Below are 71,916 nucleotides of genomic sequence, written 5' to 3'. Positions count from 1 at the left end.
TGCGTAACCACCCGGTCCATGGCAGCCCGTGCCGTTCCCCGACCAGAAGAACCGGAATGGCCAGCACCTCCGCCCCCGGTCGCCCCAGTAGAAGACAACGATGAGGCCAACCCCCCGGAGCCAACGACCGAAGGGGACGCGCAACCCCAGGACGTCCCCGGCCTGGCTCAGTGGCGTCAAGAAGGGGGGCCCACCCAAGAACAGTTCCGCCAGGAGCAAAAGACCTGCCCCTCCCTCGAGGGACTCCGCCAACAAGCCAGCGCCCAGAGCGCAGGGGACTCTACTGGAACTCACTGGGTCTACTGGGAGAACGACCTGCTATACAGCGAACAGAGGATCGCAGAGCTAGGGGCCGGTCGAGTACTGGTGGTACCTCTCCGCTTCAGAGACTTCCTGCTCAATCTGGCCCACGATGTCCCCCTGGCTGGACACCTGGGCCAAGACAAAACTTACAGTCGCCTAGTGACCCACTTTTTCTGGCCGAAGATGCGGAACGACGTCCTGAACCACTGCCGGTCCTGCCCCACGTGCCAGGCCAGCGGGAAGAGTGGCCGTAAGCTGAAGGCCCCTCTACAACCCTTCCCGGTGGTCACCACCCCGTTCGAGAGGGTAGGAATAGACATTGTGGGGCCCCTGGACCCCCGCACGGCACAAGGACATAGGTTCATCCTGGTACTGGTGGATCACGCCACCCGCTACCCCGAGGCGGTGCCTCTACGAACGGTAACAGCTCCGGTGGTTGGCCGGGCCCTAATGGGGATCTTCTCCCGGGTGGGCTTCCCCTGAGAAGTCGTCAGCGACCGAGGCACGAACTTCATCTCCAGATACATGAAGTCCCTCTGGCAACAGTGCGGGGTCACCTACCGATTCACGACCCCCTATCACCCCCAAGGGAACGGACTAGTGGAGCGATTCAACCGCACTCTCAAGGGGATGATTGGGGGATTGGAAGAGCCCCTCCGTCGCCAGTGGGATGTACTACTCCCGTGCCTCCTCTTCGCCTACCGAGAAGTTCCCCAGAAGTCCCTCGGTTTTAGCCCTTTCGAACTCCTGTACGGGCACCCTGTGCGAGGGCCCCTCAGCCTAGTCAAAGAAGGTTGGGAGATGGCCCCCCTAAAGACCCCTCCAGACGTCTTCAAGTACCTCCTGGCCCTACGTAATCAGACCCGGCGCTTCAGGGAGATGGCCAAGGCGAACCTCGAGGCCAGCCAGGAAGACATGAAGAGATGGTATGATCACAATGCCTCCTCCGTCGAGTTCGAACCTGGACAACAAGTGTGGGTGATGTCCCCCACCGAACCATGTGCCTTGCAAGATAAGTGGACGGGGCCCTTCAAGGTGGTCGAGCGCAAAAGCCCCGTCACTTACCTCATCGACATGGGGACCACCCGGAACCCCCTTCGGGTCCTCCACACCAACAGACTCAAACCACACTTTGTGCGCTCAGAACTCAGCCTCCTGATGGCTACAGACAGTGGAGCAGAGGAGGACTCCGAACCCCTCCCGGATCTCCTGAAGACTCAGGAGAACGACGGTTCCGTGGACGGGGTCCGGCTCTCCGACGCCCTCACCCCAGAGCAACGCCAGGGCTGCCGGGACCTCCTGCTGCGGTTCGCTTCACTGTTCTCCCTCACTCCCGGGGTCACCCCTTGGTGCTTGCACGACGTGGACACCGGGGACAGTCCCCCTGTCCGGCACCGGGCCTACCGCGTACCAGATCGGGTACGGGCCTGCATACAAGAGGAAGTGGCCAAAATGCTCACGATCGGGGTCATCGAGCCCTCGGACAGTCCCTGGGCCAGTCCAGTTGTATTGGTCCCCAAAGCCGCTGCCCCCGGCACCACACCTGAACTGAGATTCTGCGTCGACTACCGGGGCTTGAACGCTGTCACCCGAACCGACGCTCATCCTATCCCCAGAGCGGATGAATTGATCGACCGGCTGGGGGCCGCCCGCTACCTCAGTATCTTCGACCTAACAGCGGGCTACTGGCAGATCGGTCTCACACCCCGGGCTCAAGAACGATCCGCCTTCTCTACCCCCGATGGCCACTACCACTTCAAGGTCATGCCCTTTGGCATGAAGAACGCCCCCGCTACATTTCAACGTCTTGTGAACCAGGTCTTGGCGGGGCTCGAAGAGTTCAGCGCTGCCTACCTGGACGATATCGCTGTATACAGCCGCCACTGGTCCGACCACCTCCTCCACCTCCAGGAGGTCCTACAGGCCCTCCAGCGGGCCGGCCTCACGATTAAGGCCGGCAAATGCCAAATTGGTCAAGGGTCCGTGACCTACCTGGGGCACCAGGTGGGGAGCGGGCTGGTGGCCCCACTGCAACTTAAGATTGCTGCCATCCAGTCCTGGCAGCCCCCCGTCACTCCGACCGAAGTCCGAGCCTTCCTGGGGCTCACCGGCTACTACCGGCGGTTTGTGAAGGACTACGGCAGCATTGTGGGGCCCCTCACGGGTCTCACGTCCAAGAACCAACCAAAGCGGATTAACTGGACCCCCGATTGTCAAGCGGCCTTCGGAAAGCTGAAGGCCGCCCTGTGCACCGCCCCTGTGCTCCAGGCCCCCGATTACAGTCGGGAATTCGTAGTACAGACAGACGCCTCCGACCACGGCATCGGAGCGGTTCTTTCCCAAGTGAACCCCGAGGGTCATGACCAGCCGGTGGCCTTCATCAGCCGACGTCTCCTGGCCCGAGAACAGCGCTGGAGCACCATCGAGAGGGAGGCCTTCGCAGTGGTGTGGGCCCTCAAAAAGCTCCGGCCCTATCTCTTCGGTACCCACTTCCGGGTACAAACCGACCATAGACCCCTGCAGTGGCTGATGCAGATGCGGGGGGAAAACCCAAAACTATTGCGCTGGTCCATCTCCCTGCAGGGAATGGACTTCACCGTGGAGCACCGACCGGGCCAAGACCACGCCAACGCAGATGGCCTGTCCCGCTTCTTCCGCCTCGACGAGGAGAGTCCCCAAGGAGATGGGTGACTCTCCCCGCCTTCAGCTGGGGGGGACGCATGTTGGACAGGCCACACGAAGGGCTTGCTCCCTCCCCGCATGACAGGGCCCAAGCCCCGGCCCCCGAGGCGCGACCCACGAGAATCACCCGCACCCCGTCTCCCGACGGAACTCCTGCCCTCGGACCTCCATGTATCACGGGCCCAAGCCACCACCGGCTCCCTCGGCCGGGTCAAGCCGCCATCTTGGGCCCTGCGCCACGAGGCCGCGTGGCCTCCCCCCGACCCTAACCCTGGGCCTGGCCGGCCCCGACATCCCGGCACCACCATCCACCCAGGAGGTGAGCGGACCACTTGGCAGGTCAATGGGAGGACGAAGCGCCAAGGACTCTCCCCCGCCAGGTGACGATCGCCTCCAGCTCCCCCAGGCACCGGCTCCACCCCCCCGCTGGGTGTCTGGACACCTTCATCCCGGACCCTCCGACCTCCAAGTGCGAGGGTCCGGACATCAAAGGGCACCTGCCCTATAACTGGAGCAGCTGCGGAGCAGGAAGGCAGTTGTATCCTGGAGTCGAGAGACACCGAGAGAACTCAGCCTTGACGGACTACTGGCGCTGCCGTAGCCCTATCTTGTGATCTATCGTCCTGCCTGCTGGCGCTGCCGCGGCCTTCTGCAACATCCATCCTCGTCGGGACCTGCTGGCGCTGCCGCGGCCCGTTGTAGCGACCATCTTCACCGGGACCTGCTGGCGCTGCCGCGGACCGTACATCAACCATCTTCACTGGGACCTGCTGGCACTGCCGCGGACCGTGTATCGACCATCTTCACTGGGACCTGCTGGCGCTGCCGTGGCCCGTACCAGCTAGACCACCTAAGCTCGAGGATTGTGAGCTACCCACCATACCATCTCAACTACCAGACTGGTAACCAGACTGTCCCGCTACCCCCTTTTCCCATCTTGAGAGACTTGAATCGAGGGGACCCCTGAGTCCAGACCTCCTTGTACCTTTTCATCGTACCTTAAGAAGTGCTTATAAAGAGCGCTAACTCATCTCCTTGGGTGGTATCTGTCTGTGGGGGGGAAGTTATTTGTCTGTACGATCGCTGGAGACGGCTCTCCCCGGAGACCTCTCCCCTTGTCCTCGGCCGACCCTCCCGGTCCGTCTAACACCTTACCACCCAAATACCCATAACTACCAAAATCAGAAAAATTCCCATGCTACCCAAAAACCTATACCCAACCTAAACCCGAAAAAATACCTTACCACCGAAAAACACACACCCACCCTAAACCAAAAACCCATATCCACAGAAACCAAAACGCCACACCCACCCTACACAGTCCCTCACAGATGCACTCATGAACCCATACACCCAGGAATTAACCCACACAGATATCCATGTAGGGAGTCACACACCCCCTCACCCACCCACACAGACACTCAGCCACCCATAGGGTACTCAGACATCCATTCAGGTACTCTGACAACTAATTAATAACCCATATAGACACTCATGTACCTACTAACTTACACACCAACTGACAGACTTATACACACATTCACACAGAGTAGTCACTCACCCATACATTCACTAAGACATGTTTAATCACTCACTTATAAGTCAGTCACGCACCCACTAAATCATCCATACAGACACTCATACACCCACTCATTCTTCAAATACACCTTGGTATAAATATATTTGTATATAAAACATTCTTACACTTTTTAGAAACACTCAGTCACTGGATGATGTCATCAGTGATGTAATTTGAGATGTCATCAGTGATGTCACTGACCATGTCATGAGTGATGTAATTTATGACGTCATCATTAGTGCATTGCGGGGGCGCAAGTTATAGTTCGCTCAGCCAATTGTAACAGCTAAATTTCTCTGGTATTGTACAAGTGAAATGTCAGCCTAACTATAACGTTCCTGTAACCTGTGTTTTTTCAGTGAATTTCTAAGGTTTTTAAATGCTAATGTATATTTCTATATATCTATATAGCTTTACCCTAAGATGCCACTGCTTGAATCTTCGACTTAATTGACAAAAATTATTTTCTTAAAGTTTTTCCGGAGCTGGGACTCCTCCAGCTGAGAGAAACACATCAAAGACATGGATTCCTCACGACTCTTCTCCTTTCTTCTAACCGTGATCACAGGTTAGTGACCTCATATGACAGAAGTCACACAAATGTGCATAAGTACACTATGAATATTCACCAGGGGGATTAAATACCAGAAAATTAATCATGTTATATGGAGAAGTGAGATAGACATTCCAACCTTATGCATCATGGACCCTTGCAAAGCTCCACTTAATCAATCTTGCTACATAGCTCTACTCTTGTGTAGCCACTTAATTGCATACCACATTTATTTACGGTAAAATGATTTATTTAATGAATTAAACACATTTGATTGAATATAGGGAGTTGAAAAATGGTCAGTAAATACACTGCTTGAATTTACCAAAAACTATGGGGCTTATTTTCGAGAGGGTTGTGCCACGTTTGCGCCATGCAGTGTGGTAGATGAGTGATGCAAACCTTTAAGGCAGAGTAACGCAATGCAGCTCAAATTGCTGCTTTGGGTTACCTTCCCCTGGGCGGGCATTCCATGAGTGTTGCGTGGGTGTTCCCATGCAACGCCCATATATTTTGATGCATCCTGGGATTTACAATAACTTGTAAACCTGGGAATGCACTGAAATCGCATACCTTCCCAGCGGAGGCATAAGAAGAAGAAATATCTCTATGTCTTCTCATTTCTATCTCTTTCTATGTGTGCTGCATTCTGCACCTTTACAGCCTTCTACACCAAGTGCATTCTGCCGCATGCATAGAAAGAGGAATCTGCTGGCCAGGATTGTTTCTATGCAGGAAGGCTTCCCTTCATGCACAAAAACAATCCTGCATGTAACAAAGACACCCTTGTGCCATGGTGCCTGCAGTGGCGCTAGTATGCCAACAGGGCGTAAGGGAATGGATCGGAATGCACCGTATTCCTGCCATTTCCCTGTCACGCAGCGCAGCGAGGTGACTTGCTGCGCCACACTGCATCAAAAGCTGATAAATGAGCACCTACATTCAGAGATGTATTCATCCGCTGGAAAGTTGTACCAAACAAACATTTCCTGGCATAGTACTGTCCAATCCATAGGACATATTCCCTGGGCTGGCATTTCTCAGGAGTATAATTGTGCACAATGTGGATTTATGCGTTGGAGAAATCCAGCCTGAGGCACAAGTGCGTATTTTCCCTTTTGTTTTTGTTTTCTCCCAACTACCCTTCCCCCTCCTGTTTTTAGTTTCGGGGTGATCTGGTCTCCTTCCCACTTTGAATGTGGATGAAATAGTTCTTATAGGAGATCCACTCTGCATGAATGGGAGTATGAGGCTGATATGACCCCCCCTTTTACATACACTGGATACTGGGTCCACTGTCAGTGTCACTGCAGCTGTTATAATACAGGTGACATCAGCCTCCTTAGACCCTAAAATACAAATGCCTCCATTGGCAGGGAGACCTCACGTGGTCCCTCGTATCTGCAAACTGATACCGGGTGCAGCCACCGTCTGGGATATTCTAATCCCCACCAGAGGTACCCCTCCCTGGTACCTTCACTCATTGTCGGTCACCTCGGTGAGAACGACCGCCCTTAGAGGCCTGCCTAGCCCTCTAACAGGCAGGGGCAGGAAGCTGCAGGATGAATCCCGTGAGGCTCTGGAGCTATCCTGTAGCCCCAAAGAAGCCTGCAAAGCTCTGGTTTAGCTGTTCCAGCCTGCTCTGCCCACAACCGGTTGTAGCCTTTCTGGTCTCCTGGGGGGCTCGTGAGGCTTTCCACTTGCCCCCGGCAGCTTGGACCGACACACGGGGCTCTCTTCCTTGTCCCGGGAGCCCCACCCACAAACAGGCTGCAACTCCGCCTGACTACCGCGAGGCTCTCCTCGTTCTCACGAGAGCCCCGCCCACAACCAGGCAATCTTTGCCTGTCTTCTGGTTTTGGCGCAGCTGGAGACATCGATCCCAGCTCCGGACTTGGGTCACAGGCGGGGAGCAGGCAGACGCATTCCTCCCCGACAGTCAGTGCTGAGAGCAGGACACCCCTCCAGACCATGCAGACAGGCAGCCCTGCCAATCCGCATGAACTCTCTTCACGCCCTTGCTTCCAGCAGCTCCGAGGGAGAAGAGGTAGCGCTCCACAAGCACTTTCCATCAGCCGTAAACGCGCTCACCTTGCGCTATAGTTTTTCAAGACGGGGGGCGCCAGCAAAGTGTCCCCCGGTCGGCTAGCACACTGGGGCTCTTTAGTAAGGCAGCAGCTTCACTCCCACGAGGTAGGGAGCCCCAGGTGGCGAATCCTGGCAGTCCGGCAGCCTGCCGGCCACATGTTCCAAGTCAGCACCAACATCACCCCCTACATGGGGTCCCAGCCCCAATACTTATACCAGCTATGTTCTTTGTTCTCTCCCTGACACAGGCTCTGTGCCCGGTCAAAACCAGTTCTGGGGGCACTCACACTTTTCTCTAAAGGTGCACAACCACCTCCTTTGTCAGTGTAGGCTCTGGCCCCAGACACACCACAGAGGGGCAGAGCCAGCATTGTACAAGTCAGGCACAGACCTATTTAGGGTCAGGGGCTACTCCTCCCACTACTCCAAATGCAGATCAGGTCCATTCAGCCTAGCACTGACTCACACAGCCCCTCTGGAGCCACTGCACCTCCCCAGTCTCTGTCACTCAGAGCCAGACATGCAATACACAACTGGCAGGCACAAAGACACATAGCACACAGAAATGCCCACTTCCAAAATAATGATAATAAATCTGGGCACACCATTACGCAGCATTTATTACCACTATTCCAAACATACCAAACTTGATCACACTACTCCTCTCATGTCAGGAATTAACACTGAAACACATATCAGGGAATCCCCAATGCATTCATATGAGAGGGCAGCCTCACAGTAGTGAGAAACCAAAATGGTTGTTTGTCACTACCAGGACATGTGACACACTTAAGGTACATGTCCTACCTTTTACCCACAGTGCAACCTGCCCATAGGGCTACCTAGGGCCTATCTTAGGGGTGACTGATATGGAGTAAAAGGGGAGTCACAGACGTGACAACCACGTTATATGCCATGTCACAGCAGCAGTAAACTGAGCGCACAGGCTCTGCAATGGTAGAGGCCTGAGACAGGTTTGAAAGGCTACTTTGGTGGGTGGCGCAATCAGCGCCTCAAGCCCACCAGCAGCATTTAATTTACTGGCCCGGGTATATGAGATACCCCTTTACTGGGGACTGATAGGCAAATGAAATACGCCAAACAGGTGTAGACCAATCTTACCCTGTTTTATCATAGAGAGCACATGCACTTTACACTGGACAGCAGTGCCCAGAGTCCTAAAACCACCAACACCAGGACAGAAAAATACCAGGAGGAAGGCAGAAAGTTCAGTGATGACCCTGTAGAAAGGGTCAAGCCCAACACCTTGCATCTACATTCTCATTTTTAAAGTCTGCAGACTGTTGAGAAGTGATTTTCAAAGTGCTTTCTCAGCACTATGTTCGACCTCCCAGCTCACAGTTGCTCCAGTTACAGAGTTACAGTTCCCAATGCCATTCCTGCAAGGGGAGGCTGCTCATCTTTACCTCGGGACCGAGCCATTTGCAGCACAAGCCAACTTCCTCTAAAAATAGGGCCAAAAACGCACAATGACGGGAATAGGCTAAAAAACACTAAAGGGCACTGAGAGTGAGAGCATTCTAGGGCTCTTGCAACTCACTTTAGAGACGTGGACTTTCAGATGAATCCACACCTAGGGGGACAATTTGAAGACCATTCTGTACATTGATCCAGAGACATTTTGCGTATATATGCCTCTTTATATGCTCTTCTATAGCCCATTTAAAGCGCTTGGTTGTTTACAACGTTGTGGCGGGCAATATATAGAAGTTCAAAATAAAAAGATAAAGTTCCAGAGATGCAAACACTGTCTGCGACTCCATGTTAGCGCACACAGCAGATGCAAATACTGTCTGCGGCTCCATGTTAGCGGACACAGCAGATGAAAACACTGTCTGCGGCTCCATGTTAGCGGACACAGCAGATGCAAACACTGTCTGCGGCTCCATGTTAGCGGACACAGCAGATGCAAACACTGTCTGCGTCTCCATGTTAGAGGACACAGCAGATGCAAACACTGTCTGCGTCTCCATGTTAGCGCACACAGCAGATGCAAACACTGTCTGCGTCTCCATGTTAGCGGACACAGCAGATGCAAACACTGTCTGCGGCTCCATGTTAGCGGACACAGCAGATGCAAACACTGTATGCAGCTCCATGTTAGCAGACACAGCAGATGCAAACACTGTTCGTGACCCATGTTAGCGCACACAGCAGATGCAAACACTGTCTGCGGCTCCATGTTAGCGGACACAGCAAATGCAAACAATGTCTGCGGCTCCATGTTAGCGGACACAGCAGATGCAAACACTGTCTGCGGCTCCATGTTAGCAGACACAGCAGATGCAAACACTGTCTGCGGCTCCATGTTAGCGGACACAGCATATGCAAACACTGTCTGCGGCTCAATGATAGCGGACACAGCAGATGCAAACACTGTCTGCTGCTCCATGTTAGCGGACACAGCAGATGCAAACACTGTCTGCGGCTCCATGTTAGCGGACACAGCAGATGCAAACACTGTCTGCGGCTCCATGTTAGCGGACACAGCAGATGTAAACACTGTCTGCGGCTCCATGTTAGCGGACACAGCAGATGCAAACACTGTCTGCGGCTCCATGTTAGCGGACACAGCAGATGCAAACACTGTCTGCGGCTCCATGTTAGCGGACACAGCAAATGCAAACACTGTCTGCGGCTCCATGTTAGCGGACACGGCAGATGCAAACACTGTATGCGGCTCCATGTTAGCGGACACAGCAGATGCAAACACTGTATGCAGCTCCATGTTAGCGGACACAGCAGCAGTAAACTGAGCGCACAGGCTCTGCAATGGTAGAGGCCTGAGACAGGTTTGAAAGGCTACTTTGGTGGGTGGCGCAATCAGCGCCTCAAGCCCACCAGCAGCATTTAATTTACTGGCCCGGGTATATGAGATACCCCTTTACTGGGGACTGATAGGCAAATGAAATACGCCAAACAGGTGTAGACCAATCTTACCCTGTTTTATCATAGAGAGCACATGCACTTTACACTGGACAGCAGTGCCCAGAGTCCTAAAACCACCAACACCAGGACAGAAAAATACCAGGAGGAAGGCAGAAAGTTCAGTGATGACCCTGTAGAAAGGGTCAAGCCCAACACCTTGCATCTACATTCTCATTTTTAAAGTCTGCAGACTGTTGAGAAGTGATTTTCAAAGTGCTTTCTCAGCACTATGTTCGACCTCCCAGCTCACAGTTGCTCCAGTTACAGAGTTACAGTTCCCAATGCCATTCCTGCAAGGGGAGGCTGCTCATCTTTACCTCGGGACCGAGCCATTTGCAGCACAAGCCAACTTCCTCTAAAAATAGGGCCAAAAACGCACAATGACGGGAATAGGCTAAAAAACACTAAAGGGCACTGAGAGTGAGAGCATTCTAGGGCTCTTGCAACTCACTTTAGAGACGTGGACTTTCAGATGAATCCACACCTAGGGGGACAATTTGAAGACCATTCTGTACATTGATCCAGAGACATTTTGCGTATATATGCCTCTTTATATGCTCTTCTATAGCCCATTTAAAGCGCTTGGTTGTTTACAACGTTGTGGCGGGCAATATATAGAAGTTCAAAATAAAAAGATAAAGTTCCAGAGATGCAAACACTGTCTGCGACTCCATGTTAGCGCACACAGCAGATGCAAATACTGTCTGCGGCTCCATGTTAGCGGACACAGCAGATGCAAACACTGTCTGCGGCTCCATGTTAGCGGACACAGCAGATGCAAACACTGTCTGCGGCTCCATGTTAGCGGACACAGCAGATGCAAACACTGTCTGCGTCTCCATGTTAGAGGACACAGCAGATGCAAACACTGTCTGCGTCTCCATGTTAGCGCACACAGCAGATGCAAACACTGTCTGCGTCTCCATGTTAGCGGACACAGCAGATGCAAACACTGTCTGCGGCTCCATGTTAGCGGACACAGCAGATGCAAACACTGTATGCAGCTCCATGTTAGCAGACACAGCAGATGCAAACACTGTTCGTGACCCATGTTAGCGCACACAGCAGATGCAAACACTGTCTGCGGCTCCATGTTAGCGGACACAGCAAATGCAAACAATGTCTGCGGCTCCATGTTAGCGGACACAGCAGATGCAAACACTGTCTGCGGCTCCATGTTAGCAGACACAGCAGATGCAAACACTGTCTGCGGCTCCATGTTAGCGGACACAGCATATGCAAACACTGTCTGCGGCTCCATGTTAGCGGACACAGCAGATGCAAACACTGTCTGCTGCTCCATGTTAGCGGACACAGCAGATGCAAACACTGTCTGCGGCTCCATGTTAGCGGACACAGCAGATGTAAACACTGTCTGCGGCTCCATGTTAGCGGACACAGCAGATGCAAACACTGTCTGCGGCTCCATGTTAGCGGACACAGCAGATGCAAACACTGTCTGCGGCTCCATGTTAGCGGACACAGCAAATGCAAACACTGTCTGCGGCTCCATGTTAGCGGACACGGCAGATGCAAACACTGTATGCGGCTCCATGTTAGCGGACACAGCAGATGCAAACACTGTATGCAGCTCCATGTTAGCGGACACAGCAGATGCAAACACTGTCTGCGGCTCCATGTTAGCGGACACAGCAAATGCAAACACTGTCTGCGGCTCCATGTTAGCGGACACAGCAGATACAAACACTGTCTGCGGCTCCACGTTAGCGGACACAGCAGATGCAAACACTGTCTGCGGCTCCATGTTAGCGGACACAGCAGATGCAAACACTGTCTGCGGCTCCATGTTAGCGGACACAGCAGATGCAAACACTGTCTGCAGCTCCATGTTAGCGGACATAGCAGATGCAAACACTGTCTGTGCTCCATGTTAGCGGACACAGCAGATGCAAACACTGTCTGCGACCCATGTTAGCGCACACAGCAGATGCAAACACTGTCTGCGGCTCCATGTTAGCGGACACAGCAGATGCAAACACTGTCTGCGGCTCCATGTTAGCAGACACAGCAGATGCAAACACTGTCTGCGGCTCCATGTTAGCGGACACAGCAGATCCAAACACTGTCTACGGCTCCATGTTAGCGGACACAGCAGATGCAAACACTGTCTGCGGCTCCATGTTAGCGGACACAGCAGATGCAAACACTGTCTGCGGCTCCATGTTAGCGGACACAGCAGATGCAAACACTGTCTGCGGCTCCATGTTAGCGGACACAGCAGATGCAAACACTGTCTGCGGCTCCATGTTAGCGGACACAGCAGATGCAAACACTGTCTGCGGCTCCATTTTAGCGGACACAGCAGATGCAAACACTGTCTGCGGCTCCATGTTAGCGGACACAGCAGATGCAAACACTGTCTGCGGCTCCATGTTAGCAGACACAGCAGATGCAAACACTGTCTGCGGCTCCATGTTAGCGGACACAGCAGATGCAAACACTGTCTGCGGCTCCATGTTAGCGGACACAGCAGATGCAAACACTGTCTGCGGCTCCATGTTAGCAGACACAGCAAATGCAAACACTGTCGGCGATCATGACACCTGAACAACAAGAACACATTTCCACATCTGTTCCTTCTCCTCCTCCCTTCAGACCCACCAGTTTTGGGAATTCTCCTGCCCCATTTTCCAACTTGAATGGTCATTTACTCTTGCATTTGACCTCTGCCCATGCCCAGGATTGGCATGTGCGTGCTGCAAGCCTTTCAATGCCCACACACAGATGATATGTGAGGTTGCCCAAGAGCAGCTGGAGCAGTCCATGAACGAGTACAGTGCCCAGTCCTGGGAACATCTTTATTTCAATGAATTAACGCGTTAGTAAATCTATTCATGAGTTTAGAATCGCATTTTATGAATTGCGATCATTAATGTGTCACTCGAGTACCCAACTCTCGTGGAGAACAGCTGCACCGCAGCTGCAATTCCAGAAGCAATATCAATCCATGTGTAGAACAAGTAACTTTCATACAAACGATGTGGTCTATTTGAGTTATGCTTTGCAGGCACTTGCATTATGATTGAATGGTAAGCTTCATGTGGAGAGTTCATGATAGATCAGCTCTGGATTCAGGCCAGGTCCTACGATTGGTGGACAGTAACTATCTCAAGTGCGCCTTTGACCTGCCCACAAAACAAGCTCTGGCTGGTTTGTACGACTTGGGCATACTCCTTGCTCCGTTCATTTTGCTGATGCTGCTGTTCTTTGGGTCCCAAGGTGGCCTTACAGATGGCTTCTTCATCAAGAAGGGGTGCGTCGAGGGTGCCCCAACATCAGTAGGCACAGAAATCCCGATCCCAATGTTTGGTGACCATCTGCTATTATTATCTAAAACCCTGAGTGGTCTACAGTGTGCTTTGTGCTGTTTTGAGAAATTCTGGGGTCTGAGGGCTCTTGTAATTAATACAGATAAAACTATGTATATGCCTTTAGATCAACACAATTGGTTTTAAGGCAGTATGTGTTTTTTTGGGGGGGGAAATTTGGAGGTACACAATGCTGGCTCCGCCCCCTGTGGTGCGACTGATGACCCTGGCCTGTTCTCTGAATAGGGAGAGGGGCTGAGCAAAACAAAGTGCTCAAGAACCAGTTGCATCTGGTTCGCCCCTCCCCTGCACCTTGAGACAAAGGTAAACCTGTGCATAAAATGGGGCTGTGACCCTAAGTAAAGTGTTCTCTTCCAAGATCCTATCTGAGGGGGGCTGCTGCTGCTGGAGGCCAGGAGGGACCGCCACTTGGGACTGCCTTCCTGCCTGGAGGGCCCAGTGAGCTGGCCCCTGGCCCAGCCTTGCCCACTGCCTACTTTCCTGAACTTTGCCAGGACTCTGCTGCTGGACCTTGCTCAAAGCGCCTGGGGAGCGCTATACTAATTTGCTGAGAAGCGCCTGCATCTGTGGCCAGCAGCGCGGCGCTACAATAACCTAGGAGGGAACCACGACGTAGGGATTCCCCCGCCTTGCCCTGGATTCATAGCGGGTGCCCACCCCGCATTGTGGTGTTCGTTGGCGGGTGCCCACCCCGCCTATTCCCGTGTGGGGGGGGGGGGGGCATTTTGGAGTGTTCTGAGGTTTTTGGTTATTTTGGTGTGACTCTGGCCCTAAATTTATCTTGGATTCCATAAAAAGAAATGGTCTCTTAAGCATCCCAATCTTTCTGGAATCTTAGTAAAGGAACTTAGCACTTCTTACCTCCAAATTTATGATGCAAAGGGTTCTGGGTTCAGTCCTTTATGGAGCTGAACTTTGGAAGATTCCTGATACTAGTTCACTTACTAATGCAGTAAATCAGTTTCCAAGGACAGTGACACGTACTCCACAGAGCACCCCCATCAAACCACTGTTGATGGATCTGGGTAGGAAAGCTGTGGCATAGATTATGGACCACCCAAGAAATGGCCACTATACAGCGGTTCTTAGAGGTGTTATTTCGGCAGACTGCTCTAAACAAAGAGGCTGGCTACCAAAAATTCAAACAATCTCTCTATCAGTTATTTGCATGACAGAGATATTGCATGATCCTTCCGTATCTCTGTTTACAACTGCTGTTATCTGAAAAGAACAGTTTCTGTAAGCAAAACTTTTAGTCGGGACACATATAGTGTAATGTACATCAATGATGGGAAGGTTTTTTTTACTTTAAATCCAGCTGTTCTTTTGAGCTATGGGACGATAAATCAGTCCCCCTCGATAGGAAACTATATTTCCTATTCAGGGTTGTTGGACTTGGCCCTTCTGGCAGGTTCACCCCTGAAACTTTTTTGCTTTTATTGTGACCTGGTGTTAGTGATCTTTGGCTTCTGCGCACTTTACCACTGTGTCCCAGGGTAAAGTGCGTGCGTGTGGTGAGATAGGCCTGCCCTCCCATAGGAATGCATGGGGGAATGTATGTGTCCCTGGTAGTTCCTGATGCGTGGGGAGTGCAGGTGCAAGTTTGGTATGTGCGGACTCGTGTGATTAAATGCTGGGCGATGATGTGTGCGGTGTCCATGTAGCTAGTATGGAAGTGCCACTTCTAGACGCTGGCATAAATGTGCAGTGACTGCCTGCCGCGTGATTGGCTGACTGAGGTCATGTGATGGGCTAGGGAATCCCCAGAGTCAGGATGAGTCACCCAGTGGTGAATGGGGAGATTAGCAGCCAGATGGGTGGGAGGAGTACACCTAGGACCTGAATAGGGCTGGGCTTTCCCCACACAATGCTGGCCCCGCCCCCTGTGGTGCGACTGATGACCCTGGCCTGTTCTCTGAATAGGGAGAGGGGCTGAGCAAAACAAAGTGCTCAAGAACCAGTTGCATCTGGTTCGCCCCTCCCCTGCACCCTGAGACAAAGGTAAACCTGTGCATAAAATGGGGCTGTGACCCTAAGTAAAGTGTTCTCTTCCAAGATCCTATCTGAGGGGGGCTGCTGCTGCTGGAGGCCAGGAGGGACCGCCACTTGGGACTGCCTTCCTGCCTGGAGGGCCCAGTGAGCTGGCCCCTGGCCCAGCCTTGCCCACTGCCTACTTTCCTGAACTTTGCCAGGACTCTGCTGCTGGACCTTGCTCAAATCGCCTGGGGAGCGCTATACTAATTTGCTGAGAAGCGCCTGCATCTGTGGCCAGCAGCGCGGCGCTACAATAACCTAGGAGGGAACCACGACGTAGGGATTCCCCCGCCTTGCCCTGGATTCATAGCGGGTGCCCACACCGCATTGTGGTGTTCGTTGGCGGGTGCCCACCCCGCTTATTCCCGTGTGTTTTGACCCTAAAACGAAGGCGGGAGCCCACCCCGCGCTTCGGTGTGAAGGAAGGTAATCACCGCCGCAGGCCCGGAGTCTCTGCGACGTCATCTCTCCGCCGCGCTGGGATTGGCCCAGCGGGAGAGAGTGTACCCACGTGACCGGGGGCTCGAGGAGGAAGCCGCGCTGTGAGTGGAGGAGGCGCGAGCCACCTCCTCCCTCTTACCCCGAAACCACGCTCTGATTGAGGGAAGCGGACGGGAGCCTACCCTGCGCTTCCCCGAACGAAGAAGAGCGAGCGAGTCTGCGAGCAGCAGCATCGCTGCTGCCCCGCCGGAGGGCTACCGGCCACAGTGGAGAGCGGAGACGACGCGGGAGTCCCTCGAAAGCAGCCCGGTAAGTGTGAAGGGCTGGGGGACTCCGTGTGTGTGCTGTGGGTGCCGGTCCCAGACCGGCCTACTCCTTGAGCGGCCCTCGCCTGATAGGCGGGGTCGCTCCAACGCGGGCACATTGTTGTTTAGAGCCTCGCTCGGCTCTCCATCGTACGGGGTCATTCTGTAGGCAATAAGAGCGGCCCCGGAAGGCAGTGGGCCGCTCCAACGGTAACAAGGGCATTAGTATTGCAGAGTCCCCCGAGTGGGACTCCAACATCGGGGGCAGAGCTCTTGAGCCCCCGAGAGGCTCCGACGCGGGCGCATTGTTGCCTGCGAGGCTCCAACGTTTGGGGGCCCCATTTTCTCAGAGCCCAGAGAGGCTCCCATGCAGGGCATATGTTTGAAAAGGCACAGTGGTGCCCAAGCATTTTCCCAGTTGCCCAGCCCTTAGTGGGCAGCTGCAACGTGTAGGCTGTGCTCTGTGGCTCCTGCCTTGACTGCGTGCGCAGTCTTGCCCTGACTCTGCTGGACAGGGCGTCCTAGCCCCAACAAGGCCAGTTGCCCTATGGACAGTCACAGGTGGTGACTCATGTGAGTTGGGCGCAATTGTGTTTTCCTGCACCTCTGAATGTGTTTTTATGCGTCATGTGCCTTGTTCTTACACTGCTGAATGTATGTTATGCATCATGTGTTTTCCTTCCCTACACCTCTGAATGTGTTGTGATGCATCATGTGTAATGTGCGTAGACCCCTACAGGTATTGTGATACTTAGGTGGTTGTTTTTCTCCTAGTACAGGTGGTGCTAGTGAGGTCCTGGTTCCCTGCGCAATATTCTCCTAAGGCGGCTAGGGTTGCGTAGGTGGTACTTATCTGTTACCAGTGGTTACTGGTTGTGCGCTACATTTTCTAATTGGTGCTACAGTGATTATATGAGCTATGTTCTAAAGTGATATTTCTGCAACGTGCTAGTTCCAAAAGTGCTTATTCCTGACAGTGGTCCATGAGGCCCTGTCCCATGTAAATAACTCCCCTGTAAATTCTGCCCGTGCCTGTTGGCACATTGTAAAGTGTGTGTTTTTATCTAATGTGTTTGGTATACTACAAAGGCTATTATTATATAATACCTTGTGTGGAGTTTCTTTTGTGTTGGGCCTTGAGTGTTGTTGCTGGGTGCGCGCGCAAACGCTTTACACATTGCCTCCGGGATAAGCCTGACTGCTCGTGCCAAGCTACCAAGGGGGTGAGCAGGGGTTATCTTTGGCGTGTAACTCCCCAGCCCTGACTAGAGTGGTGGTTTCTGCCTGGCTTTTGCGCAAGCCCTAGCCAACCAGAAACCCCATTTCTAACAAGGGTGAGATCTCTCCCTATTAAATCCTTTACCAAAAACTGGAATACTGACAAATTCCTTCATTGCCCATCTAGTGTGGAATCCCTTTCACGTGTATTGTTTGTATGTCCAGCTTATTTAAATCCCCAAAGGAAATGGCTTTTTATCCTATATTTAGACTTTTGGGGTCTAAAACTAGTATTGTAGCAATGAGAATTGTAATGACTAATTGCAGTCTCTCGATTGCATGTCCTGTGGTTAAGTTTTTGGGATGATTGTGGGCCACCAGACAGCGAACAAACACCAAGTGAACGCTGTGAGATTATATTCATGTTTAAATATTTTTCTTAATATTTAAATTGGATTTTTTATGTGTTGTAATGTGTACTGTGTCACTTGTTTTTGTACTTTGCTATGATATATTTCACTCAGATAAAATTGATGCTCATATCACAGTGTGTTAAAATGCTTTACATTTTATTAATTTTAACTTTGTTTATGTTGCTGTCTTGCTTTTATGACCTTGTTTGTCGAAATGAAGCTAATTGAATCAAATCGAATCCCATTTAGGGGCATATTTACATAGAATTGATGCAAAACAGCACAGTAAGCAACGTTGCTGTGCTGCGTGACCTCGAGAGATTCGAAGTATGGCTGTTGGAGATGGCCCGTCTCAGCGGATGTTTACCTAAAACCTTTTGCTTTTTTTCCTCCTGGTTTTTGCAGATTCTCCTTTTGTGGCTTGGGACTCCGGGCACGTTCCCACTGTAATGCAGTGTGAAAGTGTGCATGCCCTTACTACACATGCTAGAAAGGGGTGCTAACCTGATTGATTTAGGTGCTTTAACTGTGAGTACCCTGTAAAACGTTATACCACATACCCAGGGCAGGTACTGCACTGGCTACTAGTGGACCACAGCACTGATTGTGCCACCTTCAAGAATTGCCTTTCAAACATGTCGCAGGTCTGTGGGTGAGCAGTTGTGCTTAGGGTCAGGATGGCATTTCTAACTATGGGAAGCCCTGATGGGCAGAGCAAGTGGTAAGCTAAAGGCAGGGCAGGTACACATGGGTGTTCCATGCCCAGGTAGTGAAGAACCCCATAATGGTTTCCCCAACAAAGTGGTTGTCTGCTCTCATGGGACACCAAAGGGATTCGCTGATTCTCTTTCAGTGGCCCTAGGGCTCTGAGCACTTTCCCACTATAAATGCAGTGTGAAAGTGCATGCATGTGCCCTTTCTACACGTGTTAGGAAGTGGTGCTGACAGTGTTTTTAAATATGTGTCAGGCCTGCCATTGCAGGCCTGTGCGTCCGCACTTGCACCTATGTGTTTTTAAACATGTGTCAGGCCTGCCGTTGCATGCCTGTGTGTGTGTGTGCACTTGCACCTATGTGTGTTTAAACATGTGTCAGGCCTGCCGTTGCAGGCCTGTGTGTGTGCACTTGCACCTATGGTATTTTTAAACATGTGTCAGGCCTGCCATTGCATGCCTGTGTGTGTGCACTTGCACCTATGTGTGTTTAAACATGTGTCAAGCCTGCCATTGCATGCCTGTGTGTGTGCACTTGCACCTATGTGTCTTTAAACATGTGTCAAGCCTGCCATTGCAGGCCTGTGTGTGCACTTGCACCTAGGTGTGTTTAAACATGTGTCAAGCCTGTCATTGCATGCCTGTGTGTGTGAACTTACACCTATGTGTGTTTAAACATGTGTCAAGCCTGTCATTGCATGCCTGTGTGTGTGCACTTGCACCTATGTGTGTTTAAACATGTGTCATGCCTGCCATTGCATGCCTGTGTGTGTGCACTTGCACCTATGGTCTTTTTAAACATGTGTCAAGCATGCCATTGCATGCCTGTGTGTGTGCACTTGCACCTATGTGTGTTTAAACATGTGGCAAGCCTGCCATTGCAGGCCTGTGTGTCTACACTTGCACCTATGGTCTTTTTAAACATGTGTCAAGCCTGTCATTGCATGCCTGTGTGTGTGCACTTGCACCTATGTGTGTTTAAACATGTGTCAAGCCTGCCATTGCATGCCTGTGTGTGTGCACTTGCACCTATGTGTGTTTACACATGTGTCAAGCCTGCCATTGCATGCCTGTGTGTGTGCACTTGCACCTATGTGTGTTTAAACCTGTGTCAAGCCTGCCATTGCAGGCCTGTGTGTCCTCACTTGCACCTATGGTCTTTTTAAACATGTGTCAAGCCTGCCATTGCAGGCCTGTGTGTCTACACTTGCACCTATGTGTTTTTAAACATGTGTCAAGCCTGTCATTGCATGCCTGTGTGTGTGCACTTGCACCTATGTGTGTTTAAACATGTGTCAAGCCTGTCATTGCATGTCTGTGTGTGTGCACTTGCACCTGTGTGTGTTTAAACATGTGTCAATCCTGTCATTGCAGGCCTGTGTGTCCGCACTTGCACCTATGGTCTTTTTAAACATGTGCCAAGCCTGCCATTGCAGGCCTGTGTGTCTGCACTTGCACCTATGGTCTTTTTAAACATGTGTCAAGCCTGCCATTGCATGCCTGTGTGTATGCACTTGCACCTATGTGTGTTTAAACATGTGTCAAGCATGCCATTGCATGCCTGTGTGTGTGCACTTGCACCTATGTGTGTTTAAACATGTGTCAAGCCTGCCATTGCAGGCCTGTGTGTGTGCACTTGCACCTGTGTGTGTTTAAACATGTGTCAATCCTGTCATTGCAGGCCTGTGTGTCCGCACTTGCACCTATGGTCTTTTTAAACATGTGTCAAGCCTGCCATTGCAGGCCTGTACATATGTCATTGCACTCATGCTCTGGCTGGCCTTCCTAAACCACTGGCCATTTCCGAGGGGACCTTTCACTACCACTAGAGCTCTTCTGGGGTAAGTCTTAAAGGGTGAAGCAAGTGGTAGGTGAAAGGAAGGACAGGCACACGTGTTTCCTGCCCAGGCAGTGAAGAACGCTTATGTGTGTTTTCACTACCTACCCTTAAGTAAACATAACAAAATGGTTGAAATGACCTCAAGCTGCCATAGAGGGTTGCGATGGAGCAGCCCCATAATGTTTCCTATCATTGGATTCACATTGCAAACCCTCTCCTGAGGTAAAGGCGGATTTGTCATACATGCATTCCCTAGCGACGCTAAAAGACTGTGGGCATTGAACTGGAATGACCTCTGCCATTTGCGGGCCTGGATGGATAGATTGGAGGCAGAGGTTTGGGCACTTGGCCTCTGGAGCCAGAGCATTATCAAGATCTGCTTTCCACGGCCTCACGGCAGACAGGATTGAAATTATGTGGAGACATCTGTGGTTCAAAGTAAACCCCCTGAACTACCCCCAACTTGAAAGGCACACTACAGTACAACTACTGGTGCCATACTTCTGCAGGGCAGGGATACACTTGTGGGGACATGGGACCGGAAAACCTAGGACTACTTGGTGCACACTGACAGAGGACTCTGTTGTGCACAAGGAGGATTAATGCCCTTGGAAGGGAAAGAGTACCCTTCCTGAATCGTTGATGGCCTAGACTGACTGCCTGCTGCTGCGTGTCACCCTGAGGTGTGCCCTCCGAGGGCTTGTTGGCTTGCCCCCTGTTCTTTTGGAGTCTCAGGAACATCAAAGATCTCCTGCAAGGATCCCACAGCGTCTAATTGTGACAACAAGAGAGCGGTGCTCTCTTAAGTGCCCACATTGTCTGCTGGATACCAACTGGAAGCACAGTGTGAGCATAGAGCTAGGCAGTGTGTCATGATGCCGGACTGCCTTGTGTGGAGCCCCAGAAGTCTTGCTCGCATCTAAGATGTGTGGCCACTGCATCATGGGACCATATCATGCATAAGGGACTGGCTGGTGGTGAGCGGAAACCAGTGGCGTAGCTAGAGCTTATGGCGCCCGGGGCTACCCCTCAGATTGCCGCCCCCCCCCCTTCAAAGAGGTCCGAGAGACACGTAGTATCGCGCTAATAGTAACCTTGATCATGCAACTTACATGCACATACATGACACGGTCCAAGGCTACACAGTTGAATACAGCGGTGACTGGCAGTACAAAAGAGAACACACAGACTGCATGATCTATCTGGGGACTCAAAAAAACTGCATGTGACATCCATCAGAGAGCTGCGTGAACAATTACCTGGTAATCCCCTCAACACAATGCAAACATGCACATATATTCTTGCCACACATCAGGCCCGGCTCCAGTAATTTTTGTTTGGGTGGGCCAAGGGTGCATTTGGGTGGGCCACTGCCGGCTCGATTTGTCGCATATATGTCTGGGCAGACCTGCTTCAGGGCTCTCCTTTATCTCTTCTTAGTCTTATAAGGACCAGTAAAACTCACTCTTTTCCAAATCTCTTTCTAAATATTATCACTTTCCATGTAATGTTCCTTTGATGGGAAGAGGATGTTTCTGAGGTGGGAGTATCAGGCAAGTGATACTACTCAGGCTCCATCTGTGCGAGCCTTCATGGAGGATCCCTCTTCATTACTACCTCCACCTGACCCCGGACTCTGCAACGCACTCCCTTACAGGCTCCCTCTGTGTGAGCCTTCAGGGAGAATCCCTCTTCATTACTACCTCTACCTGACCCTGGACTCTGCAACGCACTCCCTTACATGCTCCCTCTGTGCGAGCCTTCAGGGAGAATCCCTCTTCATTACTACCTCCACCTGACCCCGGACTCGGCAACGCTCTCCCTTACAGGCTTGATTATCCACTAATCCTCTCTTCAGTGCACCTTATCTCACAGCTGACCTTGAGCCCCAGCCCCATATCAGGCACCATCGGGCTCCACTTTGCTTTTTCCCGGTAAAAACATTAGTAAAATCACCTTCAAACTTAAAACATTGAATATAGCAGTAAATATAATTAGCACGCACTTTAAAGTATGTTCCACAGTAGCCCTTATGACCCGACTGCTAATTAAATAAACAAAAACAGAAAGGCCATGACAGGGCCGCCTTTAGCGCTGATGCGAAAGTCTTTTTTGGAGCCGCACCAATAACCTCTTTCTCCGTAAATACCTTTACTACCACCTTCCAACAGTGCCCCTCATCCCTCCATGGCCCCCCTAGTGACCTCCTCCTCAGATTCCCTCACTGCCTCACGCCACAAGTGCCCCTCATCTCCCCATAGCCCCTCCCCCTCATGACCTCCTCCTTGGACTCCCTCACTGCCACCATCCACCAGTGCCCCTTATCTCTCTGTAGCCTCTCCCCCTCATGACCTCCTCCTCAGACTCCTTCACTACCAACCTCCACCAGTGCTCCTCATCTCACCCTAGCTCCCCCTCCACACCATGACCTCTTCCTCGGATTCCTTCACTGTCACCCAGGGCACAAGTCCTAAAAAAAGTGGGCGGACGCTGACGTCACAACAGCAAGTGGTGTCACGAAAGGTGGCTTGCACCATCAGACTCATTGCCTCCCCTCGCTCACCCCTTAGATGCCAGCGCGTGAGCAGCGTTCTGAATGAGCTCCGATCTCGCCCCAGAGAGGCCAAAGAGTAAATGTGTGGCTCCATTTGCTCCAGTAAACGAGCTCCCGTTAAAATAAGTGAGGGGACGCCATCCACCCGCCTGGTACCCCGACTCGAGCCCTGCAGTCACCCTCCACCAGTGCCCCTCGTCGCTCCACAGCCCCTCCAACTACCTCCTCCTCAGATTCCCTCACTGCCACCCTCCACCAGTGCCCCTCATCGCTCCGTAGCCCCTCTCTCATATGCATTTGTTGTTTAGCGCTACTCATATCAGTGTAGTGTGTCAGCACTTTACACCACAAACACATTATACAGAGACAATGAATCATACAAGTATGTAAATCAGTCTACAGGGAATGTCACATAAACCAATGAGGATTACAAGGTGTAGGAATCACATGTCATCCATACTGGTGGGCAGTATATTTTGAGAGGGCTTGGTCTGGGGAAACACAACCTTAGGATTTAAAAGAGTATTCCATGGGGGTCAGCTTTACTGATAAAAATGTATCTCTGCCCAAACATACTCATTTTAGCAACATTAGAATGATGAAAGACTGAGGAAGTTCTAACTATATCACAAAACAAATCTATACCACTCATGTTTGTCTGCAGCTCTTTGGTGACAGTTCATTGGTCACTGTCCTACATTAGGATTGTAACTTCTGAACTGCAAGTAACACAAGGATCTCTGTGACAAAGGCAGCAACCCACTGAGCTTCCACACAAAATACAGTTCATCTGCACTTAAAAACTACCAACAGACAAATAATTGCTCTCCAGCGGATCATTAATCACCAGCGTTATTGGGGCATCTTTTATTGTCGTCCTGCATCGGCCATGATAATGATAAAAACACTGTTTAAATGAAGCGGCAGCGCACACGAAGTAGGTGTCCTGCTGGACCTGCGCATATTTTTACAAAAAAAAGAAAATAGTCACACATTCTTACCTACTACTGCACTGTCTGCAGAGAAAACGAATTATCCACCGTCCACACAGTAGAGCCAGACTGCCCCAGGCCACAAATTGGGTCCTCACGAGAGTGCGTAGTGGTGAAGCGCGTGATGCGTCACCGCTACGTTCTCATCGCGAGGGCCGGGCAAAAATGTAGCCCAGGGCCGTCATTGGTAGCGCTGGCGCGCGCTCTCCAAGATTGACGGCCCTGGAGCAGGCTGGGATGGGACCAGTCAACAACCTATACGCGCCGGGCGGCGCCGCGGGCAGATTAAAGATGGTCATAAAGACGGTCATCATCATGCCAGGTGGAATGCAATTGCAGCAGAAGGCGCTGACGCACTGGCGCACTCAGCACTACAACCAAGTTGGTCAGTGCGCCAGTGCGCCAGTGCGCAGCGCGCTGCTTTCAGTTAAACTGACCCGCGCGCGCCGTTATCATTTGTTTAGTGATAGTGACACCGGCGCCGGCGCCGCCCTAAATATAGTGCCGCCTGGGGCGGTCCGCCCTCACCGCACCCCCCTAGCCACGCGCCTGGCAGAAACACTGGTTGTAGGATCTAGTGTGGCTTTGTCCATTGTGCTGCATCTTGCTCATGTGACACGCTGACTGCATGCTCATTGCATGTGGTGCTTGATTCACAGGTTTCGACCCATGAGGTGAGGGCGTACCCATAGTAGTGCCTCATTCTACCTCATACGGCCCTGCTACACTTGCGCCTGTGTGTGTGTGACCAGAATTATCTGGTGCAACCGGCATCATTGTGCACCAGATGTTGTGCCTCATTTCCAGGAGGATACTGAGAATGCAACACTTCATTGTGTGTGACTGGAATTGTCTGGTTTGACTCGTATCAACACTCAACAGACATGGTGCTCCGATTGCTTGGTTGCTACTTGAAAGGATGTGCGTCTGACAGGGGGCCTCTTTCTTCCCAGAGGCTCCCCTGATTCTTCCCCCATTTATCATTTGTTCCTTTTGAGCCGTCAGAGTGGCAGACCACCTGTCCTCTCCTCACCACGCCTGACGACTTCATGTTGCTAGCTTCTATTGCCATATCGGGCCTGGGTAGTGAGAGTGATCGAGTAGTCTGAAAGAACGCTTCCGAGTGTGGTCGGAAGTGGGTAAAGCAACTGTGTGACCTCCACCCCTGTGCTTTTGAGAACTGGGCGGTGCTGGAAGGCATACTGTTGAATTCATTGAGTGAGCGACTATTGCCCTCAGCCCGCTTCTGCTCCGCATCCTGTGGGTGAACTTCCAGAGTGGTGGCCAAACCCCCCAGTTGTCCAATGCATCCTAGTTAGTCCTTCTACCTTCCCCCACTTTCTTCCCTGGGACCCTGACAAAGTGTGACTCTGGCCATGATCGGCCTAGTATCAGGGAAGGGCTGTTCTTCTCCAACCCATAGGTGTGGTGTAGTGGGGGTTCGCTGAAAGGGTGAGGCGGGCTTGGAGCATGGTGTCTGCATTATACTGTCAACTGACCTGCTGGATATTAGTTGTACCCCATTACGCTGCTGTGTGCGTACCCCATATGGACCTGCCTGATATCTGTCGCACCGCGTACCAGTGGCGAGAGAGTGAGTGTTTGGGAGTGGCTGTGTGAGGACTCCCTGTTATGCAATACATCGCTAAGTGGTGTTGCTTTGTCGCAAGGGATCTGCCTCGTTAATATTTATGAGGCCGCAATTTGCGACCCATTGGGAATGGCCTGCAAACTTTTTTTTTAAATGCAGTCCGTTTTCCTTAAAGGAGAACTAGATGAGTTTTTTTAAAAAAATGAAACAATATATTTTAATTTTTTGAGGGCAAGCAGTGGTCCCTGGAACCACTGCCAGCTCTTGAAAATATTTTCTCACCCATTCACAAAGGAGAGGGATCCTCTTGGGACCCCTTCCTGTTTGCGAGTGGCTTACCACCTACTTGAAGGAGGCAGTAAACTTCGAGTGTTTTGCGACGAGAACAGTGGTAAAACAATTCTGACATGCTATTAGGAAGGGACACCGATGGCACACCCCTTCCTAATAGCGACTCGCAAACACTATTTTGCAAGTCACCTACGCGCAGAAAATAGCATTTGTACATACCACCGGCCTTTTTTGTGGTCGCCAGCGGGTCGATTTCCTGTTTGCGACTGCAAAAAGCGGTTGTAGATCCAGCCCAAAGAGGCAAGCTAGGGGCATGTGTACCCTATATATGGGCTCTATACTTGTTGTAAATGGAGCAAAGATTTAGGGGCAGATTTATGACTTCTGGCGCATCTCTGCTAATCAGCAGAGATGCGCCAGACGAGTTGCGACGCATCTGCCCACCCGTGCACCACCACTGATGCGCCGCATTTACAATGCGGCGCACCGTGGCACTCGGATGGGCAGATGCGTGACGCATCTCCAGTCGGAAATGCGGCGCATTGCTGGAGTTGCGTCACAAGCTCCTTAGCGACATTTGTGTTGCTTTGCTACGGAATCCAGATACTTTGTGAGTAAAAGGGTCGCAGAGACCACTGCCTTGAACTGAACTCCTCTTTGCACACCTTGAACTATTTTTGCAGCATTTTAAGAGTAACCCTAATTTTCTAGTATTGTGAATTTTTACTGTTATTGGTCTTGTGTTAAGTCTATATATAAAGATACTTATTTTTATAAATACTTGAGTGGTGTCCTTTTGTAGTGTTCCTCACTGTGTTACTGTGTATGGTCATAAATGCTTCACACACTGCCTCTGAGATAAGCCTAGCTGCTCGTGCTACGTTACCACAGGGTTGAGCAGGGGTTATCCAAGGGTGTAGCCCGTTTACTCTGACTTAGGAAGAAGGGTCCCTACTTGGACAGTGGCCAGCCATTGCCAACTAGAGACCCCCATTTCTTTCAGACGCTATTTAATAATTTTATATGTGCGGCGGAATATACCACACGTGCAAAAAGGAAGTACCAAGCAGTAAAAAGAGATATTTCTCCTTGTTATGCCAGTGTTGGACTTGGCCCTTTTTGCAGGGTCCTCCCTGTACTTTTCGCCTTCCTCCTGTACTTTTTCTGACATGTTGTAGGCTGTTTTATGACTCTGGGCACTTTACCACTGCTGATCAGTGCTAAAGTGCATATGCTCTCTATTGTAAATTGATGTATGGATTAGTGACTCCAGGATTGGCTGGTTTGGTTTACCTGTCAGACCCTAGTACAGTGCACCACGCGTGCCCAGGGCTTGTAAATCCAAGTGCTGCTGGTGGGCTCGCAGCACTGGTTGTTCCACACACAGAAGCGGCCTGTAAAAGTGTGTCTCAGGGCTGCCATTGCAGAGCCTGTGTACAGTCTGGTACTGCCATGCTGACTGGCAAGTGCACCCACTTGCCAGTCCCTAAACCTTCCCTTTTCTGCATATTAGTCACCCCTATGGTAGGCCCAAGGGCAGGGCGCATTGTAAGTATAAGGTAGGACAAGCCCTGATGTGTGTGGCATGTCCTAATGGTGAATTACAGCCATTTTCATGTTTCCCTATTGCAAGGTTACCTGTTCCCCATAGGCAAGAATGGGCAGTTTGATTATTACACCTTATAATCCTAACTGACTCAGGGAACTAGGTAGAAATTCGAGTTTAGTATGCCTGAACTCAGAATGATGAAATACATCTTTTAGTGAAGTTGGTTTTAACATTCTGTGTTTGAAAATATCACTTTTAGAAAGTAGGTATTTTCTTGTCTAACCATCCAAGCCTGCCTCTGCTTGGTTGTGTATTCCTTGTCTGGAGTTTGAGTGACAGGGGCTGGGGGATTCCAGGAGGCAGGGCGAGTCAGCACAGGGCTGAATAGAGAGATCTGCATGCAGATGGGTGGGAGGAGTTGCACCTGGAACCTGAATAGGGCTGTGCCTTCCCTCCACAATGCTGGATCCACCTCCTGTGGTGCGTCTGATGTCTTTGCCCTGCACTGTGAAAGAAAATAAGGAGTCTTGTCAACAAAGTGCTCCAGGACTAGCCAGAACTGGTTTGGACTAGGCAAAGTCCTCTCTGCCTTCATAGAACAAAGAGAAGCTGTGTATAAAAAGGAGGACCCAGACCCCAGAACTTTAGATCACTTTTGGGAAACAAGAAGAAACCTTTGCTGAGGAAAGGAACCAGAGAGACTGAGGAGAGACTTGAGGGATTGGCCTGCAGTGGTTGCCTGACTGCCACAGAGAGGAGAAAGGAACTTTGTGTGTACTTTATTCAACTTGTGAAGGATCTCCAAGAGCTTGGATAAGAGCTTGCCTCCTGCTGAAGTCTCAGGGACAACAGACTTCACCAACCAGCTCCCCAAGAGTTCTTTGGAAGTGCCTGCAGTTGTGCTGGGCTTTCTGAGGGACTGCGTGTCGCAAGGAGCTGGAAGCGCGACTCACGAGCAAGAAGCGTGATGCCAAACTGCCGCTGTACTTCACAACGCGAAAGCACCTTGCATCGCTGGAGAAGAGGATCGCCGTCGCATCAGATGCCACTGCATCACCAGGAAGCGTGTCGCATGGCCTGTCGCGGCTCAGAAGAATCGTTGAGTCACCGCAGGGCCACCACAGCGCCTCACATCACCAGACGCTGCCGCATCACCGGGAAGTGTGTCGCAGGACCCATCGCGGCTCAGAAGAATTGTTGAGTCACCGCAGGACCGTTGGATCGTTGCCAAAGCATCTCGCAATGCCGGAGAAGAGGATCGACATCACATCAGACGCCGCCGCATCACTGGGAAGCGTGTCGCAGGGCCTGTCGCGGCTCAGAAGTATCTTTGAGTTGCCGCACGGCCGTCAGGTGAGTACGCATCGTGTCGCATCAAGAAGAAGACGCCATCTTTGTCCCATTGTACTGGATCTTCATCGCATTACAGCATTGCTAGCCACATCGCCACAGAAGCGCAGTAAGAAACCGACGCATCACCTCCCAACGCGCAGAAAAACCGACGCATCACCTTCCCTCTGGTAAGGAACCGACACATCAACGCCCCCTACGCAGCAGTAGGGAACTGACACATCACCTTCCCTGGAGTAAGGAACTGACGCATCTCCGCTCTTGCGTGTAAGGAACTGACGCATCACCTTCCCTGCAACTCTTGCATATCGTTAAGTATCCAATGGTACATTGAACATAAGTGTCACATTTACCATCTAAAGAGAACTAAGCTATTTCTTCCATTTTTGAGTACAGTATTGTGGATTTTTGTCATTTGTGATCTTGTGATAAGTCTATATAAATAATACTTATTTTTATACTACAACCTGTGTGGTGTCCCTTTGTAGTGTTGTCACTATACTACTGTTTGTGTTTACAAATGCTTTACACACTGCCTCTGAGATGAGCCTGTCTGCTCGTGCCAAGCTACCAAGGGGATGAGCAGGGGGTTATTTTAGGAGTGTGCCACCTTACCCTGACTAGACTCAAGCATCACTATTTGGTCAAAGGTACCTACCGCTGCCAACTAGAGACCCTCAAATCTAACAGCCAGCCACAGGTAGGAGTACCATTTTAGCACAAACTCATGTTAACAAGTCTTGGTACATATAGGTTTACATCACACTTCATCGAAATGCCCGTGTTTTATCCATGTGACTTCTACCTGATGCAAGTTAATGAAAGGCAGTATAATGTGATGGTTTCCATTACGTTTTATTACAAAAACATGCAAATCTCATTTGAGTGGCTTTGTACATCCCAAAAACGACTACGGGGCCGATTACGATGTTGGTCGGAATCTTTCCGCCCAACACTATCTTGGAATCAAGACTTACCGACTCGCGGTTCCGCCTGACCGATTATGATGCGACCAAACCCTGTTCAGTCGGATTACCATTGTTTCCTATGGGAGCTCGTGTTCTGCCTGACAACTGGCCATAACACAGGCTCCAGTGGGGAAATGGGAGGTGTGGGGAAAACATTGCACCCTGTCGCAGACACCCCATGGTGTCTGCCACGCAATGCATGGTTTCACAGGGGGGTCCCTTAGGTACCCCCTCGGCCACCAACAGGAGGCTGCAGGATGAAGGTGGCCCTGCTAGGGGTCCCCAAATTCACTTTCTGACTGCTTTTTCGTGTCGGCCAGGCTGACTCGGAAAGGCTGCTGGAAATCGACATCGTAATCCCGAGGTCGGAAACGCTGTCCATTGGAGTGTACAATGCAGATCCGACCGACATAGATACTCCGAGAGCAGGTCGGAACTGATTCAGAATAACTGCACAGTTTACCTTCTGACTGCGAACATTGTAATTGGTCTATCGGAATGTAAACCAACCGAGTCGGTTGGAAGGGCTACAACACGGTAGAGTAGAATCTGGCTGTCTGTCGGAGCCTTCATGACCGACATCGTAATCGGCCCCTTAGTGTCAGGACTGCATCAAAAAATGAGGTTACATTTTTAGTAAATCTGGGCCTTATTTGTAAAAGAGTTTGACACAATGAGCATTCTGAGCAAATCTATTGCACATCCGGTTTACTGCGACCTGCTTGATTTTTTTTAGAGTCCTCCCATGCAAAAATTTGATATAATGTGTGAACTGATAAAAAACTAAAATTAGGCAACATGCTTAAAAATGTGTTTTCTGAGCCTACCCTGGACTTCAAACACAGAACATTTGTTTTGCATATGATAGATTTGTTTTGCATTTATTTATTTTAATTCAGTATGTGTTTCCCAGGAGCCCCTACTCATATTGGAGGTGGTCCCCATCCCTTCCTAACCATCCTACAACATTTATCAGGTGTAAATTTCAAAACAATGGATTTAACCCAGATCTGTGAATGGGAGTGAATGTTTGATTAATTCAGCATTCCGTCCATCCTCGGTTCTTTTTCAATTTGACCTCTTAATTGAGGCATTTATGTGGGGCCCCAGCTGGAACTGAAATCAAGAGGCTTTGCTTACTCCCTGCAGGTTAATGCTCTGAATTGAAAGCACATAACTTCCCACTCTGCTGAAAGTGCCCTGGTGTCGGCACCAAGAAAAAGTTTGCACATTTTACTGAGGGTAAATGGATCTGGCTTTGCAATACCACCTGGTCAGTGTGACTGCTCTCCCCCACGCAGCTCCAATGTTAAGTGCTGCCCTCTGAGCCCTGAGCTCTCGTTCTGCAGTAGGTTCAAGGCCCTCCTCTACCCTCAGACTCCTGCCTGCACCTCATCCCCGGGGTCCAGTGGGAGAGCACTCTGCCCATCTAATGTTCCGCTTTTTTCTATGACCTCTCTTTTTTGCTCTCCCTGTCGCTGTTGCACCCACTGCCCCTCCCACCTCCAATGTGTCCTTCCTGCTCCCACCTGCCAGCTGACTACCCTCCTCCCAGCCCCTACTTAATGGCGGCCGACCTCAGCAGGTACGCCACTGGCATGTGAAGGCGTGCCAAAGGCAAGCACTTCTGCGCGCATTCTTGACTCGACCGCGACCAGCGCCAGGGACCCTGGTCCCCCTACCTACCTTCATTACGACCCCAGCACCCTCTGCGCTTCCAACCCCGGAGGCAGCAACAACTGCCAGCTCTCAACGCCGAGCAACACCCAAGGCCCGATCTCCTGCCGACACTGTTGCTACACCTTCACCCACCTCTGGACTCCAGCAGCAGCCCCCAGCCTACCGGACACCACTGCAAACAAACCACTAAACTGCATCCTCCTCAATGTGCGCTCCCTACACAGGCACGCCATAGAAATTTATGACCTCTTCAACCACCACACACCTGACGTCGCCTACCTCACAGAAACTCGGACCAACGTCAGCTTTGTGCCCGACATCGCAGCTGCCATTTCTGACGGAAACAAGATCCCGAGGAATGACCGTCCCACCTGCCCAGGAGGAGGCATTGCCATCGTTCACAAAAGCTCCCTCCCCATGACAACCACAGACCTGGACGACGCTGCAACCCCCATGGAACATCTCCATCTCCAGATCCAGACCAACCCCTAAACGTCTCTCCCCAGAACCCTCATCTACAGGCTGCATGGCCTCCGTGCTCCTTTCACAGACACCATTGCCGACTTCATTGCACCCCACACCCTCGCCTCCATAGACTACATACTACTCTGAGATCTAAACTTCCACCTGGACATCCACGAAAACCCCGACACCACCGCCCTCCTAGAGATCCTTGCCAACATAGGACTGAAGTAACTTGTCACCGCCCCCAAGCACACAGCAGGACACACACTTAACCCCGTCCTCGCAGGAGGAAACAGCATTTCCTACAGCCACACCATGGAACCTCCTTGGAAGGACCAGCACTGCATCCATTTCTCCTATAGAAAACCCACCGTACACAAGCACGCTCCGCCTCTCCCGCAGAAGCTGGAACAAAGTCACCGAAGAACAGCTCACCTTCACCAGCACTACACCTCCAACACCTCCAATGACGCAAGAAACCAACACCGCGGCAAGTAACCGCCGCTGCTGTATCACTAACCATGCCGACACCCTCGCCCCCTCAAGAAGCTACAGGACAACACAAAAAGAAAGCAAGCTGGTTCACCCCTCCATTCTAAGAAACCAAGCGTTCCTGCCAATGACTTGAAAAGAAATGGAGAAACAGCAAAACCCCTTAAAACACGCACCGCCTATAGAACAGCCAGCACAGCACCCCACCAACTCATGAAATCACAAAGAAGGACTTCCTCCAAGACAGAATCCTCACCAACACCCACAACTCCAAAGAACTCCTCTCCATCATCCAGGAACAACAGACGTCCCACCCTTCCAAGACCTTTTTTCACCTCAAGATTGTGATGCTCTAAGAAAAAATCAACAACCAAGACCTCTGACCTCTTCGGCCCCCACCCCCAGCGACCCCACCCAACAGACCATACTAAGTTGGATCCTGTGAAGGACGGGGCCACTCTAGGGCCCCACAAATTATTTCCACATCCACCTGCTACGCCTTCCCAAATGAAGAGTCGGTCGGACAGTAGAGAATGAAAAACTTTATCGAATATATGCTCCGCAGAGGAGCCCCAGGTCAGGCCTTCACCCTAAGATGGTTGCCGAGTGGGACTAACTCCCCAAGGAGTGCTAATACATGATAAACCCTTCTGGGGGCTTCAGCCACGCCTCTTGTGGAAAAGTACAGGCCTGAGCCGGGCATGAACAAAGGAGGTACAGAGAGATGAGCTAACACCTGCCAGACGGGTGCGTTATCAGTACTCCAAGGCCAATGTGCTGGGCCTCAACGTCTCTTAACGTAGGAGCAGAAATACACATACAGAAAGGAATGTACGAAAAGAACATCTATTCATAAGCAAATCAGAGTTCAACCTTGGACAGCAGAGAAAGAATAATAACAGTATACAGTTTTACAGTTCTGTTGAAGCAAGCAAAAAGCAAAATGGGGCCTAGCGTGGATGCGACCTAAACAGACTTCTTGTAGTCGTAAATTACAAGATGGAGGCACACAAGCCAACGAAGCTTACATGCCGCAAGGATAACTCAGTGGGTTTCATAGTGCTAATACAAATGGCGTCTATTTAGCCACATAATGCTAACCTACATAATATGTATAAATGCACAATAAAAAGGGGAATTTAAAACCTAACACCCGCTCACGACGATGATGACTACCTCTCTGGAGCATCCTCACAACACTGCCCCCCACATCTTCCACAGGGCCACCAAGTCCATTGCACCCAAACCATGCCGGACGATCAACTGCTCACTAGAGACGCCGCATTCACTGACAACTGGAATCATGCCAAATTCAACCCCCTTCTCTGCAAACACGACAGACCACAAGAACATCAGGCCCTTCTCACTGCTTCTATTCGCAGCCAATGTCATCGAAAAGGCGTCAGCACCCAGTTAGCAAACTTAGTTGAAGCCATCAAGGTCCTGGACATCTCCCAAACTGGATTTCGCAGCAACCACAGTCCAGAGATCGCCCTACCCGCCTCCATCGATGACATCTGCGTCCTCCTCTACCAGGGCCAAACGGCAGCCCTCATCTTCCTGGACCTCTCAGCTGCCTTTGACTCCGTCTCCCACTGCACTCTAGCCACCAGACTCAACAACGCTAGCATCTGAAGAAAGGCCCTAGACGGGACACGCTCATTTCTCACAGGCAGAACTCTCCGAATCAGACTCCTGACCTACCTCTCAGAACCGACAGAGACTAGATGTGAAGTATCCCATGAGCTCAACATCATCTCCTATGCCGACAAAACCCAGCTCATCCTCTCCCTCACCAAGGAACCTAACATCACCAGGCACTACCTCCAAGAAGTGATGAAAGCTGTAGCAACCTGGGTGAAGAAGAGCTGCCTGAAACTCAACTCAGAGAAAACAGAAGTCCTCATCCTTGGCTCCACCCTCTCTGCATGGTATTATGCCTGGTGGCCCCTCGCCTTTAGAAACCCCCCTCACCCTCCCCACGACAGACCATGCACAAAACCTCGGCATTATACTGGACTCATCACACACGATGAACCACCAGATCAAAGCTGTATGCTCGACCTGCTTCAACACCCTCCGCATACTCCGAAAATCTTTCATATGGATTCCCTCCAAATCCAGAAAAATGGTCACGCACACCCTTATCACTAGCAGACTGGACTATAGCAATGCCCTCGACGCCAGAATCAACAAATTATTTTGTAAGTTCCAGACATGCCAGATGCTGCAGCCATACTGATCCTAGACAGCCCCCGTGACAACCACATCACCCAACACCTCCGTGACCTCTACTGGCTCCCATCAAAAGAAGAATAACCTTCAAGCTCCGCACGCACGCACAAAAGGCCCTCCAGAACATTGGGCCAGCATACTTAATGAACCTCCTCTCCTTCCATGCCGCCAAGATAGACCTCTGATCAGCCAACCTCTCTCTGGCCACCATTCCACACATCTATAAGAGCAGAACGGGTGGTAAGTCCTTCTCCTACCTCGCAGTCCTGACCTGAAACGACCTCCCCCTCCACCTCGGGCAAAGCCCTACACTGCTCCAGGTCAGACATGACCTCAAGACCTGGCTCTTCAGATGACCCAGAACCAAACGGAGCCGCCCCACAGTGCCCTGAGACGCATGAGTAGCTGCGCTTTACAAACCCATGATTGATTGCATGGCTGCCAGTCCCAGATCCACACGGATCCCCCTGCATCTTAGCCTTGTTAGTTGTAAAATGTTGTCAAGCTATAGAGCATCCTTCCGATCCACAAATATTGAAAAACACGACTACCTCCGCCTGAATACCTCTCTAACCTTTGTTCTTCTCTTCTCCCCTTTAAGGTACAGTGTTTCCAAGTCACATTTTGGGAGTCATTCCTGTTTCCGAAAATACCTACAAACAGGCTGTTCTGCCGCCCTTTGTGGAAGGCTTAAATTCCTTGACGTCTGTTGCTGAAATCTTGCTGAACAGCACCGGCCTGCCGCAAGTCATTCCAAATGTTCGCCAACTCCTAGAGTTGTCGCACAAAAGTCTATCCAAGGCCGAGCAGTCCTCCCTGGCACAAGTGATATCATTGAGCGCGAACATACAAGCGCATTTAGACAAGATCAACGGCTTGAATGAGGAACAGAAGGCGCTAGAAGAGAAGAAGCAGGCCCTTACAGTGCTACTCTCTGGACAGCAGGGTCAGGAGTCCCTCGCCAGCCAACTGCAAGCTGCAAAGAAAGACCTGAAGAATGCGACTGACATTATAGACCGAGCGACGAAAGCATGGTACGATGGACTGGCAGAGAGGAAGAGGGGCATCGGCCTGATCTTCATCCCTTTTGTTGGACCAATAATAGGTATATATCACTCTTGGCTCATAGTGAAATGCCACACCCACATTCAGACCACTCAGTCCCACACAAAACCCACATACACACGAGGGCCAACATGTCAAAGACTTTATGCAGCACAGGGCAGCAAACAATGGTTCAACTGGCGAGAGCTGAAAGGTGCCATAGCTACAAAGGGTTGGCACAGTAACGCTCTCTCCATGTGCTGGCACACTTTCTGCAGCCATGACTTCAGGCAGGTACCCTTGCGCCCTAGGATGAGGGCAAGTGAGCTGTGGGCAGGATAGTTTTGTGTAGAAAGGATTTCTTTCCTGCACAAAAACTATGTTTTAATGCAACTTCCTCTGTTCATGCGTGCTGCGGAATACCGCACACATGCAGAGAGGTAGAGAGGAGGAAACATAAAAACAATGTTCTCATTATGCCAGCCTCTGGAAGGGGGAACCCATGTATAGAAGTCTTGATAGATATAAATTTGCTTCAGAATCCATGGGTGGATGCACAGGAATGCCCATGCACCATGCATTGAACACATTTGAAGCATAGCTTTCGGTCATATGTCAACACAACTTGTCATTTGCTTTAGTTTATAAATGTCATCCTGGATTTTGATCCGGGTTTGTGTTTGAAAAGCAACACAAACTAATGCAAAATCTGTGCAAATCTGGCCCTGGTTTCTAACACACACACACCCACACACCACACTCTGGAAGACACGCACATTCACATATACGGGTACATCACTCTGGAAGTCACATTCACAACAACTCACCATGCTCACACACATGCATAAACTTAAAGAGGCTCAGCTGGAAAGACAACTCACAAACACAGACATACACACACATGCACACACACATAGTGGACAAATACCAACTCTCTAGGCAATAGAATACAACGCAAGCCTTTAAATGGGATGTGCTATGCGAGCCCGCCTTGAGTGGCTCCGCATGGCTTAGCCTAAATCATTTCCTTTCATTACTCTGAATTGAAAAGGCATTCCATGGATCCAGCTATACATTTTTACACTATCCCATATTTACTGGGATTGCATCAGAATATTACACTTTCCCAAGTGAGGTGTGACAAGGAGAAATGTCTTAATTTCCTCTTTTCAGCTGTGCTGCATTATGCAGCCCACCGAGAAAGAGGAAAATACCTCTAAGGATTGTTTTTGTGCAAGAAGGTGACCCTTTCTGCACAAAATCAATCCTGCCTGTAACGCAGGCACCCTCGCACCGTGCTGCACGGGTGTCCGCATTGGCTCTAAGCTGCACACCGTGCACCAGCTCAAGAAGAGAGCATGGATGATCTATATCTTTGTAAATATGAAGCATTTCTGCTCTATTCATTTTACGCAATGCAGTTCATTTCACCTTTTTTGCTTGTTACCCTGATTTGCCTATAAGTTTTGTAAATTGTAATATTCTGCCTCTCTGTAAAGGGAACTAAAATGAAGTGCACGATGTAGAGAGTGCAAGATATCCTCAGAGAAAGAAAGAGCAACAAGCAGATACTAACTGTCTTTTCCAGATAGTCTGGGCAAGCTGTTAGGCTTACCAGAGGACAGTGTTAAGCATGTGTTGTACTCAATTAGACAAACACTCAAAAAGACATCCAAAATCAATTTTGAATAAAATTAACATGATTCTGTATATATGTTTTTTGAGAAGCAAGAGTTCAAATTGGAAATATACTTTATACAGCTTCAATTACTTCAATAAATAATTTGTAGACTTTAATTACGGTGAGAAATGCAGCGCAGTTCAAAAAATGCAGCACTTTCAGCACCTAGGCACTTGGCAGTCGATACCATCAGATATTTATTATTTATTATTGCTGCCGTCAGAGAAAGCAATGGAAACGTACAGCTTGAACGCAGTAGACCGCCAAAACAGTTACCATCGTGGTCGCCGGCAGCAGGTCAGGGTAGGTCTATGGATGCCAAACACAGCCAAGCCAGCGGTCTTGGCGGCTGGACAGCTGGTCTAATGTGGATGGCGGCGGACCACCGGCTCAAATGCCCTCCCGGTCACTGGAATGAGGGCTTCACAAAGGATTTTTAAAGTTCACTGTCAGCGGACGGGCCACGGGTGTGATGCAGAGCAGACCATCATGGAGCAGGCAGTCATGCCACCGTTACTGCTGGACGCTGTGGCCTCAGTGTAAGGAGTCGCCTCCTCTCACCAGGTTTTGTGGGAACCACTGACATCTCCACTTTCCTGTGCCGAGGCTGTTGCAGGCTTTCAAGAGTGGGGCAGATCCTAAGCCCCAGGCACAGATCTTCCCTAAAGGGTCTCCCTGGGCCCAAGAGCTCAGGCTGGTAAGGCCCCACCTCCTGTGCCTTAGTTCGTTCTGGGGCTGACTCTTCGTCTCCCCGAGTAGAGACGTCCGGTGTCTGTTCAGAAGCTGGTTCCCCACTCTTCCTGCCTTTCTTCTCGGAGGGCTGGGTCATTCTTACAGACTCCAGCACCTATTTTGCACTCTAAGCTCTGCTCTGTGCACAGTTTTTTGTACACGCCCAGTGTGTGATTCCAAGGATCCTCAGTGCTCCCAGATCAATACCAAGCAAACTGGGAGTGTCAGAGAGACTGCTTTCTCTTACCTACCAGCAAACCCCCTCATCCCAGTCAAAGGACACCATTGCCATGGGATGGTTTGTCGTCACATTGTCAACGTTTGTGACTGGATGGGACCTTCCATGCATGCAATGATCACGCTGTTGGCACTTTATAAGTCCTGCTCGGTATCTAATCTTTTACCAAAGTTGCATTGGCTGCCTACAGCAAAAAGAATTCAGTTTAAGTCCTTGTGTCTAGCCCATAAAATTCTAACACAACAAGGCCCTCTGATTTTAAGGGACCTGTTAGTTCAGTATATCCCGAATCGCCCCCTTCGCTCCGCCAACTCGGGTTTGGCCTGTACCCCTTGTTTTCAAAGAGTCAGAGCTGGTGGATGTTCTTTTAGGGTCAAGGCAGCCCACCTGTGGAATTCCCTCCCGATCTCTATCAGAGGATTGCAGAATCATTTGATATTTCGAAAAGCTTTAAAGACCTGGCTTTTCCCGGCGTAATCTGGTTTGTGTCGGTTGGAGTAGTCTTTGGCACTTGTTCTTTGGGAAGCGCTGGGACGCCCCGTGACTGGGGCAGCTATGCGCTATATAAATCCGTAAATAAATAAATCAGGGGACACTAGATTCTGAGTCAGGGTGGTGATACGAGCACCTGTGTCTCGCAGTCCTTCCACCCTAGCCCCATTAACAGCAGGATGCTGTCTGTATCCTTTTATGTCATTGGCTCAGTCCTCATACCTCAGTGAGCTCTCTGACTTTCTTCTGATATCCCATCGTAAGAGTGGCTGCTGCATTTACTGCACAAGAATTGAGGCATATTTCTTGTTTTTACGGTCAGGGTGTCCAGATTGGTGCCCAAAGGACCAACAGCCCTGACACCAAACCTTCTAAGGATCCCAATTCTTCCCCTGGTACACCCCTTGGCTGTGAATTGTCTCTGGGCCCAACCTTCTGAACAGATTTTTGGGGCCCTGATGTAGAAGACTCTTTGTTCATAGGATTACCCTTTTTACCTGGGTGGGGGCTTTCTGGCCTCCCTCTTTGGTCTCCCCCCCCAATGGTGGTTCTGGTCATGCTAGTTTTGATCCAGTGGTTTGATTTCTTCCCCAACTCTAGAGGAGAAAGTAGGCTCCTTCATAATTAAATTGTAAAGCCTTTTTAGTCTTTCATATTGTTACCTGTAACCAACCATCAAGTGTTTTTACTGAAAAGTCAACAAATTTGACACAGAACTGACTCTCCCAGAAACATATTCTATACTCTACAGTGGTGAGGCCAAAGACCTTTGTCAGGGCACACTTCAGGAGCTCAAAGGTCTTGACATCGGCCTCATTCAATGTCAAGAGTCTATCCTGACATTTTCCTGAGAACAGTGTGAGAAGGTTTTTTTCTACTTCCCAATACACAAGCTCTCTCAAAAGCAGTGAACCATTTGGTGATATCATCACCCTCTGTATATAGGGGATATCTACTTTGGGGAGTTTTAGGTTAAAAGATTTCTCTCTCACTATTTACTTGTATGCTGTCACCAGAGATCGGTCCGAGCCCATTTACTTCCTTTTGTATTTCTATTTCGAGGAGCTGAGTTTCTAAACTCAGGGCTCATTTATGAGCCCTTGCAACACCTCTGCGCCGCTGGTGTGTCACTTCTGTGACGCACCGGCGGCGTAAAAATGCACCATGTTGCGCCTTATTGACTAGTGACGCTTCTAGGCAGATGCGTCACTTTCTAAACCTCTGCGCTACATTATACCTGAGTCAGGTATAATATATGCATGGTGGGCATGCCCCCGCATCCAAGCCTCGTAGAAGATATAAGATTTCCGTGCGCCACTTCTAGGACGCCACTGCATGAAAGCCTTATGCCTGCCTCATGGCAGGTGTTTGCCCAACACAGGCCCGTTCACATGGGGCTTGCCCCATATGAAAGGATCATTGCTGGAGCTCTGTCACGCTTCCGACACAACTCCAGCAATGTGTCAGTTTTATGCCGACAGATATGTCAGAAATACAGACGTATCTGTCATTCCTTGCGACATGATGCGTCTGACAGTTAGCATGACGCATTCATCGTGTCGCGACGAGGGCGCACTGAGAAGTGACGCATCACTGTTTTCACGCAGCGATGCGTCACTTCTCATAAATGAGGCCCTCAGTCTCTTGACCAATGGTTTTACCTGGAGGTTCTCCACCTGAGGGGACCTCACCTGTTTCTGAGGGGACTGACTCATGTCCACTCTCAGCATCATTATCAGTGATAATGTCATCATCCTTAGATTGGGACACCATATCTGGGTCATCTTTCTCAGACTGAGCTAACAGTTGTCTGAGATATTCACTCTTACAACTTGTGCCCATTCTGATGTCGTAGCACTTACAGATGTTTCTGCAATGTGCATCGTTCATGTCCAATGAAGGGGTCATGTCAAGGAAGACGGAGGAAACAAGCAGCTAATACTAACTCCCTTTTTGTGGTAGTGTGGGCGAGCAGTTATTCTCATCAGAGGACAGTGTTAAGCAGAGGCAATAAATGCGACACATACTGAAGGATAAATAAAAAGATTCTTTATATATGTTTTTGAGAAGCAAGACTTCATATCGGAAATATTTTTTATACAGTTCAAGCAACTTAAATAAATACTTGTAGACTTTTAATTATGGAGAGAAATGCAATGCAGGTCACAATATGCCGCGCTTTCAGTATCTAGCCACTCACTGGTTGATATCCTCAGATATTTACCATTGCAGTCGTCGGAGAAAGCAGTGGAAGAGTATGGCATGAATTGAGTTCAGTAGACCATCACACAGTTGCCGTCGCGGGTGCCGGCAGCAGGTCACTGTAGGTCTCTGGATGCCGAACACCATCAACTCAGAGGTCGTGGTTGCTGGGCGGCTGGTGTAGATTTGGAGGGCAGAGGGCTGCCTGTTCAGATGCCTAGAGGTCACTGGAAGGAGGACTCCACTGAGGAGTTTCAAAGTTCACCAGCACCGACGGGCCACAGGTGTGATACAGAGCAGGCCATCACGGAGTCGGCCGTCCTGCCAACGTTGCAGCTGAATGCCATCAAAGTCCTTGGCAAGAGGATACGGCTCTCTGGAGCAAGGCTGTTTGCAGCATTGGTCCTCAGGCTGAGAGGATTCCTCAAGGTGATGGAGGTGTACAGGGTCAATTCCACCGGACTGGTAAACAAACAGGCCTGGGAAGCTGCAATGTTTCTTTCCCAGTGGTGAGTTGCATGAGCACAGAGTGTGCCAGTCCTCAACCACGGGGGTTGCTTCACTGGCAGATGCCGGGGCCAAGAGTCCTAGGCCAAAAGGAGGATCTTGGCAGTTTACAAAGTCTGCATGGGCTCTGAGGTTTCTTGGAGGCCTTGCAGGCTTCAGGAAGAGGAGCAATTCCCAGTTGTCAAGTCTGCTTGCAGTTGGCAGGGATCTGCGCCGGTTTCTTCTGCAGTAGGACTCAGTTCCTGGTCCCTCAGAGATCTTCTTCCATTGCCTTTTATAGGTCTGTCATATTTGAAGTCAGTTTCTCGGGGAGCCGCCTGAATGCTGAATTTAGGGGTGTTTTTAGGAGAGCCAGGTAGTAGCTAATGGGCTGCCTAACTGTAGGGTGCCTACACCCTCTTTATGCTCACCCCATTAGGGGGTCGGCACACCCCGACTCCTAATAAGCTACTTTCTCCAATCTTAAGTTGACAGATGGTGAAAAGTAGGGTCTACCTTGCCTGTCTGACCTGAGGGGTTGTACAGGGTGAAGGTAGACCCACCTCCTACTTTACCTAATTTTCCCACCAACAGTGGAGCAAGACTGGGGATCGCCATCTACTTCGAGCAGCAGAGGGCTGGGTTCGGGATTCAAAGGTGGCATGTCCTTTGAAGTTTCCTCTTCTGCAGAGGCTGATCCTGCAGGGGGAAGGAGTGACAACCTCTGCTCAAAGCAGCCATTGTCTCTGGATCTGGGAGCTCCTACTCTCTTCCCAGGGGTCCAGAAACATGTCTGGTGGTGGCAGGCTGGCTAAAACTAGACAGGGACAACACCAGTGAGTGGTAGGCTTTCAAGGATTTGATAGTTTTTTCCATATAATAACAAGCAGCGGGCAGAATTGGCAGAGTTTGATCCCACAGAATTCCATTAAAATTCTGTGAGATTCTGTGGAATTCGGACGGGGCAGAGTGGCACTATTTTCTTAAAGCAAAATACACCCTTACAGCCAGACAGGTCCCTCTATGTTTAAAAAACATTGCAGAATAAACTTCCACCTTAAACATAGAGAGACCGCTCCTTCTTCCTACCCGGTTTAGAAACCAACCACTGCAGATTATTTTAGCCATCAGAGTGGCAGAATTTATCAGTAATTCTGCATAACAGGAGTAACTCAGAATTACCCAAAGATCTACCCAGAGCTAATATTATTAGCTAGCATGCTATCCTAGTAGCAGAACATGAAATCATTTTTAAAAGGTGCCTCATATCCAAATGTTCAACGATTGCAATGCCATGCTTTGCCCTCTGGTAGGTGCAGGGTCTGAATACTCTCTGAATGTCTTTGTCTGTGTCTTTACACACCTCAGTGTTGCGGTGCACCCATAAACATGTCGTCTTTTTTCCCATTCTGTTAGGTAATATCATAATCAGTAGAGCAAAGGAAGCTCAGCAAAAAGCAGTGAATGAACTACAAGCAGCCAGAACATTGAGGAGAACACACAAGAACGTTGTGGATAAATTTGACTCTCAGATTCTAGCCTCTGAGACAGAAATCCGTTCCATCGAAGAGACCATTCCGGCTAACACGGCAGCAATTCAAGTCCTCCAACAGGATCTAAGCTCGGAGAGGGCACTGCATAAAACCTGGAACACCTTCCTCATCTTGTTGAGTAAATGCACCAGTGTGCTGAGCACTGTGGCCGCCAAGACCAGTGCGGCCAACATGTCCCTGGGGCTCAGTGAAGTGCTTGACGGTCTGCTGGGAGTCTTGAATGAGATTGGAGTGGCTTTACGCCCCCTGGTTGAAGGTAGCACAGATTACTCCTTCCTGATCTCTCATAAATTACAAACCGTCATACAAAAGCTGGACGAGGCTAACCGTAGGCTGAAGAAGGCTGCAGCGTCCTAAGTCAGCGCCTTCCTGCAGCTCTGCAGTGTGTGGCAATCCCTGTCCTCTGCCTCCATGCCCTCTGCTCTGCAAGACCTTAGGTGGAGCTCTCACATCTCCGAAGCTTCGCTCCTTACTTGTGAATGTGCTGCCCGCTGACCAGGTCCTCGAGCCCAAAGAAGGCATAAAATCAAGCTCAGCATCAACCTCCTGCCAGACCCAGAAAAGTGCACTCCCATTGACCTCGTCTTCAGTCCATAAACCTAGGACATCCAACAGCACATCAGGGTCGTGTGGGGTGTAGAGGTCAGTCTGGTGTCGCTACGGGTCTGGATGGGCCACACCACGAGGCCGGGTCCAACACTAGGACATCCAACAGCACATCGCCAACACCAACCCTGCTTCATCTCTTGCAGCCGCCCCTTGCCCTAAAACCCAGCAACAATCCATTCTCAAAGTCCCGTCTCACCATCACATTCCCTTGAAGGCATTTCCAATGCTTTGCTGGAGGGCAGCGCTGCAAGCCTTCCTGCTGCACTGCCTTCCGAGAAAAGGAAAGGGCAGGAATCTGCCTTGTTGATCAGATACAGCTCATCCCTGTCTTCTTTCCCTGCACTGGCACTAAAGTGACTGCCAAGCGCCACGTTGCAAGGGTGTCTGCGTTGGGGGAATTATTGTTTTTGTGCAGGAAAGGACAGCATCCTGCACAAAAGCAATCCATGGAGGCAATTTCCTCTTCTATGTGATCTGCTAATACAGAGGAAACAAATTTGGAGACAAAAGTTATTTCTCCTTGTTGCACCTCCTCTACTCCTCACCATGCGTAGGCTTCTGACGCATTCCCAAGTTTACGGAACTTTGTAAATCTAGGAATGTGTCAAGTGCCATGGGTGTTATATTGGAACACCCCGGCAGGCCTCATCCCAGAGCGAGGCAACTCGGCGACTTACGCTGCGTTGCCTAACACCATATCTACAATGCCATGAAAAGCCGTAATTGACATGACCTTGTAGCTATGGACTGCAACGTGTGCCACTGGAGCGTCATTAAAGTGACATTCTTGCAGTGCAGGGACCTTGGAAATGAAGCCTAAAATGTCTTACCCTCACCCTTCATCAAAGCTCACTCAGGGAACTTCCTCTCACCCGTACTTTCCATTGCCAACGCCTCCCCCACTCAAGGTATCTTCTCAGAAGCTCTCGAGCCAGGCCGGATCCTCCCACTCCTACAGAATCCTAATCTGGACCCTGATGGCGTCAGCAACTATCCACCCATCACTCACATACCATTCATCTGGATTCACCTGCAGGCTCATGGGACCTGGCTGATATTGCAGCCAATGCCGGACATTATGCGATCAATCATGACACAGACTTTAAGGAGCCCTAACAGGTGAGAGGCTTTGACTCCGTCCTTATGTTGATAGTCTGGAGTACGTATTTTGATTAGGAAAAAGTTATGGGCTTCTACAAAAAAACTGCTTGCCCTACAAATAGCTGTGAAAAGTTTGTTTATGAAGCCAGTTGCCCGAGCTTAAACGTTCATGGACACACAAGTGATATTGTCTTAAATAACAAGATAATTTGCAGTGTTTGTTTTTCTCTGGCAGCAGCACATATGAGGAGTGTGGTTATTACATTTGCGCTTCAGACTTCAGTTTTGTGTTTGAGACACAGGGCTTCACTAATCTACTGGACTTCTTTTACCAGTGTGAAAGCGCAACGGTTACCTGAACTTATAGGATCATCAAAAATGAGCTTTGGAAGTCTCACCGAGAGCGGGGCATAGGCTCCACCCACACCATGGTTCTCATGACTACTGGAAGTCTCACTGAGAGCGGGGCATAGGCTCCACCCACACTGTGGTTCTCATGACTACTGGAAGTCTCACTGAGAGCGGGGCATAGGCCCCACCCACGTCATGGTTCTCATGACTACAGGAAGTCTTACTGAGAGCGGGACATAGGCTCCACCCACGTCATGGTTCTCATGACTACTGGAAGTCTCACCGAGAGTGGGGCATAGGCTCCAACCACACCATGGTTCTCATGACTACTGGAAGTGTCACTGAGAGCGGGGCATGGGCTCCAGCCACACCATGGTTCTCATGACTACTGGAAGTGTCACTGAGAGCGGGGCATGGGCTCCAACCACACCATGGTTCTCATGACTACTGGAAGTCTCACTGAGAGCGGAGAATAGGCTCCACCCACACCATGGTTCTCATGACTACTGGAAGTGTCACTGAGAGCGGGGCATAGGCTCCACCCACACCATGGTTCTCATGACTACTGGAAGTGTCACTGAGAGCTGGGCGTAGGCTCCACCCATGTCATGGTTCTCATGACTACTGGAAGTGTCACTGAGAGCGGGACATACGCTCCACCCACACCATGGTTCTCATGACTACTGGAAGTGTCACTGAGAGCGGGACATACGCTCCACCCACACCATGGTTCTCATGACTACTGGAAGTGTCACTGAGAGTGGGGCATAGGCTCCACCCACGTCATGGTTCTCATGACTACAGGAAGGGGGAACAACCTTTACAACGCAACTTTTACAACGCACTACACTTACAACGCATTTTTTACAACGCACAATCCATTACAACGCATGACATTACAACGCATGACACTACAACGCATTTTTAAAAACTACCTTTACAACGCATTCCATTACAACGCATACTACCATTACAACGCATACCATTACAACGCATAATATAGTAATTTTTACCCCTATACTATCCAACACTTACCCTACTGTTGCACCCCCTGGAGTTAGAATAGTAATTTTTACCCCTATACTATCCAACACTTACCCTACTGTTGCACCCCCTGGAGTTAGAATAGTAATTTTTACCCCTATGCTATCCAACACTTTCCCTACTGTTGCACCCCCTGGAGTTAGAATAGTAATTTTTACCCCTATACTATCCAACACTTACCCTACTGTTGCACCCCCTGGAGTTAGAATAGTAATTTTTACCCCTATACTATCCAACACTTACCCTACTGTTGCACCCCCTGGAGTTAGAATAGTAATTTTTACCCCTATACTATCCAACACTTACCCTACTGTTGCACCCCCTGGAGTTAGAATAGTAATTTTTACCCCTATACTATCCAACACTTACCCTACTGTTGCACCCCCTGGAGTTAGAATAGTAATGTTTACCCCTATACTATCCAACACTTACCTTACTGTTGCACCCCCTGGAGTTAGAATAGTAATTTTTACCCCTATACTATCCAACACTTACCCTACTGTTGCACCCCCTGGAGTTAGAATAGTAATTTTTAACCCTATACTATCCAACACTTACCCTACTGTTGCACCCCCTGGAGTTAGAATAGTAATTTTTACCCCTATACTATCCAACACTTACCCTACTGTTGCACCCCCTGGAGTTAGAATAGTAATTTTTAACCCTATACTATCCAACACTTACCCTACTGTTGCACCCCCTGGAGTTAGAATTGTAATTTTTACCCCTATACTATCTAATACTTACCTTAAATGCAATTTAATATTATGCGTTGTAATGGTATGCGTTGTAAAGGTAGTATGCGTTGTAATGGAAATGCGTTGTAAAGGTAGTTTTTAAAAATGCGTTGTAGTGTCCTGCGTTGTAATGTCATGCGTTGTAATGGATTGTGCGTTGTAAAAAATGCGTTGTAAGTGCATGCGTTGTAAAAGTGTGCGTTGTAACGACATACATCCTACAGGAAGTGTCACTGAGAGCGGGACATACGCTCCACCCACACCATGGTTCTCATGACTACTGGAAGTCTCACTGAGAGCGGGGCATAGGCCCCACCCACGTCATGGTTCTCATGACTACAGGAAGTCTTACTGAGAGCGGGACATAGGCTCCACCCACGTCATGGTTCTCATGACTACTGGAAGTCTCACTGAGAGCTGGGCGTAGGCTCCACCCACACCATGGTTCTCATGACTACTGCAAGTCTCACTGAGAGCGGGGCCTAGGCTCCACCCACGACATGGTTCTCATGACTTCTGGAAGTGTCACTGAGAGCGGGGCATGGGCTCCAACCACACCATGGTTCTCATGACTACTGGAAGTCTCACTGAGAGCAGGGCATAGGCTCCACCCACACCATGGTTCTCATGACTACTGGAAGTATCACTGAGAGCGGGGCATAGGCTCCACCCACACCATGGTTCTTATGACTACTGGAAGTCTCACTGAGAGCTGGGCGTAGGCTCCACCCACGTCATGGTTCTCATGACTACTGGAAGTGTCACTGAGAGCGGGACATACGCTCCACCCACACCATGGTTCTCATGACTACTGGAAGTGTCACTGAGAGCGGGACATATGCTCCACCCACACCATGGTTCTCATGACTACTGGAAGTGTCACTGAGAGCGGGGCATAGGCTCCACCCACGTCATGGTTCTCATGACTACAGGAAGTGTCACTGAGAGCGGGACATACGCTCCACCCACACCATGGTTCTCATGACTACTGGAAGTCTCACTGAGAGCGGGGCATAGGCCCCACCCACGTCATGGTTCTCATGACTACAGGAAGTCTTACTGAGAGCGGGACATAGGCTCCACCCACGTCATGGTTCTCATGACTACTGGAAGTCTCACTGAGAGCTGGGCGTAGGCTCCACCCACACCATGGTTCTCATGACTACTGCAAGTCTCACTGAGAGCGGGGCCTAGACTCCACCCATGCCATGGTTCTGATGACTACTGGAAGTCTCACTGAGAGCGGGACATAGGCTCCACCCACGCCATGGTTCTCATGACTACTGGAAGTTTCACTGAGAGAGGGACATAGGCTCCACCCACACCATGGTTCTCATGACTACTGGAAGTCTCACTGAGAGAGGGACATAGGCTCCACCCACACCATGGTTCTCATGACTACTGGAAGTCTCACTGAGAGAGGGACATAGGCTCCACCCACACCATGGTTCTCATGACTACTGGAAGTCTCACTGAGAGCGGGACATAGGCTCCACCCACACCATGGTTCTCATGACTACTGGAAATCTCACTGAGAGTGGGGCATAGGCTCCACCCACACCATGGTTCTCATGACTACTGGAAGTCTCACTGAGAGTGGGGCATAGGCTCCACCCACACCATGGTTCTCATAACTTGCAGATTTGAATTGGCCAAATATATGTGCTTGCACTAAAAAGTTACTTGTATTCCAAAATGTACACTCACTACAACTGTCTATGAATAAATGTTATGATAAAGGCTCAAGGCAGTAGACCTGGCACATTTAATGTGAAAAGCATTTGTTTAGGTCGATGGACATTAAAGGTTTGAATGTCATGAGTCTCTTTTAAAGCCGACAGTCAGGGATATAATATGGAATCTGACATAAGTGCCCGAGTAGGCGATGGATTTAGTATCCGTCACTCAGTGTGACAAACAGTTGATATAGAAGGCTTGCTGGGTCAGAATCGTTATTAGCGGGTACTTGGACAGGCCGTAGTTTGCAAACCTTTCCAGTTTTATGACTATCTGTCCAATGGCTGGATTGTGGGACGGCTTCCTTCGATGCTGTGAGCCTTGGATGCTGTGAGCCTTGGATGCTGTGGGCCTTGGATGCTGTGGGCCTTGGATGTTGTGGGCCTTGGATGCTGTGAGCCTTGGATGCTGTGGGCCTTGGATGCTGTGAGCCTTGGATGCTGTGGGCCTTGGATGCTGTGAGCCTTGGATGCTGTGAGCCTTGGATGCTGTGGGCCTTGGATGCTGTGAGCCTTGGATGCTGTGAGCCTTGGATGCTGTGAGCCTTGGATGCTGTGAGCCTTGGATGCTGTGGGCCTTCGATGCTGTGGGCCTTCGATGCTGTGAGCCTTGGATGCTGTGGGCCTTGGATGCTGTGGGCCTTCGATGCTGTGAGCCTTGGATGCTGTGAGCCTTGGATGCTGTGAGCCTTGGATGCTGTGGGCCTTGGATGCTGTGGGCCTTGGATGCTGTGGGCCTTGGATGCTGTGGGCCTTGGATGCTGTGAGCCTTGGATGCTGTGAGCCTTGGATGCTGTGGGCCTTGGATGCTGTGGGCCTTGGATGCTGTGAGCCTTGGATGCTGTGAGCCTTGGATGCTGTGAGCCTTGGATGCTGTGGGCCTTCGATGCTGTGAGCCTTCGATGCTGTGGGCCTTCGATGCTGTGGGCCTTGGATGCTGTGGGCCTTGGATGCTGTGAGCCTTGGATGCTGTGAGCCTTGGATGCTGTGGGCCTTGGATGCTGTGGGCCTTGGATGCTGTGGGCCTTGGATGCTGTGGGCCTTGGATGCTGTGAGCCTTGGATGCTGTGAGCCTTCGATGCTGTGAGCCTTGGATGCTGTGAGCCTTGGATGCTGTGAGCCTTGGATGCTGTGAGCCTTGGATGCTGTGAGCCTTGGATGCTGTGGGCCTTCGATGCTGTGGGCCTTGGATGCTGTGAGCCTTGGATGCTGTGAGCCTTGGATGCTGTGGGCCTTGGATGTTGTGGGCCTTGGATGCTGTGAGCCTTGGATGCTGTGAGCCTTGGATGCTGTGAGCCTTGGATGCTGTGAGCCTTGGATGCTGTGGGCCTTGGATGCTGTGGGCCTTGGATGCTGTGGGCCTTGGATGCTGTGGGCCTTCGATGCTGTGAGCCTTGGATGCTGTGAGCCTTGGATGCTGTGAGCCTTGGATGCTGTGAGCCTTGGATGCTGTGAGCCTTCGATGCTGTGAGCCTTGGATGCTGTGAGCCTTGGATGCTGTGGGCCTTCGATGCTGTGAGCCTTGGATGCTGTGAGCCTTGGATGCTGTGGGCCTTCGATGCTGTGAGCCTTGGATGCTGTGAGCCTTGGATGATGTGAGCCTTCGATGCTGTGGGCCTTCGATGCTGCGAGCCTTGGATGCTAAGAGCCTTGGATGCTGTGAGCCTTGGATGCTGTGAGCCTTGGATGCTGTGGGCCTTGGATGCTGTGGGCCTTGGATGCTGTGAGCCTTGGATGCTGTGAGCCTTGGATGCTGTGAGCCTTCGATGCTGTGAGCCTTGGATGCTGTGAGCCTTTGATGCTGTGAGCCTTGGATGCTGTGAGCCTTGGATGCTGTGAGCCTTGGATGCTGTGGGCCTTGGATGCTGTGAGCCTTCGATGCTGTGGGCCTTCGATGCTGTGAGCCTTGGATGCTGTGGGCCTTGGATGCTGTGGGCCTTGGATGCTGTGGGCCTTGGATGCTGTGAGCCTTGGATGTTGTGAGCCTTGGATGCTGTGAGCCTTCGATGCTGTGAGCCTTGGATGCTGTGAGCCTTGGATGCTGTGAGCCTTGGATGCTGTGAGCCTTGGATGCTGTGAGCCTTGGATGCTGTGAGCCTTCGATGCTGTGAGTCTTGGATGCTGTGAGCCTTGGATGCTGTGGGCCTTAGATGCTGTGAGCCTTGGATGCTGTGAGCCTTGGATGCTGTGGGCCTTCGATGCTGTGAGCCTTGGATGCTGTGAGCCTTCGATGCTGTGGGCCTTCGATGCTGTGAGCCTTGGATGCTGTGGGACTTCGATCCTGTGAGCCTTGGATGCTGTGGGCCTTGGATGCTGTGGGCCTTGGATGCTGTGAGCCTTGGATGCTGTGGGCCTTGGATGCTGTGAGCCTTGGATGCTGTGAGCCTTGGATGCTGTGAGCCTTGGATGCTGTGAGCCTTGGATGCTGTGAGCCTTGGATGCTGTGAGCCTTGGATGCTGTGAGCCTTCGATGCTGTGGGCCTTGGATGCTGTGGGCCTTGGATGCTGTGAGCCTTGGATGCTGTGGGCCTTGGATGCTGTGAGCCTTGGATGCTGTGAGCCTTCGATGCTGTGAGCCTTCGATGCTGTGAGCCTTCGATGCTGTGAGCCTTGGATGCTGTGAGCCTTGGATGCTGTGAGCCTTGGATGCTGTGGGCCTTGGATGCTGTGGGCCTTGGATGCTGTGGGCCTTCGATGCTGTGAGCCTTGGATGCTGTGAGCCTTGGATGCTGTGGGCCTTGGATGCTGTGGGCCTTGGATGCTGTGGGCCTTGGATGCTGTGAGCCTTGGATGTTGTGAGCCTTGGATGCTGTGAGCCTTCGATGCTGTGAGCCTTGGATGCTGTGAGCCTTGGATGCTGTGAGCCTTGGATGCTGTGAGCCTTGGATGCTGTGAGCCTTGGATGCTGTGAGCCTTCGATGCTGTGAGTCTTGGATGCTGTGAGCCTTGGATGCTGTGGGCCTTAGATGCTGTGAGCCTTGGATGCTGTGAGCCTTGGATGCTGTGGGCCTTCGATGCTGTGAGCCTTGGATGCTGTGAGCCTTCGATGCTGTGGGCCTTTGATGCTGTGAGCCTTGGATGCTGTGGGACTTCGATCCTGTGAGCCTTGGATGCTGTGGGCCTTGGATGCTGTGGGCCTTGGATGCTGTGAGCCTTGGATGCTGTGAGCCTTGGATGCTGTGGGCCTTGGATGCTGTGAGCCTTGGATGCTGTGAGCCTTGGATGCTGTGAGCCTTGGATGCTGTGAGCCTTGGATGCTGTGAGCCTTGGATGCTGTGAGCCTTCGATGCTGTGAGCCTTGGATGCTGTGGGCCTTGGATGCTGTGAGCCTTGGATGCTGTGAGCCTTGGATGCTGTGGGCCTTGGATGCTGTGAGCCTTGGATGCTGTGAGCCTTGGATGCTGTGAGCCTTGGATGCTGTGGGCCTTCGATGCTGTGAGCCTTGGATGCTGCGTTAAGTGGGCACGCACGCCACGAATGGCGTAAAGTAATTTAGCATTTAAAAAACCGTACAAATTCACTGAAAAAACCATAGGTTTCACAAACGTTATAGTTAGGAATTAGCATTTAAAAAACCTTGCAAATTCACTGAAAAAACCATAGGTTTCACACATGTTATAGTTAGCTGGGCATTTTCCTCGTGAAAAACCAATGAAATTCCCCCGTTATAGTTAGTGCAGGCAACTATAACTCACGCGACCGTAATCCGCTGCTGATGACGTCAGATATTACATCACTGATGACATATGTGTCTTTCTGAAAAAAAAAAATATATATATGTATAGCTAAAAAACAAAGGAAGAAGACATGGGTATATAAATGTGTAAATACAGTGATGTTATTCCTGCACGCACAGGAACACTCATGCTTCATGTGGATGCACAGGAACGCCAATGCTTCAGGTGGATGCACAGGAATACTCATGCTTCACGTGGATGCACAGGAATGCTCATGCTTCAAGTAGATGCACAGGAATGCTCATGCTTCACGTGGATGCACAGGAATACTCATGCTTCACATAGATTCACAGGAATGCTCATGCTTCACGTGGATGCACAGGAATGCTCATGCTTTCCGTGGATGCACAGGAATACTCATGCTTCACGTAGATGCACAGGAATGCTCATGCTTTACGTGGATGCACAGGAATACTCATGCTTCACGTAGATGCACAGGAATACTCATGCTTCATGTGCATGCACAGGAATACTCATGCTTCACGTGGATGCACAGGAATACTCATGTTTCATGTGCATGCACAGGAATACTCATGCTTCACGTGGATGCACAGGAATACTCATGTTTCATGTGCATGCACAGGAATACTCATCCTTCACGTGGATGCACAGGAATACTCATGCTTCACGTGGATGCACAGGAATGCTCATGCTTTACGTGGATGCACAGGAATACTCATGCTTCACGTAGATGCACAGGAATACTCATGCTTCACGTGGATGCACAGGAATACTCATGTTTCATGTGCATGCACAGGAATACTCATCCTTCACGTGGATGCACAGGAATACTCATGCTTCACGTAGATGCACAGGAATGCTCATGCTTTACGTGGATGCACAGGAATACTCATGCTTCACGTAGATGCACAGGAATACTCATGCTTCATGTGCATGCACAGGAATACTCATGCTTCACGTGGATGCACAGGAATACTCATGTTTCATGTGCATGCACAGGAATACTCATGCTTCACGTGGATGCACAGGAATACTCATGTTTCATGTGCATGCACAGGAATACTCATCCTTCACGTGGATGCACAGGACTACTCATGCTTCAACTCATGCACAGGAATACTCATGCTTCACGTAGATGCACAGGAACGCCAATGCTTCAGCCACTAAATGCAACTTCTATGAATTCTAAAGCAACGTGGTACAAGCCGATGTGCTGCATTACATTTATTTACAAAGTCATGCATATCGCCCCTTGCTTGGTTTTTGTAAATCGTCCTCAAGCCTTTACCTTTTTGACGCAAGGCCAAGGCTTCGGTCATCTTGGCACTGGGTTCAATCCTGGACCGCGGCTCAACATCCTGCAAATCTGGACAGGTCACTCAACCTTCCTATGGTTGTACGCTTTGTTATATTGCAAAGTGTTCCAACGCCCTCAGCTCAGGTCCGCCCAGTATGAAACTCTGAGAAGAAATACTGCAATGATTCCAGCCTGAGAGACATCCTCTATCCTTGACAGGAACAGCAAAGGCCTGTAATTCTGACCCTCCTGGACTGAAGGAATTTAGACTTTTGAAAACTCCAACTTGTATTTGTCCAAAATATTAGAATCTGATGCACTGCATATGGCCACTGCCCTCAAACAGACACATGGACATCTACCTCCATTAATGGTCTCATACATCCAGCTTAAAGGTGGCACCAGTGTTTCTCCTGGTCTGTAATATACGCCTCTCCTTGATGGTGCCATTGAGAGGCTCCACAGAATATCTGCACTTTTCTGTCTTATGAATGACTGGTTACTAACTGATGGTTCATTCATAACTGGTTATCAGTGTCTGCCTGCAACTAAAAATAGCATATTAACCCACAGTATGCCTTGACTCATAAGTCATAGTTTGCATGGGTCAGACTCTGTTCAGCGCCTACTCAGCCCTTTATTCTTCTCAGGTCGACGCACTGCATTCCATTCATTCTGTCAACAGGAGCAACAGGAACGCCTTAGATAAGAAATAAATATACTCATTTGGTAGAATGAAAGCATGCTGTAATGTTTTTTCTGCAAGTAGCAGGGGACCTTGAATTACAGCTGGGAACTCGAATGGATTTGAAAATATCTGGATTCCACAAGCTTTTTACTGAAGACAATAAAAGATAAACAGAGAAAAACATAATCTATTATTTGCAGAGAACTTCCCTTTAGCCTGGAAAGGCTGCCCTGCCCCACTGGTTGTGCACACACCTTTGGAGAAGTGTCTAGGACGGGTTCTCCCTCTGATGTCCGAAGCCTCTGCTCGTTCATCAGGCACTGTGCTGAGGGGGGCCCTGGAGCCAGAGGCCCCCCGCACTGCGGGGGCTGCGGGGGCCTGTGTGACGCAATCTACGACAGGTTCTCCCTCCTCTGATGTCTGATGCCTCTGCTCGTTCATCAGGCACTGTGCTGAGGGGGGCCCTGGAGCCAGGGGCCCCCCGCACGGCGGGGCTGCGGGGGCCTGTGTGACGCAATCTAGGACAGGTTCTCCCTCCTCTGATGTCCGAAGACTCTGCTCATTCATCAGGCACTGTGCTGAGGGGGGCCCTGGAGCCAGGGGCCCTCCGTACTGCGGGGGCTGCGGGGGCCTGTGTGACGCACTCTACGACAGGTTCTTCCTCCTCTGATGTCCGAAGCCTCTGTGCTGTGCTAAGGGGGGCCCTGGAGCCAGGGGCCCCCCGAACTGCGGTGGCTGCGGGGGCCTGTGTTACCCGCTCTAGGACAGGTTCTCCCTCCTCTGATGTCCGAAGCCTCTGCTCGTTCATCAGGCACAGTGCTGAGGGGGGCCCTGGAGCCAGGGGCCCCCGCACTGCAGGGGCAGCGGGGGCCTGCGTTACCCGCTCTAGGACAGGTTCTCCCTCCTCTGATGTCCGAAGCCTCTGCTCGTTCATCATGCACTGTGCTGAGGGGGCCATGGAGCCAGGGGCCCCCCGCACTGCGGGGGCTGCGGGGGCCTGTGTGACGCACCCTACAACAGGTTCTCCCTCCTCTGATGTCCGAAGCCTCTGTGCTGTGCTGAGGGGGGGCCTGGAGCCAGGGGCCCCCCGCACTGCGGGGGCTGCGGGGGCCTGTGTGACGCACCCTACAACAGGTTCTCCCTCCTCTGATGTCCAAAGCCTCTGTGCTGTGCTGAGGGGGGGCCTGGAGCCAGGGGCCCCCCGCACTGCGGGGGCTGAGGGGGCCTGTGTGACGCACTCTAAGACAGGTTCTCCCTCCTCTGATGTCCGAAGCCTCTGCTCGTTCATCAGGCACTGTGCTGAGGGGGGCCCTGGAGCCAGAGGCCCCCTGCACTGCGGGGGCTGCGGGGGCCTGTGTGACGCAATCTACGACAGGTTCTCCCTCCTCTGATGTCTGATGCCTCTGCTCGTTCATCAGGCACTGTGCTGAGGGCGGCCCTGGAGCCAGGGGCCCCCCGCACGGCGGGGCTGCGGGGGCCTGTGTGACGCAATCTACGACAGGTTCTCCCTCCTCTGATGTCCGAAGACTCTGCTCATTCATCAGGCACTGTGCTGAGGGGGGCCCTGGAGCCAGGGGCCCTCCGTACTGCGGGGGCTGCGGGGGCCTGTGTGACGCACTCTACGACAGGTTCTTCCTCCTCTGATGTGCCGAAGCCTCTGTGCTGTGCTGAGGGGGGCCCTGGAGCCAGGGGCCCCCCGAACTGCTGGGGGCTGCGGGGGCCTGTGTGACCCGCTCTAGGACAGGTTCTCCCTCCTCTGATGTCCGAAGCCTCTGCTCGTTCATCAGGCACTGTCCTTAGAGGGGTCCTGGAGCCAGGGGCCCCCCTCACTGCGGGGGCTGCGGGGGCCTGTGTGACCCGCTCTAGGACAGGTTCTCCCTCCTCTGATGTCCGAAGCCTCTGCTCGTTCATCAGGCACTGTGCTGAGGGGGGCCCTGGAGCCAGGGCCCCCCCGCACTGCGGGGGCTGCGGGGGCCTGTGTGACGCACTCTAGGACAGGTTCTCCCTCCTCTGATGTCCGAAGCCTCTGCTCGTTCATCAGGCACTGTGCTGAGGAGGCCCCTGGAGCCAGAGGCCCCCCGCACTGCGGGGGCCTGTGTGACCCACTCTAGGCCAGGTTCTCCCTCCTCTGATGTCTGAAGCCTCTGCTCGTTCATCAGGCACTGTGCTGAGGGGGGCCCTGGAGCCAGGGGCCCCCCGCACTGCGGGGGCTGCGGGGGCCTGTGTGACGCACTCTAGGACAGGTTCTCCCTCCTCTGATGTCCGAAGCCTCTGTGCTGTGCTGAGGGGGGCCTGGAGCCAGGGGCCCCCCGCACTTCGGGGGCTGCGGGTTCCTGTGTGACGCACTCTACGACAGGTTCTTCCTCCTCTGATGTCTGAAGCCTCTGCTCGTTCATCAGGCACTGTGCTGAGGGGGGCCCTGGAGCCAGGGGACCCCCGCACCGCGGGGGTTGCGGGGGCCTGTGTGACCCGCTTTAGGACAGGTTCTCCCTCCTCTGATGTCCGAAGCCTCTGCTCGTTCATCAGGCACTGTGCTGAGGGGGGCCCTGGAGCCAGGGGCCCCCCGCCCTGCGGGGGCTGCGGGGGCCTGTGTGACGCACTCTACGACAGGTTCTCCCTCCTCTGATGTCCGAAGTCTCTGCTCGTTCATCAGGCACTGTGCTGAGGGGGGCCCTGGAGCCAGGGTCCCCCCGCACTGCGGGGGCTGCGGGGGCCTGTGTGACGCACTCTAGGACAGGTTCTCCCTCCTCTGATGTCCGAAGCCTCTGCTCGTTCATCAGGCACTGTGCTGAGCGGGGCCCTGGAGCCAGGGGCCCCCTGCACTGCGGGGGCTGCGGGGGTCTGTGTGACGCACTCTAGGACAGGTTCACCCTCCTCTGATGTCCGAAGCCTCTGCTCGTTCATCAGGCACTGTGCTGAGGGGGGCCCTGGAGCCAGGGGCCCCCCGCACTGCGATGCTGTGGGGGCCTGTATGATGCACTCTAGGACAGGTTCTCCCTCCTCTGATGTCCGAAGCCTCTGCTCGTTCATCAGCCACTGTGCTGAGGGGGGCCCTGCAGCCAGGGGCCCCCCGCACGGCAGGGGCTGCGGGGGCCTGTGTGATGCACTCTAGGACAGGTTCTCCCTCCTCTGATGTCCGAAGCCTCTGCTCATTCATCAGGCACTGTGCTGAGGGGGGCCCTGGAGCCAGGAGCCCCCCGCACTGCGAGGCTGCGGGGGCCTGTGTGACGCACTCTAGGACAGGTTCTCCCTCCTCTGATGTCCGAAGACTCTGCTCGTTCATCAGCCACTGTGCTGAGGGGGGCCCTGGAGCCAGGGGCCCCCGGCACGGCGGGGGCTGCGGGGGCCTGTGTGACGCACTCTAAGACAGGTTCTCCCTCCTCTGACGTCCGAAGCCTCTTCTCGTTCATCAGGCACTGTGCTGAGGGGGGCCCTGGAGCCAGGGGCCCCCCGCACTGCGGGGGCTGCGGGGGCCTGTGTGACGCACTCTACGACAGGTTCTCCCTCCTCTGATGTCCGATGCCTCTGCTCGTTCATCAGGCACTGTGCTGAGGGGGGCCCTGGAGCCAGGGGCCCCCTGCACGGCGGGGGCTGCGGGGGCCTGTGTGACGCACTCTAGGACAGGTTCTCCCTCCTCTGATGTCCGAAGCCTCTGCTCGTTCATCAGGCCCTGTGCTGAGGGGGGCCCTGGAGCCAGGGGCCCCCTGCACTGCGGGGACTGCGGGGACTGTGTGACCCGCTTTAGGACAGGTTCTCCCTACTCTGATGTCCGAAGCCTCTGCTCGTTCATCAGGCACTGTGCTGAGGGGGGCCCTGGAGCCAGGGGCCCCCCGCACTGAGGGGGCTGCGGGGGCCTGTGTGACACACTCTAGGACAGGTTCTCCCTCCTCTGATGTCCGAAGCCTCTGCTCGTTCATCAGGCACTGTGCTGAGGGGGGGCCTGGAGCCAGGGGCCCCCCGCACTGCGTGGGCTGTGGGGGCCTGTGTGACCCGCTCTACGACAGGTTCTCCCTCCTCTGATGTCCGAAGCCTCTGCTCGTTCATCAGGCACTGTGCTGAGGGGGGCCCTGGAGCCAGGGGCCCCCGCACTGCGGGGGCTGCGGGGGCCTGTGTGACGCACTCTACGACAGGTTCTCCCTCCTCTGATGTCCGAAGCCTCTGTGCTGTGCTGAGGGGGGGCCTGGAGCCAGGGGCCCCCTACACTGCGGGGGCTGCGGGGGCCTGTGTGACGCACTCTACGACAGGTTCTCCCTCCTCTGATGTCCGAAGCCTCTGCTCGTTCATCAGGCACTGTGCTGAGGGGGGCCCTGGAGCCAGGGCCCCCCGCACTGCGGGGGCTGCGGGGGCCTGTGTGACGCACTCTACGACAGGTTCTCCCTCCTCTGATGTCCGAAGCCTCTGCTCGTTCATCAGGCACTGTGCTAAGGGGGGCCCTGGAGCCAGGGGCCACCCGCCCTGCGGGGGCTGCGGGGGCCTGTGTGACGCACTCTACAACAGGTTCTCCCTCCTCTGATGTCCGAAGCCTCTGCTCGTTCATCAGGCACTGTGCTGAGGGGGGCCCTGGAGCCAGGGGCCCCCCGCACTGCGGGGGCTGCGGGGGCCTGTGTGACGCACTCTAGGACAGGTTCTCCCTCCTCTGATGTCCGAAGCCTCTGCTCGTTCATCAGGCACTGTGCTGAGGGGGGCCCTGGAGCCAGGGGCCCCCGCACTGTGGGGGCTGCGGGGGCCTGTGTGACGCACTCTACGACAGGTTCTCCCTCCTCTGATGTCCGAAGCCTCTGCTCGTTCATCAGGCACTGTGCTGAGGGGGGCCCTGGAGCCAGGGGCCCCCCGCACTGAGGGGGCTGCTGGGGCCTGTGTGACACACTCTAGGACAGGTTCTCCCTCCTCTGATGTCCGAAGCCTCTGCTCGTTCATCAGGCACTGTGCTGAGGGGGGGCCTGGAACTAGGGGCCCCCCGCACTGCGTGGGCTGTGGGGGCCTGTGTGACTCGCTCTACGACAGGTTCTCCCTCCTCTGATGTCCGAAGCCTCTGCTCGTTCATCAGGCACTGTGCTGAGGTGGGCCCTGGAGCCAGGGGCCCCCCGCACTGCGGGGGCTGCGGGGGCCTGTGTGATGCACTCTACGACAGGTTCTCCCTCCTCTGATGTCCGAAGCCTCTGTGCTGTGCTGAGGGGCCCCCCGCACTGCGGGGGCTGCTGGGGCTGTGTGACGCACTCTACGACAGGTTCTCCCTCCTCTGATGTCCGAAGCCTCGGCTCGTTCATCAGGCACTGTCCTGAGGGGGGGCCTGGAGCCAGGGGCCCCCCGCACTGCGAGGGCTGCGGGGGCCTGTGTGATGCACTCTACGACAGGTTCTCCCTCCTCTGATGTCCGAAGCCTCTGCTCGTTCATCAGGCACTGTGCTGAGGTGGCCCTGGAGCCAGGGGCCTCCCGCACTGCGGGAGCTGCAGGGGCTGCGGGGGCCTGTGTGACGCACTCTACGACAGGTTCTTCCTACTCTGATGTCCGAAGCCTCTGCTCGTTCATCAGGCACTGTGCTGAGGGGGGCCCTGGAGCCAGGGGCCCCCGCACTGCGGGGGCTGCGGGGGCCTGTGTGACGCACTCTACGACAGGTTCTCCCTCCTCTGATGTCCGAAGCCTCTGTGCTGTGCTGAGGGGGGGCCTGGAGCCAGGGGCCCCCTGCACTGCGGGGGCTGCGGGGGCCTGTGTGACGCACTCTACGACAGGTTCTCACTCCTCTGATGTCCGAAGCCTCTGCTCGTTCATCAGGCACTGTGCTGAGGGGGGCCCTGGAGCCAGGGCCCCCCACACTGCGGGGGCTGCGGGGGCCTGTGTGACGCACTCTACGACAGGTTCTCCCTCCTCTGATGTCCGAAGCCTCTGCTCGTTCATCAGGCACTGTGCTGAGGGGGGCCCTGGAGCCAGGGGCCACCCGCCCTGCCGGGGCTGCGGGGGCCTGTGTGACGCACTCTACAACAGGTTCTCCCTCCTCTGATGTCCGAAGCCTCTGCTCGTTCATCAGGCACTGTGCTGAGGGGGGCCCTGGAGCCAGGGGCCCCCCGCACTGCGGGGGCTGCGGGGGCCTGTGTGACGCACTCTAGGACAGGTTCTCCCTCCTCTGATGTCCGAAGCCTCTGCTCGTTCATCAGGCACTGTGCTGAGGGGGGCCCTGGAGCCAGGGGCCCCCGCACTGCGGGGGCTGCAGGGGCCTGTGTGACGCACTCTACGACAGGTTCTCCCTCCTCTGATGTCCGAAGCCTCTGCTCGTTCATCAGGCACTGTGCTGAAGGGGGCCCTGGAGCCAGGGGCCCCCCGCACTGCGGGGGCTGCGTGGGCCTGTGTGACGCACTCTAGGACAGATTCTCCCTCCTCTGATGTCCGAAGCCTCTGCTCGTTCATCAGGCACTGTGCTGAGGGGGGCCCTGGAGCCAGGGGCCCCCCGCACTGCGAGGCTGCGGGGGCCTGTGTGACGCACTCTACGACAGGTTCTCCCTCCTCTGATGTCCGAAGCCTCTGCTCGTTCATCAGGCACTGTGCTGAAGGGGGCCCTGGAGCCAGGGGCCCCCCGCACTGCGGGGGCTGCGTGGGCCTGTGTGACGCACTCTAGGACAGGTTCTCCCTCCTCTGATGTCCGAAGCCTCTGTGCTGTGCTGAGGGGGGGCCTGGAGCCAGGGGCCCCCTGCACTGCGGGGGCTGCGGGGGCCTGTGTGACGCACTCTAGGACAGGTTCTCCCTCCTCTGATGTCCGAAGCCTCTGCTCGTTCATCAGGCACTGTGCTGAGGGGGGCCCTGGAGCCAGGGCCCCCGCACTGCGGGGGCTGCGGGGGCCTGTGTGACGCACTCTACGACAGGTTCTCCCTCCTCTGATGTCCGAAGCCTCTGCTCGTTCATCAGGCACTGTGCTGAGGGGGGCCCTGGAGCCAGGGGCCACCCGCCCTGCCGGGGCTGCGGGGGCCTGTGTGACGCACTCTACAACAGGTTCTCCCTCCTCTGATGTCCGAAGCCTCTGCTCGTTCATCAGGCACTGTGCTGAGGGGGGCCCTGGAGCCAGGGTCCCCCCGCACTGCGGGGGCTGCGGGGGCCTGTGTGACGCACTCTAGGACAGGTTCTCCCTCCTCTGATGTCCGAAGCCTCTGCTCGTTCATCAGGCACTGTGCTGAGCGGGGCCCTGGAGCCAGGGGCCCCCTGCACTGCGGGGGCTGCGGGGGTCTGTGTGACGCACTCTAGGACAGGTTCACCCTCCTCTGATGTCCGAAGCCTCTGCTCGTTCATCAGGCACTGTGCTGAGGGGGGCCCTGGAGCCAGGGGCCCCCCGCACTGCGATGCTGTGGGGGCCTGTATGATGCACTCTAGGACAGGTTCTCCCTCCTCTGATGTCCGAAGCCTCTGCTCGTTCATCAGCCACTGTGCTGAGGGGGGCCCTGCAGCCAGGGGCCCCCCGCACGGCAGGGGCTGCGGGGGCCTGTGTGACGCACTCTAGGACAGGTTCTCCCTCCTCTGATGTCCGAAGCCTCTGCTCATTCATCAGGCACTGTGCTGAGGGGGGCCCTGGAGCCAGGAGCCCCCCGCACTGCGAGGCTGCGGGGGCCTGTGTGACGCACTCTAGGACAGGTTCTCCCTCCTCTGATGTCCGAAGACTCTGCTCGTTCATCAGCCACTGTGCTGAGGGGGGCCCTGGAGCCAGGGGCCCCCGGCACGGCGGGGGCTGCGGGGGCCTGTGTGACGCACTCTAAGACAGGTTCTCCCTCCTCTGACGTCCGAAGCCTCTTCTCGTTCATCAGGCACTGTGCTGAGGGGGGCCCTGGAGCCAGGGGCCCCCCGCACTGCGGGGGCTGCGGGGGCCTGTGTGACGCACTCTACGACAGGTTCTCCCTCCTCTGATGTCCGATGCCTCTGCTCGTTCATCAGGCACTGTGCTGAGGGGGGCCCTGGAGCCAGGGGCCCCCTGCACGGCGGGGGCTGCGGGGGCCTGTGTGACGCACTCTAGGACAGGTTCTCCCTCCTCTGATGTCCGAAGCCTCTGCTCGTTCATCAGGCCCTGTGCTGAGGGGGGCCCTGGAGCCAGGGGCCCCCTGCACTGCGGGGGCTGCGGGGACTGTGTGACCCGCTTTAGGACAGGTTCTCCCTCCTCTGATGTCCGAAGCCTCTGCTCGTTCATCAGGCACTGTGCTGAGGGGGGCCCTGGAGCCAGGGGCCCCCCGCACTGAGGGGGCTGCGGGGGCCTGTGTGACACACTCTAGGACAGGTTCTCCCTCCTCTGATGTCCGAAGCCTCTGCTCGTTCATCAGGCACTGTGCTGAGGGGGGGCCTGGAGCCAGGGGCCCCCCGCACTGCGTGGGCTGTGGGGGCCTGTGTGACCCGCTCTACGACAGGTTCTCCCTCCTCTGATGTCCGAAGCCTCTGCTCGTTCATCAGGCACTGTGCTGAGGGGGGCCCTGGAGCCAGGGGCCCCCGCACTGCGGGGGCTGCGGGGGCCTGTGTGACGCACTCTACGACAGGTTCTCCCTCCTCTGATGTCCGAAGCCTCTGTGCTGTGCTGAGGGGGGGCCTGGAGCCAGGGGCCCCCTACACTGCGGGGGCTGCGGGGGCCTGTGTGACGCACTCTACGACAGGTTCTCCCTCCTCTGATGTCCGAAGCCTCTGCTCGTTCATCAGGCACTGTGCTGAGGGGGGCCCTGGAGCCAGGGCCCCCCGCACTGCGGGGGCTGCGGGGGCCTGTGTGACGCACTCTACGACAGGTTCTCCCTCCTCTGATGTCCGAAGCCTCTGCTCGTTCATCAGGCACTGTGCTAAGGGGGGCCCTGGAGCCAGGGGCCACCCGCCCTGCGGGGGCTGCGGGGGCCTGTGTGACGCACTCTACAACAGGTTCTCCCTCCTCTGATGTCCGAAGCCTCTGCTCGTTCATCAGGCACTGTGCTGAGGGGGGCCCTGGAGCCAGGGGCCCCCCGCACTGCGGGGGCTGCGGGGGCCTGTGTGACGCACTCTAGGACAGGTTCTCCCTCCTCTGATGTCCGAAGCCTCTGCTCGTTCATCAGGCACTGTGCTGAGGGGGGCCCTGGAGCCAGGGGCCCCCGCACTGTGGGGGCTGCGGGGGCCTGTGTGACGCACTCTACGACAGGTTCTCCCTCCTCTGATGTCCGAAGCCTCTGCTCGTTCATCAGGCACTGTGCTGAGGGGGGCCCTGGAGCCAGGGGCCCCCCGCACTGAGGGGGCTGCTGGGGCCTGTGTGACACACTCTAGGACAGGTTCTCCCTCCTCTGATGTCCGAAGCCTCTGCTCGTTCATCAGGCACTGTGCTGAGGGGGGGCCTGGAACTAGGGGCCCCCCGCACTGCGTGGGCTGTGGGGGCCTGTGTGACTCGCTCTACGACAGGTTCTCCCTCCTCTGATGTCCGAAGCCTCTGCTCGTTCATCAGGCACTGTGCTGAGGTGGGCCCTGGAGCCAGGGGCCCCCCGCACTGCGGGGGCTGCGGGGGCCTGTGTGATGCACTCTACGACAGGTTCTCCCTCCTCTGATGTCCGAAGCCTCTGTGCTGTGCTGAGGGGCCCCCCGCACTGCGGGGGCTGCTGGGGCTGTGTGACGCACTCTACGACAGGTTCTCCCTCCTCTGATGTCCGAAGCCTCGGCTCGTTCATCAGGCACTGTCCTGAGGGGGGGCCTGGAGCCAGGGGCCCCCCGCACTGCGAGGGCTGCGGGGGCCTGTGTGATGCACTCTACGACAGGTTCTCCCTCCTCTGATGTCCGAAGCCTCTGCTCGTTCATCAGGCACTGTGCTGAGGTGGCCCTGGAGCCAGGGGCCTCCCGCACTGCGGGAGCTGCAGGGGCTGCGGGGGCCTGTGTGACGCACTCTACGACAGGTTCTTCCTACTCTGATGTCCGAAGCCTCTGCTCGTTCATCAGGCACTGTGCTGAGGGGGGCCCTGGAGCCAGGGGCCCCCGCACTGCGGGGGCTGCGGGGGCCTGTGTGACGCACTCTACGACAGGTTCTCCCTCCTCTGATGTCCGAAGCCTCTGTGCTGTGCTGAGGGGGGGCCTGGAGCCAGGGGCCCCCTGCACTGCGGGGGCTGCGGGGGCCTGTGTGACGCACTCTACGACAGGTTCTCACTCCTCTGATGTCCGAAGCCTCTGCTCGTTCATCAGGCACTGTGCTGAGGGGGGCCCTGGAGCCAGGGCCCCCCACACTGCGGGGGCTGCGGGGGCCTGTGTGACGCACTCTACGACAGGTTCTCCCTCCTCTGATGTCCGAAGCCTCTGCTCGTTCATCAGGCACTGTGCTGAGGGGGGCCCTGGAGCCAGGGGCCACCCGCCCTGCCGGGGCCTGTGTGACGCACTCTACAACAGGTTCTCCCTCCTCTGATGTCCGAAGCCTCTGCTCGTTCATCAGGCACTGTGCTGAGGGGGGCCCTGGAGCCAGGGGCCCCCCGCACTGCGGGGGCTGCGGGGGCCTGTGTGACGCACTCTAGGACAGGTTCTCCCTCCTCTGATGTCCGAAGCCTCTGCTCGTTCATCAGGCACTGTGCTGAGGGGGGCCCTGGAGCCAGGGGCCCCCGCACTGCGGGGGCTGCAGGGGCCTGTGTGACGCACTCTACGACAGGTTCTCCCTCCTCTGATGTCCGAAGCCTCTGCTCGTTCATCAGGCACTGTGCTGAAGGGGGCCCTGGAGCCAGGGGCCCCCCGCACTGCGGGGGCTGCGTGGGCCTGTGTGACGCACTCTAGGACAGATTCTCCCTCCTCTGATGTCCGAAGCCTCTGCTCGTTCATCAGGCACTGTGCTGAGGGGGGCCCTGGAGCCAGGGGCCCCCCGCACTGCGAGGCTGCGGGGGCCTGTGTGACGCACTCTACGACAGGTTCTCCCTCCTCTGATGTCCGAAGCCTCTGCTCGTTCATCAGGCACTGTGCTGAAGGGGGCCCTGGAGCCAGGGGCCCCCCGCACTGCGGGGGCTGCGTGGGCCTGTGTGACGCACTCTAGGACAGGTTCTCCCTCCTCTGATGTCCGAAGCCTCTGTGCTGTGCTGAGGGGGGGCCTGGAGCCAGGGGCCCCCTGCACTGCGGGGGCTGCGGGGGCCTGTGTGACGCACTCTAGGACAGGTTCTCCCTCCTCTGATGTCCGAAGCCTCTGCTCGTTCATCAGGCACTGTGCTGAGGGGGGCCCTGGAGCCAGGGCCCCCGCACTGCGGGGGCTGCGGGGGCCTGTGTGACGCACTCTACGACAGGTTCTCCCTCCTCTGATGTCCGAAGCCTCTGCTCGTTCATCAGGCACTGTGCTGAGGGGGGCCCTGGAGCCAGGGGCCACCCGCCCTGCCGGGGCTGCGGGGGCCTGTGTGACGCACTCTACAACAGGTTCTCCCTCCTCTGATGTCCGAAGCCTCTGCTCGTTCATCAGGCACTGTGCTGAGGGGGGCCCTGGAGCCAGGGGCCCCCCGCACTGCGGGGACTGCGGGGGCCTGTGTGACGCACTCTAGGACAGGTTCTCCCTCCTCTGATGTCCGAAGCCTCTGCTCGTTCATCAGGCACTGTGCTGAGGGGGGCCCTGGAGCCAGGGCCCCCGCACTGCGGGGGCTGCAGGGGCCTGTGTGACGCACTCTACGACAGATTCTCCCTCCTCTGATGTCTGAAGCCTCTGCTCGTTCATCAGGCACTGTGCTGAAGGGGGCCCTGGAGCCAGGGGCCCCCCGCACTGCGGGGGCTGCGTGGGCCTGTGTGACGCACTCTAGGACAGATTCTCCCTCCTCTGATGTCCGAAGCCTCTGCTCGTTCATCAGGCACTGTGCTGAGGGGGGCCCTGGAGCCAGGGGCCCCCCGCACTGCGAGGCTGCGGGGGCTGTGTGACGCACTCTACGACAGGTTCTCCCTCCTCTGATGTCCGAAGCCTCTGCTTGTTCATCAGCCACTGTGCTGGGGGGGGGTCCTAGAGCCAGGGGCCCCCCGCACTGCGGGGGCTGCGGGGGCCTGTGTGACGCACTCTAGGACAGGTTCTCCCTCCTATGATGTCCGAAGCCTCTGCTCGTTCATCAGGCACTGTGCTGAGGGGGGCCTGGAGCCAGGGCCCCCCCCGCACTGCGGGGGCTGCGGGGGCCTGTGTGACCCGCTCTAGGACAGGTTCTCCCTCCTCTGATGTCCGAAGCCTCTGCTCGTTCATCAGGCACTGTGCTGAGGGGGGCCCTGGAGTCAGGGGCCTCCCGCACTGCGGGGGCTGCGGGGTAGGGTGACCAACTGGCATTGGTGCAAATTCAGGATGGTGAGTGTAAAAATTCATCCATCCATCCTCCTTTTCTCTCTCCATCGACCCTTTCACTTAGCCATCCTTCCTTCCAGCCATCCACCCACCCATCCATCTACTCATCCACTCATGAATCCATCTATTGACCCTATCACTCATCCATCCTTTCTCTCATCCATTTATCCTTCACTCATCTATTCATTCTTTTGTCCACCTACCTTCCCTTTCACTCACTCATCCATCCTTACATCCACCCTTTCACTCATCCGTCCATCCATTCACCCTTGCACTTATCAATTCATCAGTCCATCCATCATTCCACTCATCCATCCACCCAATCACTCACTCATCATCCGCCTTTTCACTCATCCATCCTTTCACTCATCCATCCACCCTTTTACCCATCCAGCTACCCTTCCACCCATACATCCAGCTATTTACCTTTTCTCTCATCCATCCTTCCACTCACTCATCAGTCTATCCATCCGCTCTCATTATCCATCTATTCAATCTTTCATTCATCCATTCATCCTTTCACTAATTCATCCAGCCATCCATCCATCCCTTCACTTACTCACTCGCTCACCTTTTCATATTAATTTTGAGCTGAGCTTTTTTGAGAAGAGGCCCATCAAGAACTTCACCCTTGCTGCAGGAGCCATTCCAAGACTGGGACAGAAGCCACCCAGGGGGGAGACAGGATCCACCCCGGGGGGGTGGGGGAAGGGGGGGCCAGGAGCCATCACAGGCGGGGGGGGACAGGAGCCACCATATGGGGGGACAGGAGCCATCACTGGGGGGGGGGGCAGGAGCCATCACAGGAGGGGGAACAGGATCCACCAGGGTGGGCACAGGGGTGGGCATGCAGTATTCAAGTATCATCTTGGCCCCTCCAGGGTGGGTTTAGGGCTCCTCACCCCCTCCTGGACGAGACAACAGGCTCTCTTTCCAAAATGTTAGTTTTGCCACCCCCCACACTGATGTACAGCACTTAAAGGAGATACTCCAAGAGAACTGATTTAACTGATTGTCCTCCATACTTTGTTAATCAGTGTGGGTGCGATTGTGCCATTTCTTTATTTTATGACATTATAGACTGCATGTTTGCAGAACCGAGGTTTGCCTACAATTTAGTGACAGTAATTAAGCTCTGTGAAGAGAACCACGTGCTGCCTCGGGGTAATCAGGGCCGGTTCTAGGATGTTCGGGGCCCTGGGCAGAAAGGGAATGTGTGAGGCCCCTCTAAATTGCAGACACATGACGCATTTGGGGCTGTTTGCATCTGAATAGATGCCCCAGCTCCTGAAGCTGCAGCCCCTCGCTCTCAGTCACCTTCAAGCACCTCTTAACAGCTCATCAAGGGCTGAAGGTGTGAGGGTAGCCATCCCGCTGTGCATCTCCAATGCTGCTGGGTATATGAGCTTTGGTGCTGCATCGGAGTCTGTTACACCGACCTCAGCAGCATCGGAGTCTGTTACACCGACCTCAGCAGCATCGGAGTCTGTTACACCGACCTCAACAGCACCGGAGTCTGTTACACCCGACCTCAGCATCATCGGAGTCTGTTACACCGACCTCAACAGCACCGGAGTCTGTTACACCCGACCTCAGCAGCATCGGAGTCTGTTACACCGACCTCAACAGCACCGGAGTCTGTTACACCCGACCTCAGCAGCATCGGAGTCTGTTACACCGACCTCAACAGCACCGGAGTCTGTTACACCCGACCTCAGCAGCATCGGAGTCTGTTACACCGACCTCAACAGCACCGGAGTCTGTTACACCCGACCTCAGCAGCATCGGAGTCTGTTACACCGACCTCAACAGCACCGGAGTCTGTTACACCCGACCTCAGCAGCATCGGAGTCTGTTACACCGACCTCAACAGCACCGGAGTCTGTTACACCCGACCTCAGCAGCACCGGAGTCTGTTACACCCGACCTCAGCAGCACCGGAGTCTGTTACACCGACCTCAACAGCACCGGAGTCTGTTACACCCGACCTCAGCAGCACCGGAGTCTGTTACACCGACCTCAGCAGCATCGGTGTCTGTTACACCGACCTCAGCAGCATCGGAGTCTGTTACACCGACCTCAGCAGCATCGGAGTCTGTTGCACTGACCTCAACAGCACCGGAGTCTGTTACACCCGACCTCAGCAGCATCGGAGTCTGTTACACCCGACCTCAGCAGCATCGGAGTCAAGCAGGGAGGTGGGTGGAAGCTGTGCCGGCTTAGGGTGGTGCGACCGGTGCCCGGTTAAAATTATGGACAAATGGCGTCCGTTAAAAAATCCTTCACGGAGAACGGACAGACAGACTAAATTACGGACTGTCCATGAAATTTACGGACGGTTGGTCACCCTACTGCGGGGGCCTGTGTTACCCGCTCTAGGACAGGTCCTGGAAGGGTTCACGGCCTCGCAATGACACAAAGAGAAGCGTTTTCAGGGTTAAAGCACTGTTTCCAGAGAAAGACAAAAACTATGTTGAAGCCAGGAATCATATCCTTGAAACCTGGCCATGCTTCAGAAAAAGGACAAAAGACAAGCTTCAAACTACAGAACTAATCACTGACATTGGAGAAGCCATCGTATGAAAGAAAATGAAAAAAGAAATGAATAAAATACCTTAGATGGCCGCATTAGAATGAAAAAGTAGAAAGAATCCCTGATAACAGAATAGACTGTGTATGAAACGCCTCCATGTGGTGAGGCCAGACTTTTAAAATAATGCTCAGGATTCAGCAGAAATAAACTGGACAGTTCCTCTTTGGTGACTGGAGGATGAGAGGGGACAGCTGTACATAGGTCAAAGGGCAGGTACAAAGAGTCATCTCATACCACCAGACTCAACTCTCCTTCCCCTCACAAATGGCACCTCACTCCAAGCCTGTCCCAGCAACAACACAACAACACTTACTGTTGGAGGCCATGGAAGGTTTGAAGCAGCCAGAGTGGAGAGACCAGTGTGATGCACAGAGCTACAAAGAGGCCCTGGGATGAGACAAAGAGACAAAGAGGAGCTGGGATGAGACAGAGAGACAAAGAGGAGCTGGGAGGAGACAGAGCTACAAAGAGGGGCTGGGAGGAGACAGAGAGACAAAGAGGGGCTGGGAGGAGACAGAGAGACAAAGAGGAACTGGGAGGAGACAGAGAGACAAAGAGGATCTGGGAGGAGACAGAGCTACAAAGAGGAGCTGGGATGAGACAAAGAGACAAAGAGGAGCTGGGAGGAGACAGAGCTACAAAGAGGACCTGGGATGAGACAAAGAGACAAAGAGGAGCTGGGAGGAGACAGATCTACAAAGAGGAGCTGGGATGAGACAGAGAGACAAAGAGGAGCTGGGATGAGACAGAGAGACAAAGAGGAGCTGGGAGGAGACAGAGACAAAGAGGAGCTGGGAGGAGACAGAGCTACAAAGAGGACCTGGGATGAGACAAAGAGACAAAGAGGGGATGGGAGGAGACAGAGAGACAAAGAGGAACTGGGAGGAGACAGAGAGACAAAGAGGAGCTGGGAGGAGACAGAGCTACAAAGAGGAGCTGGGATGAGACAAAGAGACAAAGAGGAGCTGGGAGGAGACAGAGCTACAAAGAGGACCTGGGATGAGACAAAGAGACAAAGAGGAGCTGGGATGAGACAAAGAGACAAAGAGGGGCTGGGAGGAGACAGAGAGACAAAGAGGGGCTGGGAGGAGACAGAGAGACAAAGAGGAGCTGGGATGAGACAGAGAGACAAAGAGGAGCTGGGATGAGACAAAGAGACAGAGAGGAGCTGGGATGAGACAAAGAGACAAATAGGAGCTGGGAGGAGACAGAGCTACAAAGAGGGGCTGGGAGGAGACAGAGAGACAAAGAGGGGCTGGGAGGAGACAGAGCTACAAAGAGGAGCTGGGATGAGACAGAGAGACAAAGAGGAGCTTTTCACGCATTTCTTTAAAACTACCTCCTGAGGGTGTCCAGATTCTCTTCCTCTCTGAGCTTGCTTTCTCTCTCACACTCTTGCCTGCATACACAGAAGCAGGCAAATGCGCGCGCTCACACTCCCTCCCTCTCTCTCTCCCTCTCCCTCCCCCTCCCTCTCCCAAAAAGGTTCACTTCGAATTGTTAAAGCAAGCACAGTGTGAACACTCACACAGCCCCCGGGTACTTCACAGGTCTTTTAAAGACCATTCGCTTGTTAACGAGGCTTTGTTGGTTTTTCACCCCTTCTAGAGCCCCCGCATCGCCATTCTGACTATTGCTGGAAGAATTAGCACGTTACACAATACCAAGCCCTGTCAGCTGAAACCCCGAGGAATCGGGTTTCTGGATGCTTGAATCGGGAGGCGGGAGACTAGCCTTGAAATCGGTAGTCTCCCGCCTGAATCGGAAGGATTGGCATGTCTGATTGGCTTACCTTCAATGAGTACCGGTACTCTCCTTAGCAGCGGAGAAGTGCCGGTACTCTGATCGGTAAAAATAAGAAGTGCCGGTACTCAGTACCGGTGAGTACCGGCCCATTTAAAGCACTGTCTAGGCTTAGAATTCTCTCCTCTGTGCCACCTGGTCTTGTGCCATGGCATTCCACCATATCCCCCATGCGATCTAGTCAGGTGTTTAAATGGTTAAACCGGGCATCTATGGAGCGGAGGCACGCCCTCACCTCAGCATGGACGCCGTCCATCCCCGCCTCATGGTCCCTCTTGGCATGCTCTGGCCAGACTCATCAGTGTCAGACAGGACTCCTGCCCGATCGGATCGCCTCACCTGCTCGAATGGGAGTTAACGTTGCATTGGGCCCCCTTTTCCCATGCTGGGCATTGCTTGCATTTGAGGGAATGGGCACCAATCCACACAAGCAAGACACTGGAAGGATGGCAAGTATTTGTGTCTGGCCGATGAATGGTGGTCATGATTCACACCAATGCCTGGTGTGAGGTCAAGCTACATGGTTCTGATGCACTACAGGTACAGTGCCATGGCCCTCTGGACAGGCAGGCAGACACCATGACACGCGGACCCTGGGGAATGGGCCAAATACCCTTAGTGACACCATGGCTCAATCCAGCCGCCTACCAGCCCTGGCTTGCATGGAGTACTCCATTTGAGGGAGGCGTGATCTCCAGACCTGCAACCCCCGCAACAGTGCGGCCTACCGCACCTGTGTGTGCGGTGTTCGGTGTTCGGGCAGTACATCTGGCAGGGGAAGCAGGGACTGCACCGCGGCCACTCAGTCCAGCAATCAGGCCCTGCAGTCAGTTGGTCCTCTCAGCCGGACCAATCGCCATCAAGCACTGGTCCACTCGAGGCCACCACAGGAATGACCCCGCCAGCTTGTAGAATCCAGGCAGTGGGTGGACCCCTGTGTTCGCCACCATCACAGACCC

At 53.3% G+C, this 71,916-nt stretch overlaps 1 protein-coding gene across 1 annotated transcript; it reads left to right on the top strand.

Annotated features, from left to right (window-relative positions):
• Positions 1–24,304: 24,304 nt before the first annotated feature.
• LOC146839207 (uncharacterized) lies at positions 24,305–43,419 on the top strand. The gene is made up of 3 exons (XM_085600017.1): positions 24,305–24,398; positions 35,236–35,739; positions 42,926–43,419. Exons 1-3 carry the CDS (start codon positions 24,305–24,307, stop codon positions 43,417–43,419), a joined length of 1,092 nt encoding a protein of 363 aa, XP_085456143.1.
• The last annotated feature ends 28,497 nt before the right edge of the window (positions 43,420–71,916 follow it).

The sequence above is a fragment of the Triturus cristatus genome, chromosome 4_2, assembly GCF_964204655.1.
Source record: "Triturus cristatus chromosome 4_2, aTriCri1.1, whole genome shotgun sequence".
Lineage (NCBI taxonomy): Eukaryota > Metazoa > Chordata > Amphibia > Caudata > Salamandridae > Triturus > Triturus cristatus.
The sequence above is the reverse complement of the archived record's forward strand: the minus strand, read 5'-3'. Positions and strand labels throughout refer to the sequence as shown.

What these genes read in the sequence shown, in the direction of transcription:
- LOC146839207 (XM_085600017.1), top strand. Translation starts at nt 24,305, where the DNA reads ATGGTCATAAAGACGGTCATCATCATGCCAGGTGGAATGCAATTGCAG. An exon ending in TCAGCACTACAACCAAGTTG is followed by an intron (nt 24,399 to 35,235) that starts GTCAGTGCGCCA and finishes CTCCCCTTTAAG; the next exon opens with GTACAGTGTTTCCAAGTCAC. An exon ending in TTTTGTTGGACCAATAATAG is followed by an intron (nt 35,740 to 42,925) that starts GTATATATCACT and finishes CCATTCTGTTAG; the next exon opens with GTAATATCATAATCAGTAGA.